Here is a 67,853-nt window from a genome sequence, read left to right as displayed (position 1 = left end):
TCGATTTGAATAATTTTGAGTGTAAATATAGCCACCCAGGGCAGATCCCCCAATTTTCTTCTTAATTACAGAACTGGAGCTCAGCTAGGAGCAACAAAAGGTTAAGTGACCTGCTCAGAATCACACAGTCACTATGTGTTTGGAGGAAGGCATGAGTTTTACTTCCTATAGAGTTTTCATTTTGTCTGGTTTGAGCCCTGCTTGTCCCTTGTAGACAGATGACCCTGGGGCTCCTGGTTGTAGCTAAGGATTCATTTCAATGCAATTCTTAATAACAACCAAAATATTTATAAAGTGCCTTAAGGTTTGCAAAGCACCAGCACCTGGCCAATATTTTCTTATTTTATTAGTCAAATCAGTTTTATTGAATACAATATGTGTAGAGCACTGAACTAGCTGCTCAGGATACAAAGACAAAATGAAAAAAGCAGTTCTTGTCCTCAGAGAGTTTATGTTGGGGATTGGGGGGGGGGGGGAGAATTAGGTTGGAAGAACAATAGATAAGTAGGTATAAAATATGTACAAGTTCCCTTGAGATGACATCTTTCCATGTGGATATCACTTAGAAGCTGCTTCTGGGAGTTTATTGATGATGTGCCTTGGAGAATCTGGAACTCCTATGGACCTTCAATAACTGGTTTGGTCAACATGTTGAAGAGTAAGAGTCTTTGGCTGTGGAGGTATTCAGAAAATCCTATTAGATTCAGTGATTGTATTTTTTGTTCCATTCTGTTTGTGAAGTGTAATACCAGAAAAACTGAGCAAGATAGTGATTAGAGAGTATTTAATAATTTATTAAATGGAGATATATATACTGGGATCAAAGTGGATCCATGTTTGATCCCAAGGTTGAATGAGATGATCGTCTCCGAGAATCCAGCAAACAATCAAGAGTTCTCAATGACATATATACACGTGGCTCTGATTTAGAGGGTAGATTGAGGCAGGGGCAGAGTCTGTACTGAGAGCAGGAATGGAATTCTGACAGGGTGGGGTGAGCCTCTGGAGAGGGTATGACACAATCAGGAGGAGGCACCCCAGACATGGGGAGAGGTATCTTGATAAGGCAGTATCTGATATTCTAATAGCTTGGGATGGGGAGAGGCATTCTGATGTTCTATCAAGTATTCTAATAGAGGGAGGGGAGGTTTTGCAGAACTGAGAAGTAGGGAAACTGAGGCAGGACTGAGTCAGGATAATTAGGGAAACTGAGTCAGGACAATAAAAAAAGAAAAAAGAACTCCTGGCATAACAGCAGATCTTGGTGATTTTTTTTCCCTCATGGAGTCCAGTGAAGAGAATGGAATTGCTGATCTTGGGAGTTTTAAAGGGTTGAGAGAAAGAGAAAGAGTCAAAGGAAATGGAGAGTCTGAGCTTAGATTGTGTTGCAGCCAGCCCAGCATTAATGCCCTAATGAACAAGGAACAGTCTTTTGAGTTCTCTGCCCATGGGAAGCAGAAAAAAAGTATTCATCTAGAAGAATGCTACCTTTCAACACAAACTTAGTGGAACAAAGCTATATAAGTATTGAACCAAGTTGAGCCTAGTTACTTCATTCTTCCCATCCCTCCATTCCCACCATCAAAATGGTATAAGGAAAAAGACATTCACTTCCAATCTATTGGGCAAAGTGTTTCTATGCTTCTTCTGGCTATATCTTCAAAGTAAATGTCATTTTTCAAAATCTATGTCAAATAGTCGGAATCGGGGTGCTTGTTATTAGCCCCCTCACAAGAGGGTTTACACAGACCCCTATTATGTAAGGATATCTGTAGCTGTTGTTAGAACAAATGATAACCACAGGTAAAGGATAAGCTCAACATGGGATCATTTCATTAAAAGCCCTTAACCTGTATGGACTTTAGTTTCCTTATTTGTAAAATGAGAGGGTTGGGCCAAACGATCCCTCAGATCTTTTATTACCTCCACACTTATGATCCTTTTATCTATGGCCAGTGTTCAGGCTAATTCTATGGGCTGAGTCTTTGTTGCTGCCCTTTACTGAATTGTAATTAACTCTCCTTTTCAGTCATCTTTCCATTACTGACTCCATCCCAATTTTTGCTTTCATCCTTAGTAGTTTCAATACACATAGATATCCTGTGGGATACCCTGTCCTTTTGATTAATCAACCTCTTCAATTCCCCTGACCTCCAGCTCCACTTTACCTCAGATACTCAAAGGGGTAATCACACCTTATACCATGGCATCTCTCTCTCTCTTTTTTAGAAATTTATTTAATTTTTACAAAAATTTTATGCATAGGTAATTTTCCATCATTGACAATTGCAAAACCTTTTGTTTCATCTTTTCCCCTCCCTCCTCCCATCTCTTCCCCCAGATGGTAGGTTGACTAATACATGTTAAATATGTTAAAGTATAAGTTAAATACAATATATGTATACATGTCCAAACAGTTGTTTTGCTGTACAAAAAGAATTGGACTTTGAAACAGTGTACATTTAGCCTGTGAAGGAAATAAAAAATGTAGGCAAACAAAAATAGAGGGATTGGGAATTCTATGTAGTGGTTCATAGTCATCTCCCATAGTTCTTTCACTGGGTGTAGATGGTTCAATTCATTACTGCTCTATTGGAACTGATTTGGTTCATCTCATTGTTGAAGAGGGCCTCGTCCATCAGAATTGATCACCATATAGTATTGTTGTTGAAGTATATAATGATCTCTTGGTCCTGCTCATTTCACTCAGCATCAGTTGATGTAAGTCTCTCCAAACCTTTCTGAATTCATCCTGCTGGTCATTTCTTACAGAACAATAATATTCCATAATATTCATATACCACATTTTTTTCAGCCATTCTCTAATTGATGGGCATCCACTCAGTTTCCAGTTTTTGGTCACTACTAAGAGGGCTGTACCTTGGCATCTCTTAAATCTATTCTTTGTCCATATAGTAATCTCCAGTCCTTGAATTCTTCCTTATTTTTCATGGTCTATGAACTCTGTTCTTATGTCACTTTCCCACCTTGATCTTAATCTCATCATTAATGAGCACAACAAAGTGTTGGTTTCTCTGGTTCTGGTACTCCTTGTTTTTACTACTAGTCCAGCCCTAGATGATTGCATCTACTCAAGGTGACTCCTGATTCTTTTCTTGAGCTGTGGAATGCAATTAGATAAAGTCATATAGCCAATACTAAAGCTTCTCCAAATTCATGTGATCTGACCTCAGCCAGGCTTTCATTGCTATTGAGCAGATATTTTCCCCTGATTGACTTTGTTATATTCCCCTCAGTGGCTGTTCCAAATTTTCTTCTTACCATAAGTGCTCTATCCTGCCCTTTCTAGAATTCCTCTCAGCAGAGGCCATTTTCTATGTAGGAGATGCATGTTGCCCTTATTAGAGTCCCTTATTTCAACTAATTTACATCTGAAAGCCTCTTCTATTTTATTGCTGTTTTTCTCTCTGGTCTCAAAGAAAGTGGTAGACCTTTTAATCACTTCTGAATTTTCTACTTGTGCTCTGGATCCCATCCTATTTGACTCCTTTCATTGGCTATCAGAAAGTACTCAGTTTACATGTGCTGGCATTATTCTCCATCTCATAGTAGCTTCTGGACTCAAATGGCCAGCCAAGAAAAAAACTCATATTGATCCAGTTTGGAACTTAAAATAAGGGATAAAGTAAAGTATTGTTACAAAACATGAAACCTATGACTTTTGCCCCCACCCTGAATCTGGAATTTCCTCTATGTTGAAACAACTCTCTATATTAAAAAAAAAAAAACAAACCCAAAAAAACCACAAAAAAACCCAACAACAACAACATTGTTTACAATGACCACATTGTTTATTGGATATACAAGTATCCAAAAGAAAATAGACCTCCTCCTTGGAGCACTTAACCTCCCCAGCTTCCTTTTGCACCCAGATGTGGCAGAAACAACTCACAACACCAACAAACACCTAGAGATGTTAGGAAAGGGATTAGGTTATTCAGACTGGTTTTTAAGGTCCTCTGCAATATGGCCATCTTTCCAGCTTTACTTCAGTTAAATTCAATACAATCTCTATTCTAGCTAAACTGGATTATTTCCCAAACCCATCAGGTTGTCTTTCACCTCGGTGCATTTACCCAAGTTATCCCCTGGAATTTAGAATATATTTTTTCTATCTCTACTTTTCAGGGCTTTTATGCTCCTTTAAAGCTAACACAAGGGCACCTTCCTTCATGAAGTCTTACATAGAGTTGCTAATGCTTTCTTTCTTCTCTGATTAATTATAATACATTTTTTTTTCCAGAAGCAACTAAGGTTAATCGACTAGCCCAGGCCACACAATTAATATCTACGGCTGGATTTGAACTATACATTAATGGCGGACCCATAGTAGGTGACATTTTGGTTTATGTAGGGCAATAGAAAGCTGATATGCATTTAGAGTCAAAGGATATGGTTTGAATTCCAGATCTGCCCTTCTTAATCCAAGCATAGCCTAGAACAAATTATTTATACCTTTCTTGGCCTTAGTTTTCTTATAGGGAAAATGAGTGGGTTGATATAGATTTCTAGCTTGTAATCCTGAAATTTTCCTAGAGCAAATTGTTTAATCTTTATTTTGTCTTCATCACTCTTAATCTGAGTTTATACTTTCCTGTTTATTCTTAATATTACTTAGTATTACCTGTGACTTTGAGGACAGACTGTCTCTTTGTTCCCTCCTTCTAAGATAAGTACTTAATAAATTTGTTGAATTGAATCAATGCTTGGTCTTTGTCTAACTAGATTGTTGGGAGGGCCATCTGTGACCACATTAAGGATCAGAGTTGGAAGGAACTCTGGAGGGCATCTATCTACCTGAACACAAATCCTTGCTATAAACTCCCTAGCAAAGAGTTTCAGCTGGAAAGCCTCTAGAACCTTTCAAAACCATCCATTTCCTTTGGGAGCGGTTTTGGAGTTTTAGCAAGTTTTTCTTACAAGTCACAATCTGCAACGAACATTTATTGCTCCCAGTTTCTGAGCTCTGGACCCAAGAGGGGAAAAAAAACCCAACTCTAATCCTGCTTCCCCATAAAAATTATGCTGACTCAGTGATCCCATTGTTCAGTTCTGCCGGTCTATCAGTGCCAGGAGAGGTGTTGCCCAATCTGCAGGTTTGTATTACCTGCCATTTATCTCATACCAAGTCATCTCCTACCTCTTTGTACTTGATAAACACCAGGTGTAAGTAATTAGGGAGAAACTGAGATCCCCTTTTGCTGACCTGGACATATCAAAATTGTCTTTATCTCATTTTTGTTGTTTGGTGGTTTCCGTCTTCGCTACTCCTCATGACCCTATTTGGGGTTTTCTTGGCAAAGATACCCGAGCGGTTTGCCATTTCCTTCTCCAGCTCATTTTACAGGTGAAGAAACTGATACAAAAAGGGTTAAAAGTCACTTGCTCAGGACCAGTGTCTGAGCTAGTAAATGTCTGAGACCAGATTTGAACTTGGGAAGATATCTTCCCGACTCCCACCCAGGGGTCTCTACCCACTATGGCGCCACCTAGCTGCCCCTTTTATCTCATCACGAAAGTTATCGATAAAAGTTGCCTCTATCTTGCATCCTCATCCTTGCCAATCCCCGGTTATCAGCTCCTCCACAAGAAGCTACCTTGACGGGGCGCCCAGCCGGCTGCCTGTCCCCGGCGAATTCATGCGCCGGCCAACGGCCTTTGAGAGCGCTCAGCCCGAGCTACCGGGGGAGCCGGTCCGAGGGGCCCTCGCCGGCGACTTCACCAACGGGGCTCTAGGGGGAAAAGAAGCAACAAGTACAGTACATCCTAGCTGAAACAACCTCAAGGATTTGAAATGAAGCACCGAAGCAGATAGTGCATATAGCAAGCCATAGCCGGAATACTTTTCTGGGAAAGAAGTGTCCGTGCTCTTATGTACAACTCCAAAAACAAACAAACAAACAAAAAATCAGATCTGTAAGGGAAGCGTATAAAGTAAACTGAGCTACAGATTAACAGTGTTTGAATAGTCCTTGTAAAGGTGGTACCCATACAATTGCCAAAATGAGTAAAGGAGCGAGTAGTGACAATCCCATTGGGAGGATGAGTGGGGCGGCATTTCCTTCTGCCACAAGTGACATGGCAGAAATAAATCGTATTCAATATGAGATGGAATACACTGAAGGTATCAGCCAGCGGATGAGGATCCCGGAGAAGTTAAAAGTCGCTCCACCCCCTTCCGATCTGGAGCCAAACTTCCAAGAAGGAGTCCCAAATGCTGTCACCATGCAGGTTCCAGAGAAGATTGTTATAGCAGGTAATACTGAAGACATCTCATTTTCAAGATCAGCAAACCTTGACCTCATTCAATCAACACCCTTCAAACCCTTGACATTAAAAACACCTCCCCGAGCTCTGACGCTAAGTGAGAGACCGCTTGATTTTCTGGACTTAGAAAAACCCATTCCTCCAATCCCTCAACATGAAGATCAAGTCTGTACAACTGGCAGGATGAAAAGGGAGAGGTCCATGAGTGAAAATGTTGTAAGACAAAATGGACAGTTGGTCAGAAATGATTCCATATATGGTCTTTCATCTTTGGACATGACAATTGAAGGAACATCAGATGATGTGACTGTGGTAGATGCTGCTTCCCTGAGGCGGCAGATAATCAAACTGAATCGCCGTCTCCAACTTCTGGAAGAGGAAAACAAAGAACGTGCAAAAAGGGAGATGGTCATGTATTCGATTACCGTAGCTTTCTGGCTGCTTAATAGCTGGCTTTGGTTTCGCCGCTAGATTACCTCAGCTCCCTAATATTCTTGTCATAACTGCTGGAAATATAAAGCATTTGCAAACTTCTTTGTTTCTGTCTGCATTGTACGCCCGTTTGATGATCCGTGCATTGAAAATGCATTTCTGTGGGAAAGAACCAAGGATCTAGATCACAGAACTGAAAGGTCATCCTGTTGCTCAGTTGTATTTATTTTTAATCATATTTGCAGTAACACCTACTTAAATAACCTCCCTTTGCCTGTTTTGTAATTAGGCCTAAATTTGTTTCTGAAAAGATTGACTTTTATTGTCTACACGAGAACAGACTGCACTAATTCTGAGTATAGAGAGGCCTTAGAAAATGGATTTGCAAAAGTATCTGTACAAAACGGTAGTATCTGTTTTTGTCCCATGTTTGAAACACTGTTAGATGGAATCGTTTGCAATTGGACACTCTTGCATCAACTTTCCTGGAGCTGACATCAACACTTTGAACATTGATTGCAACCTGGTGCCAGACTTAAAAGAACAGAGTCACACAATATTTCATAAGTATCTTCATTAAGCACATGTACAGAATAAATTAAAGGAATTCTTGCTAACATTTCAGCAGATTATCCAGGGGTGTATTTTCTTGTTTTAGTCTTAGTTTTGCAGATTTTTTTTCTATGAAATACATTTTTAAGCAAATCCATGTGTGAGTGATTTAAAAAAATTACAGCAATGTATTTGATAAACTGTCAAACTAAAAAAAAAGAAGTTACCTTGACATAATTACTTTTAATTCTCTTTGTCCTAAGTTTTGACTCCTTAATTAGAATGAAAGCTAGAACAAAGACTTTTCCTTTTAACAACCTGAACACAGCTTTGCTATTTCCCCTGTCATCTCTTCTCCAAACATCCCTAGCTTCTTTAATGAATCTTCATATAGCTCATGGATTTCCAATCCTGTCTCCATCCATTGCCCCTTTTATTATGTTATCAGGCTTAGGGATAGGTATGTGAGAAGTTATAGGTGTCAGTTGATGACTGCAGGAATGCAGCTTCTGTCTGGTTGGAGAGAGGTTTCATTTTGAACTTATGGTTAGTATTGGAGTTAGGGTTTAGTTTTAGGGATCAATTTTTGGGACTATCTGTGATCAAAACTGAAGAAACGTTGGTCTGTGACCAAGGTAATTTTGTAGCAGTCACTATAGCTTGGTCTTTTGGTAGGGTTAGACATAAATCAATGAAATCAGTTTTTTACTTGATTTAGGGACCAATTTCTGAATGGAACTGGAACCAGTTTAGGTCCTGTTTATGGGGTTAGTTTGTTTCTAGGGTTGGAGATGATTCCTTGGCTAATTAATCTCTGAGAAGAGAATCTGAAAAGCTAGATGGAGTAGCTGTAGTCAAAGACACACAGACTTGGTTCTCAGGAAGGAAGCATAAGCTGCCATGTTACCTTTTAAAGGAACCATATAATCCTCAGGGAATTATGGGTAAGTAGAAGGGTTTCTTGTCTCCTACTCTTAGTGGAAGAAACTACTGGATCAAGTGGGAACCATTGCTAAGGACAGAGATAGAATAAATAGGAACAAAACCCAAGCCTGGGCTTTTAATAAAGGCACTCCTAAGAAAGACACTGTGCTTTCCAAAGGCATCTGTTTCATAGGTGAGGAAATTAAGGTTTGTTGAAGTGTAGGTGCTTGTTCAAGGTCACACAACTAATAAGTGGCAGAGAAGCAAGTTCAAACCCAGGCCTGTGGCTCCATATCCAATCCTTTGGGTTATGTGTATTGAACTGGCCCAAGAAAAGAGATCAATTCTCTAGTAAGCCTGAATGTTTTTCCATAGTGGGAAGAATCTCAAACTCTAGATTCATAACTATGAAAACATATGTAGAGACTCCCTGAAAAGGGAAGAAGAGTTGTCTTAACCGTTGATGGATTTGGATGCAGATTATTTTATGAGTTTTTTTGATAGGGTTAAAACATATCTTAAATCTGATGTTTTGTAAGCCTGAGTACTTGAATTAAAACCGAGGGTCCTTTTTTATTCATGTGGAGATCTAGATAGGAACTTTCAGTTATTCACAGTAGAAATGTTAGCTTGTGGTACAGACCAGACATAACTGGTAAGAATACCCTTCTAAATTGAACTCAGTCCATGTAAGTCAAGATCTTGGCTTTTGGTGCTGTTCTTTCTTACTTGAGATTTTTAGAGCAAGGCTGAGAGACTTGAAAGCAGTAAGCCTGATCATCCCAATATCCAGAAGCTTTGGAAATTATTCTTTTATAAAAGCTTTTTTTAAAAGCACAGGTAGAAGGAGGGAGAAACAATTTGGAACTCAAAATCTTACAAAAATGAATGTTGAAAACTGACTTTACACGTAATTATAAATAATGAAATATTGCTAAGTAAAAAAAAAATAAGTTGCCTAGGCTGGGTCTAGAGGTCTGGCTGCTACTAGGCCCAGTGGGTGACTTTAGAAAACCATGCTGTCTCCCCTTAGGCCTGCAACCAACTCACCTCCCACAGACAGATATTTTAGGATTGAGCCAGTGTATTTCATCAAACCTTTATTGATTAAAAGTGCTAGATGTGGAAGATATATAGCTAAGAAGGATACAATCTCTACCCTCCTAGAGCTTCCCCTCTACTGATCACATGATGAGTATGACTGGGCTCTGAGCAGCCTTGACTGCTGGGTGCATGTAGAGTGTTCTTATGGCCTAACTCACTACTAAAATGGTATTCAGTTATGTCCACAGCCATGTTCCCTGAGATCTGGAAAGGAGATACAGAAGTAGAGATAGTCAATCAGGGCAGGGAACTGGGCTTGACCAGCCCTTGCTTCTGAGAGGTGGTTCCCACAAAAGCCGCCAAATCTACCTTTGAGATATATCACAGATCCAGTCCCAAAGTGCCATGAAAATAAGAACATCTTACAGAGAGTGTCTAGCCAGAAAGACATCCCCTCCCTAAAAAGTCCCACCTGACTTCCCCAGCCCAATGTGGGCATGCCATCCCTAACTCTCCCATGGGCTTCGTGGCTTCACCCCTCATTGGGCACTAGACCTCCTTCCACAGCAAACATCTAAAGATCATATTTGTAAACTTGCATGGCACATCGTAAATGCATGTTTCCTTCATGAAATAGCATGAGATTGTAGAAGGGATGGCTTGCCTAGAAATGCTGTCTCAGAATCTGGAGGAGTTTATAAGACATTTATTCCAATCAGAACTATTTAACAAAGACACTCCTAAGACACTGTGCTTTCCAAAGGCATCTATTTCATAGGTGAGGAAATTAAGGTTTGTTGAAGTGTAGATACTTGTTCAAGGTCACACAGCTAATAAGTGGCAGAACAGCAAGTTCAAACCCAGCCCTGTGGCTCCATATCCAATATTCTCCACTCAATAATGTGCACAAACAGAGAAAGGGACTGAGGTTGTAAAGGCTTGAATGGAAGAAAGACTTCTCGTCCTCAGAGAACTAGTTTGTGTGACATAGTTCCCTCCTTTCCTTTGAGAGCATTGACCACTGTTTAATTCCAATCCTCAGAAGAGATCTAAGTATTATTTAGCTTCTTCTTGATGGCATACATCTTTGAACATGTGCTGTATTCTTCTGATAGAATGTAAATTCCTTGAAGACAGTTTTTATTTGGATCAACAGGGCCCACAGAGTATGCTTAATAAACATTTATTTAATTGAATAGAATTGGCCAGATCCTTCAATCTGATTAAATTATCCATTTGTGTTAGGAAAATCAGACTATTTTATTGAAGGATTGGGGCTCAGGCTGTGAATGAAAAGTGAGGGCTGCAATTGAGTTCAAAATTAGCGCTCAGCTTTGGTTCATATTTAGAGCTCATTCCATGGGTGAGATTAGGGGAGAGTATAATGATGTGGTCAAATTTTCAAGTGATTCTGTAGCCTTTAGTGAAGTGAATTGCTTCTGGGTTAGAGATCCCTTTATGTGGAGGATAAGAGGCTGTGGTTGAGAATTAGTCTAAATTTCTGGATGCTTTTCAAGCTGAGTCAGGATCCAGGCATTTCATTCAGCCTGTGGCTGCTGTTGGGGCTCAGTCAGTGGCAAGATTAAGGGATCAGCTTGTTGCCAATCTGTGAGTCACTGGTCAGGAATAGGGCTTGGCCTGTGACTGGGGTTAGTCTTATAGGTTGTGCCTGAGAAAAGCCAGTCTCATACTCCAATTCAGCCTATGGCCAGAGATCTGCCATCAGCACCTCTACGCAAGTGGAGTCCCAAAACTTGATCCCTACCTTTACCATCTTCCTAGGCCCTAGACTAATGCTTTCAACTGACTGGGGAACAATCTAGTTGGTATTTTATAAATATCCAAAGCTGAAATAAACAGCTTCCCTTCCTCCCAACCCCCAAACCGCCCTGCCCTTCCTTTTAACATCTGTTTCTCTTGTTGACATTACCATCTGCTCAATTATTTTTGACTTGCCTAGTCCAGGCAATTCTTTCTCTCTATAATATCTTTTAGTGTCTCTATTCTCTTACCTCTTACCTTCTACTGTAATGTTTTAAAGTCTCTTCTAGGCTATTTATATATCCTTCTGATTGGTCTTGCCCTGACTCCATTTCCCTTCCATTTGAATTTATTGTTGTTATTTGAGTAACTTTTCTAACCCTAATGCAGTGATCTAGTTATTCCTAATAACAACTGACATTTGTCGGTCCCTTTGAAATTTTCTCCCACTGCACCCGGGGCCATCTCTAGTCATTCTGATCTATTTCTGGTCAAGTGGACCCAGATGGTTCCAGAGGAGAAATCAAGGCCAGTGAGTTTGCACAGCTCTTCTTCACTTAACTCACTTGCAAGTCATAACATTACCTCTCTGATCTCATGGTGTTTTCCAGAAGGGAGGACAAACAGCCGTATTTATCACATTTGCTTCTCACTACAAAGCTATAAGATGTGGTCTCATTTATTTTACTACTGGAGGAAAATGAGAGCCTCGAGGATTTCTTCCATGTCTACATCTATAATTCTATGACTTCAAGTTCAGTTTTTTTTTTTTTAAGCCTACACCATCCCATTCTCTCCTATTGCTCAGTAGCTTCTGTCATGTCTGATTCCTCATGCTCTCACATGGGGTTTTCTTGGCAGAAATACTAGAGTGGTTTGTCATTTCCTTTCCCAGCTTTTACAGATGAGGAAACTGAGGCAAACTGGGAAAGTGACTTGCCCAGAGTCACCTAGCTAGTGAGTGGGGAAAGGTCTGTCCTGCCTCCAGGTCTGGCCTTCTCTCCACTCAGGCACCGCGTAGCTGCCTCAGTCCTCTCCACTGTTCCCAAAAACCTTTGTCTACTTAATAAAGTATAAATTAATCTTCACATTTAAGGTTGCTTACCACCTGGTTCCAATTTATCTTATAATCTCTTGTTTATGCTCATTCTATCTTACTAAACCTGTCTCCTAGCGTCTGGTTATGTGAGCCCCCTGACTCTGCACAGATTGGAAACTTAATGTTTGTTAGATCTGTGTTTTTTGAGAGATAGACTACCCTGAATGAAGAGAGGAGGTGGAGGAAGAGAGAGAGTGGGAGACACAGAGAGGAGGGTGGGGGGGAGGTGAGAGGGAGGAAGAGCTGGCTTTGGACTCGGGAGTGTTTTCTCACACATACAGACTTCATGACCTTGAACACTGGGTCGCCCTTCAGGGTCTCCCACAACTCTCTCTATTATATAATATGTATGTATATATGTATATATATATGTAAATATAGATTTATATATTATATAAATAAATACAATTTATATATATGTATGTATGCACATATATATATATATATATATATATAAATGATGTGGGTGAATTCTGTAAAAAGCAGTGTCCCCTTTTGATCTGTAAAATTAACCCTGAAATTCTGTCCCCTGACTCCTGGCCTCCCAGACTGCAGTCTATGAGAGAGAGCATCTTCCTCCTGGCTGGCCTTTTCCAAGGCAAATCACTCCCCCCTCCCCCACCCAATGGTAGCCGGATCCTCCTTCAGGAAGCCTTCCAAGTGATTTCCATTCCTTCGGAGATCTGGCCTGGTATTGATAAGCATCTAGGCCTGGGACTTTGGCTTTCAATTTGAAAGCCAGAGCCTCGGATTCCCTATTAAAGGGCAGTTTTAAGCTCATTTCGGTGCAGAACGTCCGCTGCCGGACTAGGCCCCGCCCCTCGGCGTGGCTGCCGGACCGGACTCGTGCCGCTGTGAAGACTTTCTCTTCTCAGTGCCAGACCCCATTTCCCTGCTAGGACTTGCCCCCGAGGGAGCCAGTCTCCCAGCAAAGCTGACTTCTGCAGGGCCGGTAAAACTCCCTTTTGCCACTTGAAACTTTCGGGTTCGAGAATTCTTTCACAAGGGACCAGCGCGGACCAGAAGGGGATTCTCCCGCCTCACCGCGCGCCCGCCACTAGAACAGCATCGTGCACACACGTGTATTTGCGGAATGGCTAGCAGATATAATTAGTCAGCTAGGACTGGAGTTCCTTCCGAGTGTGTACTACAATCTGCACATGTGTGTTTATATGCTCCTATGTATCAATGTGTCCCCGGGGGACTGCGCGTGGCAGGAGGTCAATATCTCAATATTTGCTGGATAGACCGGGCAGCTGGGTGGGAGGACGGCTGCCGGGGGAGCTGCCCACGCAGCTGCTTGTGCAAGCCCGCGGCCTGCAAGAGAAAGTCTCCCAGAAATGGACGCGGTTCACTGGAACCTGCGGGTCAGAGTTCCTGCCCCGCCCTTCCTCGGAAAGTCTTCTGGTCTCCCACGCCGTGCCACGTGGGTCTAGGGTCCAAATCTTCACCCAACCGCTAGGGGGAGACAAACCTAAAGAACACATATCGAAAGCGAGAGACTCAGTTTTGTCCCTGCGCGCTCGCCGTCTCTCCAGACTGACCTACAAAATGTGACGGCGCATGCGTCAGAAATCGGCGCCTGCGCAGAAGTGCGGGTCTGTGGTCCCGCCGGCGGTTGTGGGCGACCGGTGGTGCCCAAAAAGGTGGGCGACGAGCTCGGCGGGGACGCGCCGGGGAGATGCGCAGCCGATCGGTGAGGCTGGGGGCGGGCGGGCGGGCGAGGCCTCCTCGCTGCAGCAGCCGGGTTTGGCCTTCCTCCTTCTCAGCGGGATGTACCTAATGGGGAGGCAGCGTCCACGGGACAGGGGAGCGTCACCGAGGACGCGGCTGCCACTAGCTGCCGGGGCCGAGATGGGACTAGGGGGACGTGGGGGATTGTCACCGCCGCGGCTGACCACCCCCGGGTGTCACTGAGGGGAAGCGGGGAGCGGGGCGATGTCCGGAAGATTCGGGGCTCACCGAGGAGACCACAGGTTTGGCGGCCCAGTTAGGCACCTGGGGGAGGTCATCCAGTCCAGCCTCTTGACCTCCCGAGGGCTCGGACCGGCCACCTAATACTCGACACTCCCCCAGGACGAAGCCGAAGTCCAGAGTCTTCTCCCAGAGAGCCACTAGTCCCTGAGAGGGGCGGGGCTCCGCCGACGAAGCTGCCGAGGGAATGAGTGACAAGTCTCGGCGGGGACGGGGTACTCGGAGAGGAGAAGGGGAGCACGGGCAGCTATCACCTCCGGGGGCGGAGCGTGGGTGGAGAGCTTCCAGAGGCCCGGAAGGACAGGCGGGGAAACTGAGTCCCCGGGTCCCAAGCATGGGCCCTCTTTTCGGGGGCGCCCGGAGGGGGCGGGTGGGAGCATGGCCTCTGGGAGCTGGGGGCCAGGTGGTCCCCGAAGGGAGGGAAATGCTTTTGGTCCAGGGCAGAGGACGAGTGTCGGGTAGGAGAGCGGCAGAGTCCCCGAGGAGCAGGGCTGAGTGCTCCCTCACTGTGTGAGGCTCCTGGGAGATGAGATACAGGTGTCAGGGAGGGTCAGGAGGGGAACGGGAGGAGCTGTGGCTCTGACCCGAGGAGTCCCGCCATTCTAGGCGCAAGTGTCCAAAAGAAGGGCGGCCCGAGGTGGGGGAGGGTCTTTGTGGGTCGGGGTCAGCTGGGAAGGAGCAGTGGGGTGTCAGAGCTCGGGCTGTGCTTCCTGGGAAAGGAGTGAGCCGGCGGCGCTAGAGGAGAGGGGTGTGTCTTGGAAAGGTTGCTATTAGCTGAGGGCAAAGGCCACGAAAGTAGATGGGAGGTCCCGGGGTGGCGCTTTCCGAGGAGTGGGGGACTCCTGTCAAATGTGGAATTATCGAGAAAAGGGGATCACTTGGGGAGGGAAGGTCAGGGTGAACTGATGGGCTGAATGAGAGATGTGACCCAATGGGTGAGGGGGGTTTGTCGGGAGAGCGAAGGGAAGGGGAGGAGCTAAGAAGAGGGGCAGCGTGGGGGGTTTGGGACACTGGGTGGGTCAGAGAAAAAGGGATTTCTATGGGGGAGACGGGGGAGGGGAGAAAGAAGAGCTTTTCTCCCCATTGGTTATAAAAGGGGGCGGGGCTGTCTGGGGATAAGGGAGATCCGGACTATTGGTTCGATCCTCATATAGGAAGAGCCAGGATGAATATGACTCAAGCCGGGGCTCTGGGGGCTGCAGCTGCAGGGCTGGTGGTAGTTCTCCTCTACGCCTCCATCCACAGGATCGAAGAGGGACACCTTGCTGTGTACTACAGGTGAGTGATGTACTATGCTAGACCGTCCAACGCTGGCAACTATGTTCCCTGGGAATTTGGAAGCTTAAGTTCTCCTTGCTGCAGTATTCTCTTCTAGACCTGGGAGGAGGAAGTATTGTGGGGGAGGTGATGCGGCCGACTATGGGTACAACTGATTTCATTCTTGTACATTGTAGAGGCCGCGGCGGCCCTTGATCTTCAGCGGCATTCGCTGTGGAGTTGGGCGTCGTAACAACCCCTTTTCTCCAGGAGTTTCCCTGAATCTGATCACTACAAACAGTAACCAGCCCGTGTTATGGTTATGAAGGATGAGATGCAGATCAATGTGTAAACTGTCTTGTGCACGTTAAATTTTCCTCCTTCTAGTCTAGCCTAAAGGGTACCCAGAAAGTGGTGTCGAAAATTAGTTTCTTTTAGCTGTTGTTGCCAGGACTTTTCACAGATACTTGTTATCTACAGGGGATCAGGTAATGGAGGCCTTACTCAAAGAGTGTTTACTGACTTTCAATGTATCCAAGTTGGTAACATTCTTCTGGTGAAGGAGATTAGACGTATTTTAAACAAACTTGTTTTTGAGGGGTTTTACTTTTAGGTCCTTAATAGGGGTAATTTGGCAGAAGAAATGACACGTGTGTGTGACTAGTAGTCAGGAGCTGTATTCTGCTTCTAATTAAGGATGACCATGGGTACCTTCCAAGATCTGCTCTGGTCAGATGAGAGGTATTCCCCCAAACATCTATCATCCATGTATTTATTATAGAACCCCTTTGTATTTTCAGATTGTTAAACTTTTTTTTTTTCTTTTGCCTCCAATAAATTCCAACATCAGTATCTCATCAAATGCTTGGAGGTCTTTAATACTATGGCAGGAGAGTCTTAAGTTCTGGTAAACTCTACCAAGTCAGAAAGATTTTGAGTTGACACCTCATGAATAACTCATGTATGCCATAGTGTGGAAAGGCTTCTCACCAAAAAGATGACTACCAGGTGATTTTTTTGGGGGGGGCACCTCTGAAACTCATAAAGATCAACTACTGAGGCCAGTGGGGACTGCTTCACTAATGAAATTATGGATCTTTTGACATTGAAGAACTAGTTCTTGGGGAAATAAGTTCTCTATAGATCTAGTAAATTAGAACATGTATATAATAGATGTTTTAATAAATGTTGAAATGAAGTGAATTTGCCTCTGTATCTTTTCAACCTTCATATTTCCATTTTAAATAATTCTCCTTCAAAGAACTTGGCCCGAAAGGATATTCAGGCACGTGGGGGGAAAAGAGTGGGCTAGATCACAGTACAATTAGGTGGATGGAATGTGTGAACTCAAAAGTGCTGTCAAGGAGATCTTCGGTGGAGTGCCCCAGATCTCTGTGCTTTTATCCTGTACTACTTACCATTTTTGTCAGTGACTTGGATGAAGGTATAGATAGTAACATAAATCTTTGCAGATGACACAAAGTTGGGAAGTTAGCTTATACACTGAATACTGCACGTCTAGAATGAATGGGGCAAATAAAATAAGATATTTTGCAGGACCAACTTCAGTAGAGATAAAGGAAAAATTCTTCATGAGTTCAAGAGCCAAATGCACAAGTATAGAGTAGTAGAGGTATGGGGAGACAATAATTTAGGCTAATTAACCTGGTCCATCCAGTAGACTGTAAGCTTAAAAAGCATCAACTGTGATATCACAGCCAGAAAAAGGGAATGCAGCATTCATGGAGGCAGTGTCAAAGTGAGAAGGCTTAGAATCCACTTTATTCTGCATTTCTGTAGTTTTGTGTTCTGGATAGGAGGCTTTAGGGAAGGACATTATCATATGGTAGTATTTCCAAAGGAACTTAGCCAGCATTGTGGAAGACTTGAAGTTGTGCCACTTGAGGATTGTTTGAAAGACCTGGAGACTTAGCTTGGAGAAGAAAAGCCTTGAGGGGAAGGTGAGGCGGGTAGGGCATGATTGCTTTGTTCAAGCATATGAAAGGCTGTCTTGTAGAAGAGGGATTTGTCCTATTTTGCCGTGTCCTCTAAGGCAGAATTAAGAACAATCTGCCAAAGTGACTGAAAGGTTGATTTCAGTTTCATGTCAACTTTAATTTCTAATTAAAGCTCTTCTCAAATGGAAGGAGCTGGCCCTATGGGAGGTACTGTTTTCCCTTTCTTGTGGAGGTGTTGAAGTACAGGCCCCATCATACTCTTCAGCAGTGCTGTTGAGTGCACTAAAGATCTATTCAGATACATGTTAGATTAGATGAGCTCCAAGACCCTATGTTCCTTCAAACTTTTGCACACTCTAATTGTATAATGAAAGACTGTGAACATTTTTTTCTGAATTCTGGGTTGGAAAGATACTTTTATTCTTTGTTAATAATCTTGACATGTTGAAACATTTTTTTTCTTTCAGGGGAGGAGCTTTACTTACTAGCCCTAGTGGACCAGGCTATCATATTATGTTGCCTTTTATTACCACCTACAGATCTGTTCAGGTGAGTTATTCCTAGAGAAGCCCAAAATTTGAACAGATAGGTGTGAGGAGCAATGCTAAACTAAAGAGATGGTCTTCTCTCCCCCTTCCTAAATACAATTATTTTTATTTTAAAATTTAGAAAAATAATGTATTTTAAATAATTTTTTCTTCATATAAATTATTATTTGAACAGACAGTTTAATAATTCTTAATAATAACTCTTCAGGGCAGTCTTGAAGTTTTCTTTCTCTAAGGACTGATTTCTCTTCATCTTGCCTGGCAAAATATATCAAAGTTTCCATTATTAAGGTTTCATTTATTGCAGTTCTATCTATGACACTTAATAAACTCCAGTGACTCCCTATTGCCACTAGGATTAAATATAGAATGTCCCTTTCTAACCTTATTATGCCCAGTTCCCCTTTGCAAGCTCATCAGGTCAGGTAAGCAGGCTTTCTTAGTGTTTCTTTTATGTAACACTTCATCTCCCTGATCTACATTAGCTATCTCTCATTTCTGAAATGTACCCTCTCTTTGCTTCATCATACTCCCTTCAAGCTAACTCAAATGCTATTGTCTACCTGAAGTCTTATTTCCCCAACTTGTTGCTTTTCCCACTAGAACACTTGCATATTGATTTTGTATAAGTACATGCTGTGTTATCCTTTACTTTTTATCCCTTTTCCTTCCCTCTCCCCTTATAGAATGTGAATTTCTTGAACCCTAAGACTGTTTCCTTTTTTTGGTATATCTAATGTCTAGCACAGTTCTGGAACATGGTGGATACTTGATGTCTATTGGCATTATCAGATATTTTTATTGTTGGTAATAGAACAGGAATAATCATACTAAAAATATAGCTTAAATGAAGTACTTAAAAATATGTTAGTTATTCATAGTGACTGTGTCAGAGGACTCCATTAATTTTGAGAACCCTGTATTCTCATACACAGTGAAATCTGTTTTAACACTTTTTTTTGTCCATTACATTATGCAGAATTTGAGTTACTGTTGAAACATTTATTTTGACAGTTTCCCTAAGCATTGTGTAAGGGCATCCAAGAAAATGGAGGCCTCATGAAAGCAAGTCATAATTTTCTTTTTGTTTTTGTTTCTTCAGTACTGACCATGGTGCCTTGCATGGTGGTAGTAGTAATAGGTGCTTAATTGGTATTTGTTGAACATTTGTTGATCAATGCTTTGTGTATAGTAAGTATTCCAGTGATGAATGAAAATGACTGACTATATGGAAGTTTAGTTCATGACCAACTAATACAGTCAGAATCTTTATATTCAAGAGAACCTGGCCACAGTCTGGGTTTTTTTTTTTTGTTTGTTTGTTTGTTTTTGTGAATTTAATTTAAGTTCAATGCACTTGGACAACTTATACTGTTTCAATAGGAATATTCTGACAAAAACAGCAATGATCTTATAAAAGAAAATTCTCTCTAAGCATTTGCTAGTCATTGTTCTTTTTAAAAAAAAGATTGTTGGTATGTATACTTTTTGATCTGCATTGTAATCTGTAATCTATTATGTTTTCCTCATCTCTTTCATGAAGTACAAACCTAAAACTTACCTGCTGCCATCATTAATATTATTAATATCTTTATCTAGTCCAAACTGAACTCCTATCTTCTATAAAATGAGGTAATGCTGAGAACTCTTTGGGATCATTCTTATCCTATGGCTTAAAAACTTAGGTGGCTCCTGAACATTCTTCATGGTCAGAAGTAGATGAAATGTTTCTTCATGGGGGGGAGGGAAAGGAGGAGAGAGGGAGGGAGGGAGGAGAGTGTGAGTGTGTGTGTAAGTGTAAGGAGTAAGAAGACTAGAAAAGTGAAGGAGGGGTTAGGTTATGATGAACTTATTATATGATGGGGATAGGTGATGGGCAGTTGGAGTTTATTGAGCAGGAGAATGACATGGTCAATCAGACCTGTAGTTTAGGAAGATGACTTTTATAGCTGAAGCAGGGAAAGATTTGTGGCAGGCAGGAAAATTACTGTAGTCTGAATGTCAGGTAGTGAGAAACAGAATAGTGGCAGTGTTAGAGAAGAAAAAGGGGGGTGCATTCAAGAGATGTTACAAAGATAAAATTGACAGGATTTGGTAACATTGGATGTGAAGGGAGTAAAAGAGAGTGAGAATGATGTTGAACCCTCAGTATGAAACCTGAGTAACTGCAAGAATGGTGGTACCCTCAGCACAGAGAAGTTAAGAAGACAAAGTTTTTTTTTTTTTTTTTTTTTTTTTTTTTTTTTTTTGAGAAAGAATGAATTCAGTTTTGGACATGTTGATCTGATATGTCTGTGGAATATTTAGTTTGAGATATTCAGTGGGTAGTTGGAGATATGAGTTTAGAGCTCAATAAAAAGTTTAGTATTGGATAAGTAGATTTGAGAATCATTAACATAGAAATGATAATTGAATCCATGGGAGCTGATGAAATCAAATGAAATGGTGTAGAGGGAGAAGAGAAGAGGGCCCAGGACAGAACCCTGTGGGACAATCCTAGTTCTTACCTATGATCTGCATGAAGACCCAGCAGAGGAGACTGAGAAGTACTCAACCAGCTAGAAAGAGAACTAAGAGTGTCAGAAACCTAGAAAAAAGAGAGTGTCGAGGAAATTAAGATGATTGATGGTATTAAAAGCTGCAGAAAAGTTAAGAAGGATGAGGATTTAAAAGAGATTATTAGTAACTTTGGAGAGAACTGTTTCAGTTGAATGATAAGGTTGAAATCCAGATTATAGACAATTAAGAGAGAGGAAAGAAAGACAGTTATTTTTCACTTATTGACGAAGACACTTATTGTAGGCAGCGTTAGCAATGTATTTAGTTACAAAAGACAAGAAAGATATGGGAATTTGGTCAGAAGGATAGCTAGATCAAGTTAAGGATTTTTGAGGACGGAGGAGATAGGAGCCTATTTTTTAGATAGGAAGGAGCAACAATAGACTGGGAGAGATGGATAAATAAGAGAATGGGCATGATAGAGGCAGCAATCTTTGGAAGAAGATGAGATGGAATAGAATCACTTGTACATGTATAGGACTTTGTCTTGGCAAGGAGAAAGGGTCACCTTTTCATGTGAGATGGGGTGAAGGAGGACAGTGTGACAGAAGTCTGTATCCTCTATGTCTGTGAAAGTATAGTTCAAATCCTCCCTCTTTCTTGAAACTTTTTCTGGTAGTTTACCAGCATAAATTGCTTTTCTTTGTGACTACACTGACTGGAATGTTGTTGTTGTTGTTGTTGTTGTTGTTTTGCTGAGGCAATTGGGGTTAAGTGACTTTCCCAGGGCCACACAGTTTAAGTGTTAAGCATCTGAGGCCACATTTGAACTCGGGTCCTCCTGACTTCAGGGCTGGTGCTCTATCCACTGCGACCCCTAACTGCCCCACTGAAATCAGTTTTCACACAATTATATTACATTCCCAAATGTATTATATATTTTCTTGCTTTGGTCTCTATTCTCACATCTTGCTTTGCCAATAAGTTCATCACCTACTTATGCTGCTGAACACATGGAAAACACTAAATAAATACTCATTGAATTGAATCATTATCAGGAAGTATTGTGGCAAAGGAGAAGAAAAACTCTGGATTAAAGGTCATGAGGTCTGAATTATGTTCTTAGGTCTGTTGTCTTAGGAAAGGCCATCTAATATTTCTGCCTGTTGCAACCAGAAATGTGCATCCTATAATTTGTAAGAATTAGATTAAACTAGATTATTTTAAGGAACTAAAACAAAAGGTTAAGGCAGGATTATATATATAAATATATTTTAAGGCCCTGTTTTACTATAAATTTCTGATTTTCTTTGGGTGGGCCTTCTAAGCTAGACAACATTCAGTTGATGTGACACTAATTTTTTAGGCATTCAAGAATGCAGACTAAGCTTGTTAATCAAATGTCTCCTACGTGCCAGGAACTGTGCTAGGTACTAGGGATGTAAAGACAGAAAATGAAACAGTCTCTATCACAAGGAGTGTACATTCTCTTTGAGAAGCATGTGGGGAAAGCCGACCAGGAAAGTCCTCAAGCTGAAGCTTTGAACTTTGGCAGCCTAGGTACCCAGAGAGCTGGAGGTGAGGAATGTGTTTCAGACATGAAGGCTGCCTCTGCAAAGAAGCAGGTGGAGCTGAAGGATACTTGGTGGTGTGGGACTGGACCTGAGCAAGCAGAGAGGACAGTAAGGTATAGAATTGAGAGTTGTCTTCAAAGTTAAACTGGTGGGAGCTGATAAGGTCATCAGGTATTTAGCACTTAGAATAAGAAATATAGTACCATGAATCTTTGGAAATATGGACTCTGTTGAGAATTGAATGTTTTAGAGAATTTATAGTCACGTATGACTGAGATATTTGTGACCCTTTTTTTTTTTCCAACAATGAGTTTTGAACCTTGAATAAAATACATAGTTTCTCCCTTTGTGCAAACAATTAGCCTGTTTATGTAGAAAAGAAACAAAGTCTAGATCCTATGATACGCTGTATGATCAAATGAATTAGTAGTTTAAGAAACAAATATCTCAATAAGGAACTTTGTGGATGAAGGAGATAATGTGTTTTTTTGTTTTTTGTTTTAAACGAAGCAAGAACAGAAAGATACAAATTCAAGGTCAGGAAAGGGGGAAATACAGGGAGAAACAAAAGTAAAGATTGTTTCTACATAATTTCTGTAGAAATTAGATTACTTGGTGATGTAATGAATCTGTTAACAATTTTAAGAAAGACACCTAGTTTGTAGTCTGTGAACTGGTACATATACTGGAAATGGAGGAAAATTATAGAATTAATAAATGGAGAACCTTTCTAATAAAGAGGACCACTATATAATGTTAGTGTTCAGAGTTTAGTACCCTTTTCAACTTCCATTTTTCACTACTAGAGCAAGAAGAGTGAACTGTGTCAAGTTAGTGGAAATGAATATAGTATAAGTCTGTGTTCAGAGTACCCAAAATTCAGGTCTGTAAAATAGACAGTAGGTAAGATATTAATTATGTACCTATGTATGTAGGTGCTATTTGCCAAAGTGCCACTGGGAATCTGCTCACTAGAAAAAAAGGATTTTCCAGGGACCATCTCTCCTATTGTCAAATAAACTTGGATATGAAAATCTTGAGTAGAGTTCTGTTTCAACATTTCTGGCACTCATAATGAAAATGAAAACTTAGAGAAGTGGTATCATAAAAGTCCAATCCTCTGAAGTATGTATAAGCTTTTGGAAAATTCCCACTGCTTTTATAAATTAACAAACAAACAAGAATTGGTGTGGAAGGCAATTACTCCCTTTTTAGTCTCACAACATAATATGCTTCTTCTTAATTTGCCTTATTGCTTCCAATATTATCTTTATCTTTCCATATATTAAGCCTTGTAGTTATTTTTTGTTCTCCTTCCTCCACCCCCTGTGCCTCCTATGTCCTTATTCCACAGTTGCTATTAGGTTGATCTTCTTCCATTTCCATACCTCCACGCCACATTTGTATCTTCAGATCTTCCCATCTTAATTACTAATTGCTAGCTCACCTTCTAGTCATCTTGCAACAGCTGTGACATTAAGAAAAATGCCATTTCATTATCAATCATGCTTCATACTTATTTAATTAAATAAATTTTTATTGATGTTTTTTTTTTTTTTTTTTAAACATCTTCAGAATTTCCTCTGGCTCCCTCTCTTCAGAGAGCCATCTGTGTAACAAATAGTATTTCTTTCAATTTCTGTTTTACCTTCTGGCTCTAGAATATGAAGACAGTTTTCCTTGATAATTTCTTGAAAGATGATGTCCTGGCTTTTTTTTTTTTTTTAAATCATGATTTTCAGGTAGACCAAAATTTTAAAATTCTCTTTCCAGGATCCATTTTCTAGTGCAGTTATTTTTCCAGTGAAATAGTTCACTTTTTTCCCTAATTTTTCTTCTCCTTATTTCTTTTTTGTTTTTGAATTTGCTTCATTGTATCTTGATTTCTCATAGAGTCATTAGCTTTCATTTGCTCAATTCAATTTTTTAAGGAATTATTTTCCTCAGTGAGCTTTTGTACCTCCTTTTTCAGTTGTCCAATTTTGCTTTTTAAGTCATTCTTCTCATTAGCTTTTTGTATTTCATTTTGAACCTCTCTCAATTCTTTCCCTAAATTTTCCTCTATTTTTCTTGATTTTCAAAGAGCTCTATAGACAGATAAATTGCAGATAATCAGTGTGGATAAGGTATTGGAATTAGGAGACCTCTGGAAAGGCCTCCCACTAGGAGATGGGATTTTAGCTAGGACTTAAAGGGAAGCCCAGGAAATCCGAGAAGCAGAGATAAGAAGGGAAAGCATTCTAGCCCTAGGGACAGTTATTGAAAATGCAAAAATTTAGGGCAGTTAGATGGTGCAGTGGATAGAGCACTAGCCCTGAAGTCTGGAGGATGAGTTCAAATCCAACCTCAGATGCTTAAGACTTAAACCGTGTGACTCTGGGAAAGTCACTTAACCCCCAATTGCCTCACCTCCCTCTCCCCACTCCCCTCACCTCCAAAGAAAAAGAAAGAAAACACAAGTATTTTAATTCCAATAGACTTGGATGGAAAGTACTATCTGTATCCAAGTAGAGAACTGTGAAGACTGAATGTGTTCTTTCTCATGGATTTTTTCCTTTTTGATCTGATTTTTCTTGTGACAGATATGGAAATGTGTTTAAAAGAATTGCACATATTTAACCTATATCAGATTGCTTACTATATTGGGGAGAGAAGAGGGTGAGAGAGGGAGGGAGAAAAATTTGGAACACAAAAGTTTTATAAAAATGAGTGTTAAACTATTTTTACATGTATTTTTTAAAAATGCAAACATTTATTGGGAGCTGAGAGAATGTAGTGTCTTGTTTGGAGAATATCAAGGTGGCCATGTCACTGGTTTTAGAGTGTATGGGCGTGAGATGTAAGAAGACTAGAAAGGTAGGAGGGGACAAGATTGTCATGGATTCTGAATATAAAACAGACAATTTTATATTTGATATTCTGGAAGTGATATAAGGAGCCATGGGAGGTGTGTGTGTGTGTGTGTGTGTGTGTGTGTGTGTGTGTGTGTGTGTGTGTGTGTGACAGAGACAGATATGATCAGACATGTGCCTTAGGAAGATTAATTGGATAATTGAGTGGAAGATGAACTAGAATAGGCAGAAACTTGAGGTAGAAAGATAAAACTACAAAGCTGTTGTGCAATGGTCCAAGCTTGGGATGTTAGTGGGGATGAGGAGGAACATTTATTAAATGCTTATTTTGCTTATCCTGTCAGTTTTCAGTTATATCAACTGAGCTTGAATTGATCTTTTTTTCATTAAGTCTTATAGTTTATTTTACAAGTTGTCCAAACTTTGTGAATTTGTACATAAACAATGGGCTTTATTTCTGATTTCCTACTTCCTTCAAAACTTGGTTTTAGTATGCCTTCTGAAGGAGGCCTCTTCTGGTTAAATTTCATTTGATTCACTTGCCTGTTTGTCCCCCTTGGACATTTATTTTATTTATTTGATATTTTATTTTTCCCATTTGCTTGTAAAACAATTTTTAACATTTTTTAAATTTCTCAATTGTGAAGGCACATGTGAAGTTATGCAAAACATTTCCATAAAAGTCATATTGTGGGGAAAAAACCCACACAAATCTTTCTTTCCCCCCAACCCCCCCCCCAGGAAAAATAAAGTTTAAAAAAAATATGCTTTAATCTGTATTCAGATGCAATCAGTTCTTTCTCTGGATATGGATAGCATTTTTCATCATAAGTCTTGGATCATTGTATTGCTGAAAATAGCAAAGTCATAGCTGATTATTCCACAACATTGCTATTACTTTGTACACGGTACATTTCACTTTGCATGAGGTCATGGAGGATTTTCCAGGTTTTTCTGAGAGCATCCTGCTCATCATTTCTCACAGAACAGAATATTCCATTATAATCACATACTAAAATTTATTAAAATATTCCTCAATTGGTGGGTATTGCCTCAGTTTCCAATTCTTTGCCCCAAGAAAAGAGATGCTATAAATATTTTTGCAAATAGAGGTCCTTAGGAAAACTATTAGTATAATTGACCATATTAATAAACAAATTTTAAAAAAACCATATGATCATCTCAGTAGATGCAGAAAAAGCATTTGATAAAATACAACATCCATTCCTACTAAAAACTTGAGAGTGTAGGAATAAATGGACTATTCCTTAAAATAGTCAGGAGCCTATATTTAAGACCGTCAGTAAGTATAATATGTAATGGAGATAAACTGGAACCTTTCCCAGTAAGATCAGGAGTGAAACAAGGTTGCCCACTATCACCATTACTATTCAATATTGTGTTAGAAATGCTAGCCTCGGCAATAAGAGTCGAGAAAGAGATTAAAGGAATAAGAGTAGGTAATGAGGAAATCAAACTTTCACTCTTTGCAGATGATATGATGGTATACTTAGAGAACCCCAGCGATTCTAATAAAAAGTTATTGGAAATAATTCACAACCTTAGCAAAGTTGCTGGATACAAAATAAACCCACATAAATCCTCAGCATTTTTATATATCACCAACAAAATGCAACAGCAAGAGATACAAAGAGAAATCGCATTCAAAACAAAAGTTGAGAGCAAATAGAGGTCTTTTTTTTTTTTTTTTTTTTTTTTTTTTTTTTAATCTCTTTTGGGATACATGCCTAGTAGTGATATTATTCATCAAAAGACATGCTTGATTTTATAAACTTTTGGGTATAATTTTAGGCATTTAATTTAAAGATCATGGAACAAAATCTTTGTATTATGTTATTTCATACTTGTTGCTTTGTATTTTCCCTCTCTAAAGAGTTTTGTCTATCCAGCTAGATTATGAGGTTCTAAAGATTAGGTTTTTATGTCTTTTTCTTTCTTCTGTTTCTTCCTCCAATGCCTGAAGTTTAGTGTTCTATTCTAAACTGTGTGTATTTTGTAGATAGCTTGTGCTTTATAGATATTTGGGTGAGTTTTGAAGGCAGAAGACCTGATGCAATGCTTAGTCACTTGAAGAGAATAACATGATCAAAGCATCTCACTGATAAGTTTCCTTGAAGGGAAATTTCACTGAGAGGAAGGTTTAACCAATGACTAAAGGTGCCTTTGTGTCCTAGGAACATTGACAAAAAGAGAGTACTGTACTTAATCATTTTTGTTAGCTAAGGGTTTTTTAAAATTTTGGTTCAAGTCAACAAATATTAAGTGCCTACTATGTGCAAAGCAACATGCTAGGTTTTCTTAATTATAAGTAACACATCAGCAAGACAATTCTTGCTCATCATTCTAATAGAAAATACCATGTTACACAAAGAAGAGATAGTACAAGGAAAATGAATATAGGAGAAAGCACTAACAATTAGGGGAATCAAAGAAGGCTTTATTATCGAGAGGACACCTGAACTTTAACTTTGATGGAAGACAAGATTTTGAAGGCTGGACAGATGAGGAGATGAGAATAACTAGTTGTCCAATTTAGCTGCAATGTAGAATTCAGGAAGTTAGAATGAAAGAAGTTTGGAAAGTTAAAACGTACTCTTTTTACGTAGCATGAGAACCTAGAGAGTCAGTGCCTAAGAACAAAGACATGACCATGATCTTTTAGCCTATTTCATCTTTAGATGAGTCTGTAGATTCCATGTTGCTACACACTCTCACCAGATTCCCTGATCCAGAGGGGGAAATGTGGTGGTGGTCTTACCAACATCTGGAGCCCATCAACTCTTCTTTGGTGCTATTCAAATTGCTGCCATAATGTTTCTGCTTTGGATGATCTGTGGTTACTGAGGTCATGGGGTTCTTTCTGCTGTTGTTGTGCATCACAATCCCTACAAAACTACGAGGAAATAGCTTTTGAGAGTAGCTTTGGCCAAAAAATTTCATAACTTGTGATGATCATACTATGCCTTCTGTTTACATGGAGAAATGACATAGTAATGTAACCCTTTCCTTCTTTGTTTTCTCAGGAACTTTTACCTAGCAAGCAAAGTTTTGCTTCTGGAGCATAAATTTCTTTGGTGAATACATGCATTTATTTTGACTATTGATTCTCTTTTTTCCTCTAGACAACACTACAAACTGATGAAGTTAAAAATGTGCCCTGTGGAACAAGGTAAACTTTGCCTTTGTCTGCCTTTGGTTCCCTTATTCTATAGAAGAGGTTCTTGCCTACACAGCTTTCTTATACACATGTTGTGACAAGCTTAGGGATGTTTCTGGACTCAGTATTCCAATAGAGGCTATAACTTGAACCTTTATATCCTTAACCATCAGTAGTCTTAATTTCTTTGAACCAAAAGAAGTTCCATAAAGAAATTTCAGTTAACAGAGTAGAACTGTATTAAATCTACAAACGATTTTCAGGGGCATCTTTATGGAACAATATACTTTGAGGATGCAAAAGAGAGAAAAGGCAGACTCGATCTAAAATGTGTGGAAAATAATATTCTGATCAACAAATTGAATTGTGACAAGAAGAAAAGAATATAAACTATAATATCTCAGACACTAAATTTGATTAGATTATTAATCAAAAAGATTAGTCACCTAGAAAGTTTTTGGATCTATAATTTCCTATGGAGAATGCAAACTTTGTTTCTTATTCATACTTTCTATAAAAGTAAAGAATGTTTCTGTATTAGTCACACTTTTTGTGAAAGTGCAGACTTTCTTTGTTTTTTTGTGTTAGTTATGATTTTTATGGATTGCTTTTAGAGGTTATTTGGAAGAGCCTTGATTCCATTGTTTTTCTGGGGTGGGAGGAAGGGGGTTTGGAGGCAGTTGGACTTGAATGACTTGCCCAGGGTCACATAGCTAGTATCTGAGTCCAGATTTGAACTCAAGTCTTCCTCACTCCATCCACTGAGCTATCTAGCTGCCCCCTTCTTTTGATTTTCAATTTATGGCTGATCACATTCATCATTTACCATGTTAAATGAGTTATTTCTCCCGTGGGTTAGTTTCCCAATCATGGACCATACAACTCACCCCTATAGTCATCTTGGAGAAGGGTTATTGTCAGTCCTCATCTGAGAATTCCATATTTGTGAATTTGTTCACTTGCTAAAATTTATTTGTAACCCCAAAATCAATACTTGTGGTGCTTTCATGGTCATTTGTGGAAATACTTAAATTGTGACAAATTGGAGTTATCTGATATGCACTTTCCCAGCTGTTGAATGAGGTGACACTTTCTGATTTCTTGTTTCATCTTTAACACTATAAACAAGTATCCTTTTCCCTGTCTATGTGTTCCTGTTTTTTGTATTTCTGCGTTTTTTGTGATTTTTGTTATTTAAAATGGCTCCTAAGGAAGTGCCGTCTAATGTTCTAAGTCAAGAAGGCTGTGATATGTCTTACAAAGAAAATACGTGTGTTTAGGCATAAATGATAGTATTGCTGGATACATTGTTAATGCATCAAAATATAGGTGCATTCAGAGAAAGAAAAGAGGAAATTCACCAATCTGTATATGAGGTTGCTTCAGAAAATGCTAACATAAATGTGATGATCAGAGCCTTATAAAGGTCTAGCCTTGTATTTCCCCGAGGACTGATGATTCAGTATTCCTAATGCCATGTTCAAAGTGACTTTGTAAAACATAATGACCATGAATAATGAGAATTGACTATGTGCCTTTGATTACAAGGAAAAAACAGATGAATGTGGATGGATAGAGCAATACAAATATATCCTTATTGCTGATAATGTCAACTTGGTGTGTGAAGGACAGAATATGCTTTTAGATTTTTCCATCTGGCTGAGATGACTCATAGTATGTAATATATTTGAGCAAATGGTTTTGCAAGGCTGTTTTTTATAGCTAGATATTTTATAGTTGACTCTTTTTTCTTGTCTTTTTTTTTTTTTTCTTTTCCTAGTGGTGGGGTCATGATTTATATTGACCGAATTGAAGTTGTTAATATGTTGGCTCCTTTTGCAGGTATTGTGCCCATGTCTTCTACTATTGCTAATGTCAGAATCAAAGTATGCATAACTGATATTTGGGAAAGTGGTTTACATAATAATCTTAAGGTAGATGTAATACTGTTAGTGACAATTCATATGAGGACATTTTAATTTTTACCCAAGCCTTACCTTTTTTTGGTAATTATTTGGAAATCTAAGTATAATAGGTACAGGGCTTAGAAGACTATCCTACTTACCTTCGTTTCTTGATACTTTCCAGCCATATTCACCACTAAATCAGTCTTTTTACTATTTACTTAACAGGCCTGTCTCACTTTAGTCTTCCTGCCTTTGTTCAGATTCTTCCTTTTGTCAAGAATAAGCTTATCTCTGTCTTTTATCTATCCAAATCCTAATTCCTTGGAGTACCCATCTCAGTATTACTTCTGTCTTCCAAACTCTAGCCTATGTTAATTTCATTTATTTTATACTTATTATCTATGCCACATAATTAATACTGTTTTTTGTATACTACTTAGAGGTCACACTTCTGTGTGTATATGATTTTACTTTATAACTAAACTCTTTATAGTCAGGAGAACTGTGTCTTCTACTTAGTTTATACCTTCTGCTTACCAACCCAGCAAGGTATTTCTTGGGTTATCAAAATTGGGTTCACCTTAAGGGTACTGAAAAAGAAAATCCTCCCTTTTAGATATCTGGATAGTTGTTCCTGGCTGGTCAAGAACACTGTTTTTTCTCCCTTATTATCCCTTATTTTAACTCGCCCAAACTGTGCTTTTTCTGAATCTTTATGGTCACCAAGGAAACCATCATGGGCCTTGTCTGGTCCCTGCCATTTCTTGCAGTTTGGCCAGGCATTTGCACACAGTGCACAGTGATGCCACCCACGTTTACAAGCAGATCGTGGGGCTGCCTGCCTGGCATCCCACTCCTTATATATAAAGCATTGATGTGCAGGGAGTTTGCTTAGCTAGTATTTTATTCAAATATTAAAAAGACATAATTTTTATAAGAAAACATAAAATTAAAAGTACATGTAGTAATAAATAATAATTGCAGTACTCAGAGTTTAGGTTTGGATATAGAGTCTGAGATGGATTTGATCTTCAGGGTCCTCTGGTCCAACCCTCTTGTTTTACAGTTGAGGGAGCTCAGCTCAGAGCAGCCCAGAGAAGTGACTTGCTCAAGAAGTGAAAGAACCAGGATTCAGACTCAGGTCCTTTAATTCCAGATACACGCATCCATGATGCTGGGCAAACTCCTTAATTTTTAAACCTCCCCATATTAAAGCATACTCTTATGTCCGAGACTGTGGGGGAAAACTAGGAGCTGTTGCTCACATCTGAATAGTGGGCCTGAGAAAAGGGCCTCTGCTGTTTCTTACTTCTGTTTGACCTAGTCTCCCAGGAATTTCTTTCATCATTGGGGAATGAGAGTTGAGACCAGAGTAGGGAGCCTTAGGAAGACCTCTTTTCAGGTGGAAGGACCTGAAGAACAATGACAATTGACAATCTCCTGCCCTGACTGCCAGGAAGCTCCTCATCTAATGTCTGAAGTAGACTTTGGCTGTCTTTAGTTTAGGGTGGACTGATAGGAGGACACATCTAATCTTTTTGAAATATAACCCTTCTATAAGTTCAAATTCTCCATGTTTCTTATTTTTATTTATTTGTTTTTTTTTTTTGTTTTGTTTTTTGTTTTTTTTAAAAATGAAAACAAAAGAAGGTATTTATGGGTCTGTTGTACTTGAAAATGACCTGATTTTTGAGCATTGCTTTGTGTTCCCCAAATGTGTATCCTGTAGTTGGAAAATTCTAGTTTAGGTAGACATAGTATCCTTGGTTGAGTATCCCTTAAAATACTGGATATTGTTTTGGAAGGTTCTCTTTTGTACTTCTCTTTCAGTATTTGATATTGTGAGGAACTACACTGCAGATTATGATAAGACTTTAATCTTCAATAAAATACATCATGAATTGAACCAGTTTTGCAGTGCCCATACCCTTCAGGAAGTTTACATTGAATTATTTGGTGAGTGCTTCTTCTCCCCCTCACCTCATTTTGATTATGCAGATTAACAACCTAGTATGGTGATACTAAATTATGTTGCTTTTATAGGTGCTTTTAAAATAAAAATTTACAAAATATTATTGTTTTATTGAGAGCAATTTTCTTAAACTTATATAAAAATAACTGTTTTTAAAAGTAATACTGTTAAACTACCCTAAATGGTTGACATGATTTGAGATTAAAATTTTTTTTTTAAATTATAAGTTTAGATTTTAAATGCTTTGGGAGAAAATCATTTTAAAGACAGATATTATTTTCTTAAACTCTTGGTATTTAAGTACAGTTTGGTAAATTTCATCTACTTGCAAATTCTTTACACCTGATCTTTCTTAGTGATAGAGAAATCTGGGAGTCAGCAAGGGTGTTTATTCTACAAGTTTCTGGTTTGAAAAGACTAGTGTTTTTGAAGTTTGAGTACTGTTTTCTTTGGATAAACTAGGTTCTTAAAGTAAAGAATTACTTCTCTTTTTGCTGAAGACTCAATATCATTTTGAGGTAAGAGGAAGTTGACAGTAAAATCTTTCATTAGTGAAGAATGTACAGATTTGGGGTATTGCCTGTAGGCAGCAGTTGGCTAAGATATCTATTAACTAGAGCCTTGAGAATTGTGAATTATCAATTGATCCAGATCTACTGAATTGGGTCCTTATGGGAATGAAGCAGTTTGGTCTGTCTGGATTTGTTATGTACTCTTGTTCATCTAATATTGGTGAACACACTAATCTGGTAATAGAGAAAACATGGGTTGAACTTGTGGAGAGTAAATTCTACAGACTTTCCTATGGACCTGCATTCAAAATCAAAATAATGCTGAAAGTGATAGAAAAGTGATATGTTATATTATGTATTGTGGAAAAGAGATATATGCTTATATATAAAGTTATATATAGGATATATGGTTATATATAAAGTTCAACCTGATAAATCTGATAAAGATTTTTATATGTTAGTGTTCAGATTTTATATGTTATTGTTCAGATTAGTGAAATTTATGACCTCATAAACTAAAGACTTAAATTCTCCTCTGATTGAGTAATTCTGAGCAATTTGTTTGCTTCCTTGATGTGATACTCCCTGCCACTTTTACTACCACAGAAATTTAGATTTAAGTCTAAAATTATCTAATCCCAGCACCTTATTTTGCAAATGAAGATGTTAAACTCTAGAGAAGTTAAGTGGCTTTGCTAGAGCCAGGATTTGAAGTCTAGTCCACTAAGTGCTCTTTTGCTTTATAACATCACTTCATTTAAGAAGAATTCTGGGGGCAGCTAGGTGGTATAGTAAATAGAACACTAGCCCTGAAGTCAGAAGGAACTGAGTTCAAATGTGATCTCAGACACTTAACACATCCTAGCTATATGACCCTGGGCAAGTCACTTAACCCTAATTGCCTCAGCAAAAAAAAGAAAGAAGAAGAAGAAGAATTCTGAACTTCACAAAAGAATTTTACTCTCCAAATTCCAGGATTGATCACAATAGTTTTTAAGTTTTTAAAAATGTAGCAAAAATTTTATATATATTAACATCTGTTATTTTCTTGCCTCCAAAAACAGATCAGATAGATGAAAACTTGAAGCAGGCCCTACAGAAAGATCTGAATGTCATGGCCCCTGGTCTCACTATACAGGTAGGCTCAATGTCCTGGGAAAGCTTTTTTTTTTTTAAGGAATTTGAGATTCTGAATTTTGTTCTCATTCATTCAACAAATTTTATTTGAGTGGTAATGAAATATTATGTCATCCCTAATAAAGATCTTGATGGCTTTATGATTCATCCCATTTAAAAATTATTGTTGCTTACTTTAATGACCATCTATTCCCGTTGATTGCTTTTGAAAGGAAAAAGAAATCAAGCTCAATCTTATTAAAGAAATTCAAGTCTGCACTCATATATTGCTTTCCAAGATAGTTTCATGAATTTCAGTTCTATCTGGGATTCTGGTACTTACGAAATAATTATATGCCTTAATTCATTGGAATTTTATACCCTATTTATTTATTAGAGAAAAAAAGACCTCCCTATTTCAAGACATTTATATTACTATAGCCTGAAAGTCTTAACAAGTAGGACATGACTGCTGAAACCTAGATTGATGCTGTGCAATTGGAGATGATAAATATTAGCAGTCTCAAGAAATATCGAAAGACTTTTGTTAAGTTTCTGTGAAAGAAGTGGGACCATTTGAGCACAGACACAGACACACACACACACACACATACATACACGCGCGTGCGCACACACGCGCGCACACGCACTGTCACTGTGTAAAAGGAAGAAATCTATACTTATATGGGGACAAATGAAACAGTAGAAAAAAGAATAGGATGGACTGACCAATATGTTGTTATAAATGTTTGTATGGTGGAATTTATCTAAAACATAAAGTAAGTAAAAAGTTAATTTATGGTTGTATAAACTCATTGTCTTAAACAGTTATTTTAAACCAAAAATACATGAAATATTTTTATATTATATAATACATAATATAAGCCAAATATATTGACATTGCATTCTTATATGTATGAAGGAAGTATGACCTATGATCCCTGCTTTCGGGAAATTTATATTCTAAATTGAAGGACAAGACATACATAAAGATTTAAAGATAAATTCCAAAAGTTAAAATAATAGGCCCCAGTAACAACAGATGATTTTACAAGGCCTGAATCACTTGGGGCTTCATATAGTCTGTTGTGAATGATTGAGGTGATAGTTTAGCCTGGTGCAGTTCAGGGGGTATTGTGAAGAGGGGGTTTGAAATGAGACCAGGTAGGGGAGTAGCATGTGAATGGACCAAAAAAAGTGGAGGCAGGAACATTCTGGGTAGGTCAGAATACACAAAATTACAAAAGTTGAAAACTCTCTGTCTTGTGGGAAGACTGTGGGATTCATTCAGAAGATCTGGGTTTAAATTCCTACCAGACTAATTATTTACTACCTTGTCATTGTGAAGGAGGGACTTCAACTCTCTGAATTTTGGCTTCTTCTACCATAAAGTGGAAGGTTGGTTGTGATATTTGCTAATGTACCCTTTGTGTTCTGTATTCTTGAATCCTGGAGGTAGGATGAATACTAAGACAAGGAGAGATTAAAGGCAAGAAATTAGGTTAGGTTGTTGGAATAGTCCAAGAAAAGAGTCTCAACTGGAGTGAGAAGGCGACATAGTCAGATTTACCTGCTTTAGAAAAATCACCATGATAACTGAGTGGAGGATGTAATTGGTATGAGGAGAAGGGGGCAGAGAAGCCAGATAGAAGATTATTCAGTAACCTAGTCAAGAGATGATGAGGGCTTCCTTTACAGCTTTGACTGTGAGTGGAGAGAAGAGAACTGCTGAAAGATTTTGGGAAGATAGACATGACAATATTTGGTGATGCTCTGGGAGGGAGTTGGAGTTTAGGCCTTGAGGACTGGAAGAATGGCAGTACCCTTGACGATAGTAGAGAAATTCAGAATGGGTGAAGATTTGAAGGGGAAATATAACAAGTTCTGTGACAGGTGGCTTGCCAATGACTTGTCTCTAAGAAGCACAGTGTACTTTTAATATCACAGGAAAAGATGCTAAAACATTAGTTCATCAAAAACTCGGAAGACTTTCAGTTCAAATTCAACCTCAGATACTCATGAGCTCTGTGAATGCTGGGCAAGTCACTTAACTAACCTCTGCCTTTTTTCTCATCTATAAAATGGGGATATAATTGCACTTATTGCAATTGTTGTAAAGATCAAATGAGATAATATTTGTAAAGCATTTTGCAAACCTTAAGTCAGTATATCAATACTAGCTATCATTACTAAGGTGTATTCAAGCAATTGAAAGTAGCTGTAACATTCTAATGAGGGAACCTTTCAGAACCTTCATATCCTAAAAGGATATGATGAGAGTTACAGAAGAACAATAAAGGTCCTTGGGCGACTGGGTTTGTTCTGAGAAAAAGAAGGGAAGGGAAAAATGGGGAATTCATGAGTGTTGTAGAATGAAGGTAGAAAGATGGGCTTAATAGGGAACGTGCTACTTGTCATCACATAGGGTAAGTGAGCATGGAGGAAGGTTTAAAGGAATGTGCATTAGATGGACCTTATTCTTCTTTGAGATAAACAAAGGATTGGGAACATACAGGCTTTTATATAGAGATATAGAACAAATTTACCAGGACAGTAAGTAAGGGTTGGTGAAGAGGTCAGCCCCCTAATCAAGAGGGAGGGAGATCTGGAAGTCAAGAAGTGAATGACATTGTGTTATATATGCATGTAATAAAATATTACTATACCATAAGAATTAACCTTTAAAAGAGATGATTTCAGAGAATCTAGGTTAGTATGAATTGACCTTAGTAATCAGAACATTTTAAACAAGGGCAACAGTATTCTCAAGAAAAACAACTGCAAAAAACTTAAGAACTCTAACAATACAATGACCAACCCTAACCCCAGAGAGCTGATGATGAAACATACTTCCTTCCCCCTCACAGCATATATAATAAGCTTAAGATTCAGAAAGAGACACATGTTTTTGAACATGATCCTGGTGTGGATTTACTTTGCCTTGACTCCGCTTACTTATTATGAATTTTTTTCCCTCTTTCTCTTAATTTTGAATTGGAGAGAAGGGATTTTTGGTAAAAGATGAGAAGGGGAACTAACAACAGTAATGCCCAAACCAAAGTTGCCATTTAAGCAAAGGATTTATATGTTTCGTGTCATTATTATTTAGGTACTAAACCTTCTAGATTCACTCAAAGTACTGAATTTTTAAAACCTCACATGGTATTCATTTGGTTTGGAAAATCCATTTTTCCCCCTTTGCAGTTCTTACAGTGAGAAGTTACTCTTTTGTTTTTATGTTAGCTTTTGGTTTACAATTATTTTTGATGCCAATTGGTATTTTCTTTGACTTACTCATCTTTCTAGCTTTAGTTTAAGAAATGGGGCCTTGTGTTAGGGACAGGCTGTACCTCCTGATGCACTTTTGGGTGGAATGCTGGATCTCCTGGATTTGTGCACAGCCTCTAATTACAGGGGCCAGACTGCTCCTTGGATCTTTGAGGTTCAGAGTGTTGGATCTTCAGGATTTTCTGTGACATTTCTAGACCTTCCTCTAGACCTTCTTCACTAAATTGTGAGCTTTCTGAGAACAGAGACTGTCTTTTGCTTCTTTTTTCCCAGCACACAGCATATAGTAGCTGGCACATAGGAAGTGTTTAATGTTTATTGACTCACCCTTTTCTGAGCATTGTAGTGTCATGCTAGTTTGCTGCCCATTTCACTACTCTCTAGCACTTTCATGATCCCCACCATAGTGCTTTGTGACCACCCTGGTGCTTTTTCAGGGGAACCCTCCACGTTTGTTGCCTCTGGTCACAGAGCCCTGTACGTGTCTGGATGTGCCACTAGGCTGCCATTTGTTGGCACCAGCTTTGGTGGTGGGTCTCTGTCCTTCATTCTTGTGCTTCTGAAGGCTGTCTTTTTTGGGTAGTTGTATGGGGGGAAAGTCACTGTAGTTTCTAGTTGACTTTCTAGATTATTATTCTGTCTTGATATAAGTCCAAGATTTTTCTGGCATAGGTTTGTGGAAGCTGGGTGAATTCTCTCCATCCAGGCAGCTTTCTCTGTAAAAATGCCCTCATTACAAGGATGTTGAGATTCAGAAGGGCTGAGGGACTTATAACCTATCTTTTTCACTCAACCATTGTCAGAGATGGGATTGAAACCCATTTCTTCCTGCTCCAGATCCAGTGTTCTGCTGCACCATATTGATATACTTGGAGGGAGGCATAAGCCGCAGTGAGAAATAGGAAAGTTCTCATATAGGGAGTGACTCTGAATTCAGAAAGAAGTATACATGAGGTGTAGAAAAGAAGCAAGTACATTTCAGGCATGGATGATACCTGGGTCAGGATGTATAGAGGTGGGAAATTGGAAATGTCGGCAGCAGGTAGCCAGATGTGGTCAGACCATAGAGTGCATGAAAGTGAGTAATGGGTAAGGCTTAATTGGTGAGTCAGAGGAAATCATTTTTGATCCTAGTAGCTATATGGAGCCACAAGAGCCAGGAACATAACCTAGTCAAATATAAACATTATGGATATTAAGTTGCTATGTGAAGGGTGGTTTGGAGAGGGTGAGGCTTGAAATGGGGATCCCAGTTGAACACTGCAGTAGTTCAAATGAAAGGAGATGATGTTTGGACAAAGGTGATGACTCTATTAGTAGATAGAAAGGAGGTGAATTATGAAAGTAGAATTGACAAGATGTGGCAGCTGGTTGAATATTGGTGTGAGAAGGATGAGATGTTATGCTAACTCTGAAGCTATGAATCTGTGTGAATAGGAAAGTGAAAAAAACATTGAAAAAGACAAGTAAGTTATGTATTTAGAGGCAGAATTTTTGGGTTGTTTTAGATATGCAAGTCTGAGGTACCAGAATAAGGACTGGGAGTTACCTGCATGGAGATAATTAAATCTGTAGGAGCTGATGATCACCAAGAGAGAAAAGAGGAGGGTTGGAATTCTAGCAAAGGAGACAGAAATGGAGATACAAGAACCAAGACAGAGACTGTAGAAAAGAACATATCTTAAGGGGAGAGAGGCTGGTTAACAGTATTGAAGAGAATTTGGGAACAGGATTGAAAAAATTCTGTATTTGACAATTAAGAGATCTTTGACAATTGTCACTTCAGAAGTAAATGAGAATATGTGCAAAAATGTTCATAGCAGCTCTTTTTGTAGTGTCTAGGAAATGGAAATTGAGTGGCTGGATGCCCACTCCACTCAATTGGGGAATGGCTGAATAAGTTATGGTGTGAAAAGAATGGAATACTATTATCCTATAAGAAATGATGATCAGGATGATTTCAGAAAAGCCTGGAAAGACTTACATGAACCAATCCTGAATGAAGTGAGCAGGTACACTTTCTAGGTAAATTCTAGGTCTTTGTTAATATAAGTATATGATGGTTTGAAGAAATAGACAGAATGTCTGAGTTTTGTTAGATAGACTGTGCCTGATATGAAACTACATAACAGAGAGAAGGTAATGTTCTTACCTATTGGAAGGAGAACAATAATAAATGATAAATGAAAAGGCATTAGTTGCCTACCTTGTGCTTTTTTTTTTTTTTTTTTTTTTTTTTTTTTGCTAAGTATTGGGAATACAAGTAGAAAAAGCTAACCACTCCCTGCTGACAAGTATGTTCCCAGTTCAATTGGAGGAAGTAACATAAAATAGAAATTTAGTTGTAAGATAAATGAAAAAATCTCAACAAAGGACAGTGGAGGTTAGTAGCTTTGTATAAACAGGAAAGATGATAAGACTTGGGGTTCTTTAGCTCATTGAAAGCAGTAGAGCTGATGATACCCTCTCTCCAAGCTACCTGAGCATTCAGACTGTCTATACCAGGGGTTCTCAAACTACGGCCCTCGGGCCAGATGCAGCCCTTTGAAGACATTTATGCGGCCTGCCGGCTTATGGCAAATGGGCTGAGGGGAGGAGACAGTGTGAGTTTTTGTTTTTACTATAGTCTGGCCCTCCCACAGTCTGAGGTACAGTGAACTGGCCCCCTATTTAAAAAGTTTGAGGACCACTGTATAGACTCTATACAACTATCATCCATGATGCAGATTGGGGAACAGAAAAACACATTCATTGTCAAATCTTTTAGTTGCACTAAATGACCAGAATTCCTTTGATCTAATAAGTTATATATCACCCTTTCCAAATTCATTCTGCTTTGTAGTATTTTGGAATTTTGTAAGGTAACAAGAAAATCAAAGGTTTCAAATTGGAGATCAGTACTATTTTGTGGAGAAAGTAGAGAACTTTGTTTTTCAGGCTGGGTCAGAGTAATGCTGTCTCAGAATTGCTTAACATTAGTATCAGACAAAATTTTGTTCTTGGAACAGCATCATGGGATACAAAGTCTATCCTGCATGTTTGTTGGTTAAATACAGGTAGTTATGCAGTAATGATATTAATGCATTGTATCTAAACCATGATGTAATATCATTCCCTTGATTGTCCAAGACATAAATTGAGTGATTAGTGACAATCTGGGTTAGTGCTTGAAGTGCTGGCAACTTATTCCTTTGAATCTATATGTTATTGCCATGTCACTTATGTGGGTGATCATTGTTCCTGTAAAATTAAGTGATCCCAGTAATATTTCACCTAACATTCTGTTTTGCTAAACTAGTTAATAAACATAGGATATGCCTCTCTTAAGTTTTCCAATAGACTCTCTTCTTTGCTAGGAATCAGAATTAATTGTGAAACATTCATAAACACTTCAAGGCTGCAAAGCTGTCAATTTAAAGATATATTTAGATACCTTTTTAAAATATACTTTGGCTTTTTTTCTTAATAGGCTGTGCGTGTTACAAAACCCAAAATCCCAGAAGCCATAAGAAGAAATTTTGAGCTAATGTGAGTAATGTTCATGAGAATACACTGTTTCCAAATAGGGTTATCTGAAGATCAGTGCCAACAGACTAGGGAAGATTTCAGCATTGAACTGTACTCATTTGGGGGAGGGGGCAGCAGAGCATGTGTACCTTTGTTTCTTAGTTTCATATATGTTATAGACATCTTCAAAAATATCTTGTCACTAGGACAATGTTACTTTAGTTTCTGTTTTTCTTATATTTTCTCTTTCACTTTGGAACGTGGCTTATGTCTTTGTTTTTAATAGTCTTTTGAAATGTATGCCATCTTGTGCCCTCTTCTTTTAACTTGAACTGTGTAAGAAAACCCTGAAGTAGCAATCTAGGGTCCTCTCAGAAGAGTGGCTCTGTGATCTTTGCTCAGAACCATTCTTGGAAACCTAGTATAGGGACTTGAGAAAAATCTTCAGAAGAATCTATTGAAATGAAAGAATCTGTTATCCTTGTAAACTCTTAAATCATATTTCATTATTGTACTGATTATAAGTGGATGCATAATTCACTTGAAGTTTGAATATCTGTTGTGTGCAGTCATACATTGACAGTGATATTAGAATCTTTCCAGGTGAAACTCATTTGATTGGCTTCTTGTTTCTGAAGACAATCTGCCTGGTTTGTGTCCTGAGGTTGCCTATAGATTTGGGGGCATATGTTAAGGATAATGGGTAACTTGCCATGTCCTAAACTGAATTATCTTTTGTTGAAATCCCTCCCTCTTTCTAACTTATCTGTTGTTGTTGAAGATATCATTATACTCCTCATCGACCAGGCTTACAACCCAATAAAGGGCTAATCCTCAAATCCTCACTCCTTTTCAACTCAGCTGCCAAATCCTGTCTTTGCTATCAGACTTTTTATTTGTCATCATTGAGCCTATGTCTTTCTTGTTTATCAGAACTTCATGAATAAGGTTGTAGAATTTCTTGCTGAGCTGAAGATTGTATGCTACACCCTGGTTTATCAGTTTTGTACTAATTAGAAAAGACAGCACTTTGGCACCATTTTCTAGCATACTTTCAAAGAGACTGACCTTCAGCCCTTTGTGACTACATGCCTGGTAGTGCCCTCTCTAATTCAGCTTTTCTTTTGTTAGACTGATCTGTATTGCTCTAATCTTGTCATTCTATTGCCCCAAAACTTTCAGTAACTGAACAATGCTAATAATAATGGTTAAAGAAAATCTTCCAAATCTCTGATCTGGAGATTAAGGTGCTCTGTAACCAGATTCCATCTTTTCTTTTCACTTATGCTGCCTGTTCAGCATTTCAGTATACTTTTTTTGAGAGGAGGTCGAGTCAAAGTAGATAACAGATCTGGGAAGAGGAGACAGGATCAGTCATTCTAGTCAGGATCAGATTTGGGACTAAAACAGTTGGGTGTGCATTCCAACAACCTAAGCTTTATTTTGCTATATTAGTTGTCCAGCTCTTTGTTTTTGGAGTGATGTGTGAAGCAAAGGATCCCTAGGTAACAAGAGTTATCTTTTCCAGATCAGGGGTGTGTAGGTGGCTGTGTGTGTGTGTGTCTGTATTATTTCTCCCTATAAAAATGGTGCTACTGTGTTGCTACATTTTGACTTAGAAAATGCAGTAATTTTAAAAACTGAATTCCTTAACATGTTCAATGTTGTTAAGTGACTAGGTTTAAGTTGTGGAAATGGAAAATGGGATTTGAATGAGAAGCATTTAGAGCTAATCATTTTTAGAGATTTTTTCCCTCTTATTTCTTTGTATTCTTCATACTTATCAATATTATAATATTTCACTAAAGTACCTTATTTAACCATTCTCAGATGTGGACTTTTAGGTTTATTTCATTGGGGGGGGGGCAATTACATATAATTCTGAAATATAAATCTTTCAACAGATGTTTTTTGAATGGTTTTTGATAATAATTTCAGGTTGTGTTCACAATGGAATCATTGGGTCAAAGGCTATAATTGTGTTTGTAATTTTTATTGCGTATTGCCAGATTGTTTACCAAAAAGATAATAAAAGTTTTCAATCCTTGCAGCAGTGAATGATTGTGAGTGTACCTCCCCTCCCCAGCCCTTTTAGCATTGTTTCATTACTTTTATTTTGTAAATTAATTTTTAAAAAATTTATTTTTTAGATGAACAAGTTTTACTTTTTTTCCCCTCTTATATTCTATCCCATTGGATACAGTGAAAAAAGGAAAGTAAATAAAAATAAAATCTTTGTTAAAAATATGCATAGTCAAACAAAACAGATTTTTTCATTAACTGTCCAAAAAACATGTCTCTTTCTATATCTTAAGAGTGGCCATCTCCTCACTGTTAGGTGCAGGTTTGGTCCAGCCTTTGGAACTCATAGATAGTAGTTATGTTGGTTACAATTCTTACAGCTTTCAGAGTTGTGGAGTTGTGTTTTTATATTGTTGCTCTTGGTTCTCCTCATTTTGGTCTCCATAAGCTTTAACTTCTTCAACATAATTTTAAAAATTGTTTTAACTTTGCTCACTTGAGTCTTTAAAAAAAACCACACACACACACAACTATTTTCTGACTTCATTCTTTATCAGTTCATATAAGTTGTTCCACATCTCTTTGAAAGGAAGAAAGTAAATATACATTTATTAATCATCTAGTACTTGCCAGACACTGTGCTTTATATTATCTCATGTGATTCTCATAGCATCTCTTGGGAAGTGGTTAGTGTTGTTCTTCCCATTTTACAATTGAAGAAACTGTGCCAGACAAAGGGTAAGTGACATACTCTTAATGTCTGAGCCTGGATTTGACTTTAGTGTTCCTGATTCTGGGCCCATTACTCTATCCACTGTGCTACGTAACTGCTTTCCTTCATTTTTCACAACACAGTTGTATTCAATTACAGTCATATACCAAAATTTGTTAAACCATTCCTCACTGATAGGTATCCCTTTAGTTTTTGCTTTTTGCTACCACAAAAAGAGCTTTTGTAAATATAGTATCTTTTCTTTTTTGGTGTTTGGGGGAATAGCCCTAGCAGTGGTAAATATGTTAAATTTAAATTTAAAAATTGAGAAATAATTTCATTACTTATTTTATTATTAATTTTATAATTATAATTTTTTTTGACAGTACATATGCATGGGTAATTTTTTACATTATCCCTTATACTTACTTCTGTTCTGAATTTTCCTCTCCTTCCCTCCACCCTCTCCCCTAGATGGCAGACAGTCCCATACATGTTAAATATGTTATAGTATATTCTAGATACAATATATGTGTGCAGAACTGAATTTCTTGTTGCACAGGAAGAATTGGATTCAGAAGGTAAAAATAACCTGGGAAGACAGACAAAAGTGCAAACAGTTTACACTCATTTCCCAATGTTCCTTCTCTGGGTGTAGCTGATTAATTTCATTACTTTTTATCATTTTTGTCAGTATGAAGTGATATGTTAGCAATATTTTAATTTTTGCTTTTCTTTGATTTTTAGTGAGATTGATTATTGTTTCAAATGATCATAAACAATTGGTCTTCTTTTGGCAGTTATCAACTATTCACAACTATCAACAATATCTCTATTGTAGATTGGGAAAGTACCCTCTGAGCATTTGTTTTTAAATATTAGCTCATTAGAAATTTACAATTGTGCTTACAATTTTCTTTTAATTTGTTCTATTGTGAGCTGAATTTCTTTTACTTTTTTTTTCCTGAGGCAGTTGGAGTTAAGTGACTTGCCCAGGGTCACACAGCTAGGAAGTGTTAAGTGTCTGAGGCCAGATTTGAATTCTCCACCAGCTAGCTGTCCCTGAATTACTTTTAATTTTAAAGGGAAAACCCTTTGTAGCATTTGTATCAGGAAAAAGGATCTTTAAAGTCCCTGCCTCCTTTTACCTATAAGGTACCTGAATACTGACTATATGTTGTGACTGACACTGTTGGAAGGAATGCACTCTTTGTGGCTCCATGATGTATTGAAATATGTCTTATATCTCTAAGTCCAGTGTTCTGTCACTTTGCCAAAATCCACCCTTGAGTTATCTGCATCATATGCTTTCTCTACTCTTCCTTGCATGCTGCTAAAGAAAATCATTCAATCATGCTGACGAAGCCTGCTGTGAATATGGGAGTCTTTGTACAAAGAAAGCCTTTTATTCTTTCCCATTTGAGACTGTTACATTCCCTACGACTAACTTTAAAAAAAAAAAAAAGTTTTTATTATAAACTTGACCATCAAAAAAGAGAGCATTTCCATTTCCATACACAAAGCAGAATATAAAAAGTAAATAGGAAAAATATGAAACCTTGAATCTCTATTTTTATATTGCAGTGGCTTTTCTTAGCCACCTATTGTCCTCTTCAAGTTCACACTGTCATTCCTTCTCTTTCCATCTCAGCAAAGGACCTTTGTCTCCTACTTTGTTGAAAATTCACTGTGAGTACTCTTGGCTCCCCAGAACCTCTTTTATTTTTCTCTTTTTTGCTTTTGTTCCTGAGAAAATGTCAGCTTTGCTGTATTTTTTCCTGTCTCCTTCGGAAACTTGACTAGAGCATTTTTCCTTCCCTGTTGATTCTTCTGCTACTTAAAAACATGACCAAATGCCCCCCAATCTTAAAAATCCAACCAACCAACCTTCTCTTAAACCCTGCCATTTCTTCAAGTTATCTTCATATAGCTCTTTTTTTATTTTTTTATTATTTTTTTTAATAACCATTCTTAGAAAGCTTTGTCTATACTCTCTGCCTCCATTCTCTCACTTCTCACTTCATTCTAGCTCTTGGTATTCCTCTGTCACTTGATCGAAATTGCTCTTTTCAAGACTAGTGAAGCTTTTGACTTTGATGACCACATTCTCATTAAACCCTCCCCCCCTTTTTTGGAAGTTGTTTTGTTTTGGTTCTTTATCAAACCATGTCTTCTCTTATTTCCTTTGCTGTATCATCATCCATTTTTTGACCATTGTAGATGTTCCCAAAGCTCTGTTCTGAGCTTTCTCTTTTTACACTTTCAGTATGATCTCTTGCTATTTCATCAGCTCCCCTGGGTTCGGTTGTCCTCATGATGAAGATTTATTCTGTTCAGTTCAGACCTACAAATGCACAAACACAGATATACTGGCATTTCTGCTTGCAAAAAAGAGCAGGAAGCAAAGTAGATTCCTGTCAATTGAGGAATGATTGAACAAATCATGGAATATTGTATTAGAAGAGGTGGCAAATGAAATAGAAGGACATTTGTGAACTGATGTGTAGAGTGAAATAAAAAGCCGCAGGACAGTCTGTACAATAATCAGTGACATTTCAGAAGAATAATTCTGACTCCTATCATAGTATCTGAGAGGGGGAAGATTACTTCATTAACCAGTGAGTCCAATCTGGATATGAAAGGCCAGGCTTTGCTTGAAGACCTCCAAGTAGTGGAACCTACCACCTCTCTAGGCAACATTCCATTTTGGAACAGCTTGAATTGCTAGGCACAAGAGTCCTGGTGTGACAATTTCTGTCCCCACTCACCCAAATCCCTGGTCATCCTTTCATCCCATCTCTCTATAGCCATCATCTGAGGAATTTTCTCTGTGAAGAAGGGACTAGTCGTCCCCACCAGCTCCTACCCCAAGAATTTATAACCCAGACTAACCGAAGCTGCAAGATACCCCAGGGAGAGAGAGGAATCAATGGTTGCCAAGAAAGTCAAACTAGCACCACCATCCCCTTGACTACCATTTCCCTTTAGATTCTGATGGAGCCCAGGACCCTGAGATAAAGAGTTTCAGGAATAGCAGTGTCCCCCAAATCACCAGATCTGTTGTTAACCCAATTCTTGGCAGTCAAGGGAGAGGGAGAGAAATCTTTGTAGAAAAGGAATAATCCACCTTGTATTCTCAAAATTACTTAATTATATACTTTTCATTACATGCTGTATGTATTTTATGTAAACTTATCATGCACATTTTTTTTCCTCCCTATAGAATAGGAGCTCCTTGAGGGCCTGGACTATTTAATTCTAATCTTTGTATCCTTAGTGTTTGGTGTAATCTTCTGTCACCTAGTTCATTGAGTTGAATTGTATTCAATCATTCCCAGACTTTTATTTATACATACATACATACATACATACATACATACATATACACACACACACATACACATAGGCCTTATTAGGCATGCCTCACCAACTGCCTGTCGGACATTTATGTCTGAAATGGTTCTAGAGGAATTTCAGGCTGCTTTTTTTTTTTTTTTTTTTTTTTTTTTTAAACAATTTGACCGACCCACCAATCTATTTTGTCAATTTTCTCAAGGCACTTATTTTTTTAACCTTGTAAGACAAACTACCTACCTTCTTTTTATCCTTCTTGAATCTTAACTCATCAGATTCTATGTCTTAAGCCTTTATTCTCCACAGTCCTTTTATATCCATTTATTTCTTTTTTGGGGAGGCAGCTGGGATTAAATGACTTTGCCCAGTGTCATTCAGCTTGTTAAATATCTGAAGCCAGATTTAAATTCAATTTCTTCCTGACTCCAGGATGAAACTCATTATTCTCTCCCCCTAAATCTCCTCCCAACTTTCCTAATTTCTCTGGGGACGGGGCCATCCTTTTAATTACTCTGATTTGAAATTTTTGAAAGTTTTTCACACTACAAGTCCTTCAGTACCCATTATAATAATTATTACCATAGTAACAACAACGACTAGTATCTATATAGTACTTTACAGTTTCCAAAGTGCTTCACAAACATTTTATCTTCACTATGGCCCTGGGAGACAAGTGCTATTATTATTTTCATTTTTAGGTGAGATAGAGAAAAGGGTTAAGTGATTCCTAGCATCACACAGTTAAATGATGTAGGAGATGAACTCAGGCTTTCCTTGCCCTGTGCCACCTAGCTGTCTGCAAATCAGTTGCCAAGTCTCAGTGACTTTGCTTTTATAATGACATCTCATGTTCATTTGCTTTCCATTCACATCTCAGGCTCTCATCACTTCTAACCTAGATTACTATAGCTCCTTGCTTCCCAATAACCCTCTTCCCAATCATTTTCAGCTGCCAAATGAATATTCTAACTGTTTGGCATTTAAAACTCTTCTCCACTTCCTATTCCCTTCCTTCATGCATACTAGTCAAACTTAACCACTGGGAGCTCCATCTCCCATCCCCAGTATATACTCCATCCTGACCTCTAATTTAAGGATTAAATTACATCCTTAACTTCCTTCTAAGTTCAGCTGGGAAGCTGCCTTCTATGAAAAGCTTTCTTTGATTCCTTCCCCTATCATGTTCCCTACCACTTCCTACCATAGTTTCTCCTCTTTTCCACTTAGGTTTCCTTGATTTTTTTTCCCTCAGTACCCAATTTCCCAATGGAACACAAACTTTAGAATTTTGTGTTTTGTGTTTTATCCTTGTAGTCTCAGCATACAGCGCAATATTTTTGCACATTATGGGTAGTTGAAAAACATTTACTGAATTGAATTCTTCCTAATTTTTAAAATATTCTACTCCACAGGGAAGCTGAGAAGACCAAACTTCTTATAGCTGCACAGAAGCAAAAGGTGGTGGAGAAAGAAGCAGAAACAGAGAGGAAAAAGGCTATTATAGGTACACAGTTCCCCATTTGCAATGAATGTCCCTTGTGGATTGGAATATGTTGAATGAGTTTGTCCTATTAACAGATAACTAGCCATCTCATACTGAACTTTGTGATGACCCAGTCATACTGATGGGGGCTGTAGCCCCTTGATATTCGTTGTTTGATCTCCAACTCCATTTGGGATTTGGACTTTGATGTGGTCAAACTGGTTTGGGCTATCTGAGCTGGTTGGAGTTTTACAGCCCCCCATTCTAATCTGCTCAAACAGACCAAATGTCACAGCAGGAGAAGAGACTTCTGTCTCTACTCAAAAGATTACAAGAGAATCCTTATCTTATCTACATCACTCTCCTGAACCTTCTTATCTCAATGCATTTGAATGATTATGCTTTGTATAAAATAGGGAACCCAAAAATCTATTTTTCACAAACTGGCCTTGTACCTTGCAGCCATTTTGCCCACCGACTCTCCGGTGTTTCTATTCTAATCAATAAAGACTTTGTTTCTACACAGCCTTGAGTAGGGAAATTCATTCGCTAAGGGACCGCCCTTTGGGACTTTGGGAAGGAGAAAGAGATTATTAGACCTCCTGAAAGGAACTGACCCATCTCGGTTTAGACCCTCAGTTTACTCCTCATCAATACTTGGAGGGAGATGAGGGAGCATTTATTAAGCATCTAGTGGGTACCCAGCACTATGACAGGTACTTTGCAAATATCTCATTTGAACCTTATTAAAGCTCTAAGAATTGGAGGTGCTATTATTATCCCTATTCTACAATTGAGAAAATTGAGACAGGTGGAGGTTAAATGACTTCCTCAGGTCGACTTCCCTTCCTGCAGAGAGCTGGGTCAAGCCTGGCCTAGAGCAGAGACTCTCTATCTCTGGAGTGCTGCCCTTTTTATCCTCCCAGAGAATGGGCGTGGGATAATGCAAGGGCTTCTGGGAAGAACCACTTCAACCAATGAACTTGCTCCTCCCAAGCATGAAAGCTCTTCCCCAGGAATTCACAAGTCAAACTACCAGGAAAGGCCAGAACTAGAAAATTGTCAGGTACCGACTTAGCACTTAGTAAAAACCCAATATCTGGTTATCTCATTAGCACTTAGTAAGAACCTAACAATAAGTGTGCAAGGACAGATTTGAACTTGTGGTCTTCCTGATTCTGCGCTTGTCATGTAATCCCTGGATACCCCTCCTTCCCCCCCTTCTAATCAGCTCCACAGCTCCCAAAGGAAGGTGTGAAATCGGGCCATTTATTAACTCTTGCTTCCTTCATGCCGATGGGAGTGGCTACTGTTTCACTGGTTTTCAAGAATATTTATAATGGATATTATTGACAGTGTGTTCCTGCATGGACTTAAAAACCCAAACAACTGTAAAGAAAGAAAGAAATGTGGTAAATGTTGGAAGTGTACACCTAATTTTTGGTTTCCCTCCTTTGCAAAGCACTCAGCTATAGTTTATAGACTTTTGCCTTTGGCTAGACAAATGCTGTCCAAAATAGCCTTGTTGTCTTGGCTATGATTTTCCCTGCTTGTCTAGCCCTCCTCTAGTTATTTCTTCATATTTAAGGGTAACAGAATTATTTTCATATTAATTTGACCAAAGCAATAATGATCAGAAAAATAAAATATAAATTGTATTCCAGAACCAAAAAAATTTGTTTTGCATTTTCATTGGTATGGATATCTAACTTGTTTTTCCCCCCTCCTTTTTATGGAAGATTTGTTTATAGTTGTGTATGTGTACTCAGCTTTCCACAGTCATTTCCTATTTTAATTTTTTCAGTTTTTTAAAAAGTAAATTAGAGGACCTGAATTCTATGGGACTTCCCTCCCTCCAGGGAAACATAAGCAGAGGTGCCACATACAAATCAGAATCCCATCAATCTCGCTATTTTTCTGGTTTGTTTTTAGAGAGAAATATAGAAAATAACTTTAAGATTTTTTTTAGGACAGGGAAGATAAAACTTTATAAATTAGATAAAACAAATATGAAAAGATATCTATTTAATTTCATAATATGGCTTACTAGAGGAAATATGGAGGGAGGATGAGAAAACTGAATAGGAATCTAGATGCTTTGAGTTATAGTCCTTTTTATTATCATTGCCCTTGGAAATGTTGATTAGCATTTAAATGTTTATCCTTGAAATTCAAAAATGTGCCTATAAATAAGATAGCCTCTGGTGGTAATCCTAGGAACAATTGTTCTTGTCAGAGTAATTATTCTTTGTACTCTTGTTGTGGGCAGAGATGAATCACCTTTTTGGAAAGCCTGGATTCTCCTTCCTGGTTAGGGGTTCTGTACTGACTGCAGCATTTTTATCACCTTTGGGTCAAACTATACTGGATGTTGGGGGGAGGGGAGGAATACACGATGACAGATGACACAGCCCCTATTCTTCAAGAGCTTAAGATAGAATATTAGATTTAAAGCCAGACCACCCATAACGTTGAGTTTCTTTTCATATTTACATTTCTAATCAAATGTGAAGGCATTGTGTTGAATGATAATAGATTGGTCTAATGTTTTATGCTGTGGGAGAGGAAAAAAAAAAGGTCTGTTGCATAATATTCAGCCAGGATATTTTCTTCTGGAAATGAGGCAAGAGACTTAGTTGAGAAATTCTTCTATTGTTGTAATTAACTCTGAAGACAGAAATAAGGTGCCGTGAAACATAAGTGTATCTCCTGTGATTGGACATTGGGAAATATTGGGGCAGGTAGGTGGCACCATAGTCAGTCTTGAGTCAGGAAGACCATTCATGGTTTTATTAGTTCTGTGACCCTCCGCAAATCACTTAACCTCAATTTTTAAGCTCTGTGAAAAGCAAATGAGATCATTATTCTCCAAATAAAAAAAGTTCTTTTGATTGAAATTTTATTGTAATTGATTTGTTGTGCTCTTGGATTTTTGTGTTGATCATCCTTGTTTGTGAAAACTCTGGCTTGCTCCTCTTGTGTTCTTGGTGGAGTTCAGTAATTATAGCTGTCAGATAATGCTCCTCAAACACTGTTTTTACCCTCTCCTACCTAGGCATCTCCTCCTTTCAAAGTCTTGTGCCAAATGAAACTATCAAGCACAGATTGAACCTTATGTTTCATTGTTCTTTTCTCCAACCAGATTGAATCTCTCTGCTGTCCCGCTATGTGACTGTTCTTACCCAGCTCTGGGCCTTTACTCATGTTGCTTCTATTGCTAGGATGATGTCCTTTTCAATTCTTTGCCAATTTAAAACCTTTAAGAATCTTTTTCCAGTTTGCCCTTTGTGTCTTTGGTTACTTCCCCATTCTTCTTTCCCTCCCCACATGGGTTATGTAATCACATAGTTCTGTTATTTGGGGTATTGTTTTCTCTGATGTTTTTCATATCTGCATATGATGTTCCCTAAATATAAAGATTAAGCTCTTCAAGATCAAAGACTACATTTGACCTCTATTTTTTTGGCACCTCAGAACAATTAAGTAACAGTTATATCTTCATTTTTGTTATTTTGACAAGTATTTTTAAGTAGATCCTTCAATGTTATCTTTGAAGTCTAGTGGTAGACATAAGATTTACATGTTATAATATGGTACCTCATACTCGTTTGGATGTATGCTACTAAATTCCGCTTTTAAAGACATATTTTTCCCTTGTTTTTATTTGTAGAAGCAGAGAAAACTGCACAGGTAGCAAAAATCCGGTTTCAGCAGAAGGTGATGGAGAAAGAAACTGAGAAGCGCATTTCTGAAATTGAAGGTGTGTTGTCACAATTGAGGACCACCCCGATTTTATTGATTGCCCTTTTTTCTCAGGGAAAGGAGAATTCTTGTGATTGCAGGGAAAAGGGAGAATGCATGACAACAACCATGTTTTCTCTTGACTAGTCATCAGTGCCAGGCAGGTCAGTTAGTGGGCAGCTCAATGTTCTCAGGTACTAGTCTGTGACTGAGAGTCAATCATTTGACCTCGGGGTTCAGTTTGCCCTTCTGAAAACAAGATTGATGCACTAGCTGCTTTTTTCTTCTCATGGATGTTTCTTGTGACTTGATTTTTAATTTTTACTACAGATTGTTCTACCTTAATTGAAGAAACAAATGTTGGGCCCTTAAATGCCAGGGCTCTCTTGATTTCCCAAATTAGCTTCTTTCAGTTCCCAAATGTTTTTTGAATATTCAAATGCTTTTTGCTTATTTATACCCTGTTACTTTTGTCTTTTACATTCTAGTCTCTAAGTGATTTCTGCAGTAATTGTTTCTTCCAGAACCGATTGGTAGAAGATGGTTGATAGGTTAAACAAAATGTAAGAGAATAGAATGTTCCATAAATGTTTATTGATGTGGGCATTTTGCCATGTGTTCTTGAAGGCACAAAGAACTGTATTTCTTCTTAAGGGCAGGAATGTCCTTATTGCACCTCTAGACTACTTCAGAGAGAGGAAAAGCAGGAATAACTTTGTTTTTAAATTTTAGGTGGGTTATGGGATATTGCATTGTGAACACTAATTTTGTTATAGTGACTAGGATAGCATGAATGGAGTGAGAAAGAAGAAAGAGAAAAGAAGAAATAGTGGGGGAATAGGCAGTAGAATTAAAATGAGTAGCGTTGATGTTGATAAGGTTTCTTTTGTGGAAAATGTTTAATGGAATGACTAATTTTTAAAGCTAAGCCAATAGTCTACATTTTGTATTGCTTATATACCTTCAGATTCTAGAGTGTGCAAACTTGTCCTCCCTCATCAAAAGAGGATCTTAAATCTTCCCCAACTTGGATAGTTTGGGAATTTTTTATTTTATTTTAGTATTCTTTCGTTGTGCTTTCCTTACCAGATGCTGCATTCCTGGCCCGAGAGAAAGCAAGAGCAGATGCTGAATACTATACTGCACATAAACATGCCACTTCAAACAAGGTGACTGGCTTTCCCTCCCCAAACTTTCTTTTTCCGGTGTCTTGGACTGGTGGGGGTAAGGGAGTGGGAGGGAGAATATGGAGGGATTTGGCCTGAAATTTCCCTTATGCTACCTAGGACCTACCTAGTGGAATGGAGGTGATTTTATCTGATATCTGAGGGAAAGTATATACTGTGGCATCTCAGCAGCTAAGTAATTTGAGGAAAGTTGGCTTTTGGTTAGCCTTGGCAGAGGAAAGGAAGGGGATATAATACCAGAACTTGAAGTAATCAGTGGTGCATCTGAATGTAATCAGAATTTCAGTCCAGGGGGAATATAACCAACAGCAGCCAGGGGAGAGTGCTTAGATCAAACTAATATTCTAGACTTGGTCTGAAGTTCATTTTTGGGAAACCAATTGGGGAACAAGGATCAGATAAAGGATAACCTGGTCATCACACTTGCCAGAGCTATTAGAACACCAAGAAGCCAGGCCACTGGAGCCATAGGATAGCTGCTTTCTTTGATGAACATAATTTGGGTCCTGGTGGAACTCCTGCTGAGACTTGGGAACAGAAGTTCTCGGAAATGATCTAATCTTAACAGCTGGTACTTGGAAACCTTAAAGCCTGTAGAAAGCGTTTCACACATTATCTCATTTGATCCTCCTCCAAACCCTTTGAAATGGTTTATCTTCTGAAGCTCCTGTTATTGGTTATAGATATGTATTGGTAGAGGTAAGCCTGCATCTTATGGATGAAGAAACTGAGGCAGGTAGAGGGTGAGGGATTGTCCAGGTCTCACAACCAGTAAGTGTCCACAGGATTCAAACTCAGGTCTTCCTGACTTCATCCACATTGTAATCCCACCTCTGAGATCTTCTCAACTCTTAGGACCATTCTGCATTTTTGTGGATTCCCATGAGGATGAGTGATGCTGCTAGCAGGAGCTCAGAAAGCATCTAGGGATGGTGAGGGTAGGTACTGGGCTACAAACTGAAGATATTAAGTTAGGTGTATTGTTTCATTGATGATCCCATTTTCTCAGAAGAGAAACTAAACAACAGTGAAGAAGAAAGGACTTCAAGTCTTGGTTGGTGGCCTTAGAGGTAGAAGTGATGGGCTCTTGGCCAGGGGATAACTAGAGCTGGGAAAGGGTATTTTCTTGGACATTTATAGTTGTGACAGAAGGTCTTAAAACAGAATGGAGAAAGAGGGAAAAAACTGTGTGAGTATTGTTGGGGGAGGGAGGGGAAGAAGAAAAGGAGAAAAGAAGAGAAAGAGATGGAAAGAGGAGAGGGCAGAGAGAGTGAGGAAAAGAAGAGAGACAGAGACAGAATATGTGTATAGATAGAGAAGAGTATATATGACCTGAGAAGCGAACTGTCATTAGACCAGTCAGTAGTTCTTAGATAATATCCAGGAGGTATGGTGGCAATTCAGTGTCATACACACAGACATATGACACAGGAGAAATAAGTGAATTCAGAGAAAGTGTGAGAACCTGGGGAACTTGGACCAGTAGATTTATGTTTCTAAAGAACAGAGTGGAATGGGTTTTTGGTAATGAGTAAATTGGGTGAAAGGATTAGGAGCTATGAGAGCATAATGCATGTCATGACTTATAGATGGAAGGGAAAATTGAGGGTCTCTTCTCTGGGAAGAAGAGGGATTGAGTGTTGTTCAATGAATTCAGAATTGTTTCCCAGCAACACTTGGGAACAGAATGGAAAGAGAGATCATAAACCATTATTTTATAAAAGGGGGGGAGAGTTCCAGGTATTCTAACAGCATTCCTCTTGTTTGCCCCATACAGCTCAAACTAACCCCGGAGTATCTGGAGCTTAAAAAGTACCAGGCCATTGCTGCAAACAGTAAGATCTACTTTGGCAGCAGCATACCTAGCATATTCATGGACTCCTCCTCTTGTGCTTTCAAGTACCCAGATGCCAGGACTGGGAGAGAAATCTCTCTTTTCTCTAAGGACGCCCCAGAGCCCTCTGAGAAAAGCCCCATTGGAAACAAAGCAAGCACAGGTTGATGCAAGAGCTGGAAAAACTCGTCTGTACCAAGATATGGCAGTCGGGAGGAGGGTGGGTGGGTGGGGGCAATAATAGGGACAAGGGTTACAATGACTGCAAATTAATTCACAGAAATACTGCTCAGTCTACTCTTCTCTCCTGGGAAAGGCCTGGTTTATCCACAGGCTGCAGGACACAGACACAGCTCCTTGGCAGTCAGGTGGTTTTCTTCTACCACAGTTCTTTCAAGCTCCCTCCATGTGTTCCTTTATAAGCTAGGTTCTTGTGAAAAAGGAAAAGACTAATGCTAAGACACTGCCTGCACTGGAATGTTAAACACAAAATATGTCTGAATTATTGCTTTTCTAAAGGGCAATCTGCAAATGTTTACATCAGACCCTGGGGAAAATGTTTCCAGGCCAAAGGGACCCAGGTGTATGGCAAGGACATAAAGTAAAGAAAAAAACTTTACAAACCACTGGGTCCCAATGCTCATTATTTTCCCCTTTGGGGTCCAGACCCAGAATTCACAGAAGCGATTGCCATCTAGCCCTTTGAGGTTCTTTGGAAAGGACCTTCTAAGAGAGTGGATTCTATTGTCCAACAGCAAAGTTTGTGGCCAGTTAGTCCGTAGACCTTGCCATTCCACCAGAAACTCTGGAAGATTTCTTGCTGCCACATCTTAGATGTGTGGAAATTGCACATAAATGGGGAGATTCAACAGCAACCAACTCAGGGACAGGTGCTCCCGATTCTGAGGTCATTAAAGTAATCCTCTCTTAAGGCCCAAAGCCCTGCTGTGCTTCATCTCCCTTCATTTGGGTAGTTGTTGGGCTATATTTCTCCTCAGTAGTGAGCTGTTTGAAGACTGACTTGGGTCCTGCTTGTTCTCAGCTCAGCAGCTGCCTGAGGAAGGAGTAGGGCTTTGCTATCCACCATATACTTTTAGCCTAGATGAAAAAAGATTTGTTCTTAAAACTGGATTTGGGGGCATCAGCATCCCCCAGCACTCTGCCTGTTTCTGAGGCTAAGCTCTATGGCTGCCCTGCTAACTGTAGCACAATGATTCTTGCTGCTCTTCATCAGAAATCCAAATGTAGCAAGAAGTGTTGGTAGTGCACTTTGACATCCCTTACTTTCTATGTCCTCCTCCATGGCTAGTTGGTAACTGCCTGATCTTGGGAGGCTAAAGCAGTCGGCTTGTTTATTCTTCCCAGACTGTCACTGGGAGGCTGTCATCCTTCCGGGATGCCTGAAAAGGAAGAAGAGTCCCTTTTGGGCAGTGCCACAGAGAGAAAGGTTCTGAATTGACACATGTCCTATTGGTCTGGGAGACATGACCCGGACCTCTCGTAACTCTGAAGTTGAATCTCCCCAAAGCAACAGTAACTGAGTGTGCAGATGATGAAGATCTCTAGTTGGACAAGGAAGGCCAGACAAGAAAATTATTTGTCTACTCTTGTAGGTGGTGATAGGAGATGCTGAGCATCCATTGTGCCAAGAAGGTAAAGCCCAAACCTGATATAGAACATCTGTCCTAAGGTCTGTTTCCTGGGCTATGCACTGTGGTGGCATTGTAATTGGAAATTGGTTTTTATTCTTTGATTATAAATTCAATTTTCAATTCAATTTTGCATCCTCTCTATGCTTCCTATACCTGTAAAGTTTCTTGGTAAACTGATCAAAATAAACATGGCGATCCACATGGCTATTGTTGTTGCTGATTGAAGTATCTGTTGGGGAAAAATTTGTGTCTTTGACTCTTTATACTCTTAATCCCAGAGATTCTCCTCCATCTAATACGCTATAGACCTAAAAATCACCTTAAGGTGATATCGATGGGTTTGCATTTGCTCACACTACACCTGTCAGGTCTTAGAAATGGGATGCCATTGTGGAGGAAATATTTTTTCAAATTTTGAAGAAAGTATTTCTGCTTAAATTCCCCAGGAAGCTTGTTTCCCAGTGCTCACTCAGTGGGCTTTTGATTCTGTCCCTTCTTTGGGGATGTGCCTTTTGGTAAATATATGCTGTAATCTTGAAGTCGAAATTTATATGCAAAATGTTACTTTTTGAAAAAAAATTTAAATAAAATGATTTTACTATCATTGTTGAATGGTGTAATCTGTCTTGGAACTTTAAGGGAGTTTCACAAGAGAATCAGATAGACTGATAATGTACAAAGCCAAAAGCCTCTTATTATAACTGTTTTAAATTGGGGGATTTGGGGAATTTTGGGGGGAAAGAGCAAGAAAGGGGAAGGCTATTATCAGGCCATTTGCAAAAGATGTTGGTTATACTAATCTTCAGAATAAAGTAAAAGGCAGAAGACTTTAATGATGGTCTTTTTGAGTTACAGCTATTCTTCATCTACCATCCTTCAAAATCTGATCTTTTCCTACTTTTCTAGTCATTTTAATTCTGCCAAGCCACCTGGGAGAATTGGTGGGCCTGCTTCTTCTAGACACATGTGACAATGTGTAAGGAATGAGTTCTGTCCCTAATTCAAAACATGGATAGGTATTCTGATTGTTTCCTGTCTGCTTCATTGTGCCTGAGACTGAGACTAGCCCTCTTGGTGGCTTTTGAGAGGAAAAAACTGCTAGCAGTAGGTCTTTGGATGGGAAGGAGGACATTCACTTTGTACTTTTTCCCACCTTGGCCAATGGGTGCATATGTGGACACATAGTGCCTCCTTGTGTGTGTGCTTGCTTTTGAATGAATGAGTATTAAAAGGAATAGAAAAAGCCAAACTGGGAAATTTGAAGAAGCCACTGGAGGCCCACTGAAGAGAGTCCACTGCAAGAAAGGGTTACGCATAAAGGGCAAAGAGAAGGATAGTGGGGAGGTCACCCATTAAGGTAGCCCACTATGTGACTGCAGACAGACCCTTCCAAGGTACAGAGGTCAGGGTGGAAGAATATCCTGATGGTTTTTCTAGGTCATACTGGGCATTATCATGGCTAAGACTAGGATCTATTTAGAAGTGAGGGCCCTTTATAAATCTGAATTGCAGTAGAAAAGGAATAATGTGTTTTGGGCATTGAATGGAGGAAAAGGATCTGGAAGGAAGGCAATCCCATTTCAATAGAACACCTCATAAAAAACCTGCTCAGTTTCATTATCAATTGCTGGCCATATCTTCACAAAACTGATCGTGTATTAGAGCACAAAAACCTCACAAAGAAAATGTATCTTTTATTGATCATAATGCAATTTAAATGATATTACATAAAAGGCCTTTGAAACAAAGATTATAAATTAATTAGAAACTGATAATCCTACAAAATGAGAAAAAAATCAAAAGAATTTCATTAAAGTTAATGATGGGACAGTATAGCCAGAAAAAAATGCTGGCCACTTGTCATCAGATCTTATAGCTAACAGTAGCTGACATTTCTACAGTGCTTTAGGGTTTTGTAAAATGCTTTATATAATTAATCCATAAGATGTCCTTGTTACAGCTCAATAAAGACACCTTCCTCCCTGATTGGGGTCATAGACATTATGGTCATTGATATTAATTCTTGGGTCTTGGGAGGGTTTGTCGAAGACGACAATTTAGGGAACATTATATTGACAGCTCTAATTCTCTCATTAAAAAGTTGGAGAAACCAAGGTGGTTTTTGTAAAACAATTGTACTTTGGAGATATTGTCCCGTCTTTGTGTTCACAATCTGCCTTTTAGCTGTTGTCTTGTCTTTGTGCTCACATTCTGCCTTTCAGGTATTATTGCATGCAAATAGTTTGGCTGATTGATAGAAAATAAAACAGTCCTGGACAAGAAAGGCATTATCAAAGATCCTTAGAGAAAATACGCATTGTGAAGATGGGACGTTAAGTGCTGGTCATAGGGAAGGAGAGAAGGTGCCGAAGGGCCTACAAATTGAAACATACCTTGCATCTATGTGAATGATACCCTACATAAGTAACTTTGTCTCTGTAAATGATAACTAAGTTCTGGGATCTGTCCCAGGCCATAGGGTCATGTGCCTCCGCTATGGAAGCCAGAGAGAACTCCTTGCTGATTGATGTTGTAATTCAATCAATCTTTGGATTTGTTCTTCAAGTTTAGCTTTGCTTATTGATTATTGCAGACTTACCAACAAATAAGGCAAAAATTCAGGATCTTAATTCCAACCTTTTAAATTTGCGTAGTATCATCTCTCTTTCATTTGTGGTCTCTTCAAAAGCTAAACTGGATTTCAGCTACTCTGTGTCAGAAGCAGAGCCACGATGGCAGAGAAAAGGCAGGGACATGCCTCAGCTTTCCCTCAAGCCCTTCCAAACAACTCTAATGCCTCAAAGCATTCTGGGGAGGCAGAATTCAGTTTTCCAATCCAAGTCAACTTAGAAAGTCATGTGGAAAGGTCTGTGTGCCGAGGAGTGAGAGTGAAACTCAATGCAGCATAGGCTACATCTCAGCTAAATAGACTTTTGGAGAACTCACACAAGGCAAGCACTCGCATGGTGGTCAGGAAAGGATGAGACACAAACACTCTCTCATGGATATGGAGTCACTGGCACAGGACCACCCAGCACTGTGTGCCTTCATCAGAAAAGGGGCAGTGCTCTAGGAGCAAAGCAGAATTGAATTAGCTCAGAAGACATATGAGATATAGAAACTTAGAGGATCCACCCCAAGTGTTCATGTGGATTATTTGTGTCCAGTTTGTGGTAGAACAGTCCAAGGTCATATTGATCTGATCAGTCATAGCTGAGCACACTGTAATTTGATTCTGACACAGTGATGTTATTTTGAGCCTCTTTGGGAACAAAGGACAACAACCAACTGGTCCCATATCTCTTCTCCCTTTCAGTGCCAAATTCCTTGAGATTATCACCAATAGGTGACTCCACTATCTTTCCTCTCACTCCCTTGTTAACTCATTCTTTAGTCTGGCTTTCAACCATCCTTCCAATCATTCTACTGAAAATACTCTTTCCAAAGTATCTCTTAATTGCCTTATCTAATGCCTTTTCTCACTCTTCATCCTTCTTGACCTCTCTCTAGCTTTTGATGCTATTACCTTCTTCTCCTTGATACTTTCTTCTGAGGTTTCTGTGATACTAACCTAGTTGTCCTCCTTCCTATTTGACCATTCCTTCTTAGTCTCCTTTGATAGACCTTCATCATAGTCATAATGGCTAACTATAAATGTCCCTAAGGTCTCGTTCCTAGATTTCTTCGATATTTAGCATTTGCTTATTTCTTCCCTTCCCTTAATAGAAGCAAATTGAAGATGGGGATTATTATTGTGGTATAGAAAATCCCTTTCTTCAACCCTGTTTTCTCATTTCCATACACCTTGTGAACCCCTAAAGTTATATTTACTTTTATAAGTGGTCCAGAGGAGACAAAGCAAAAGTATTTAATAAGCTATCATAGTAAGAGAAGTGACAATAAAACATTTCCCTCATAAAACTCAGGCATACTTTTCTATAGTATACACACTATCAGTGAAAAGAAGGAAAACATCCAGGGCATACCTTTTTTTCCCTAATTTTTCTAATTTTAAAATTTTTTCTAATTTTCTAATTAAAAAATGTATATGTTCAATTATATTAACCTCTCCTTTTCTATTTTGTTAATATGTGTTTGTAGGTACATAGTTTTCTCCCTAAAGGAGAAAAAAAAGTAGCTGCATCTCCAAAATTTGTGTGTGTTGTTTTTTGTCTCTTGTTTTTTTTTCTCAATTACAATCCTCTTAGCAGCCTCATTATTTTATGGTTAGATTCATCTAATTCTGAAAAAGGAAAGTTGTATAGTTTTACAGCCTATTTTCTCCTGTAATTCCTGTAAGAATTTGTATACTGGGCCAGATAGGTGGCGCAGTGGATAGAGCACCAGCCCTGAAGTCAGGAGGACCTGAGTTCAAATGTGGCCTCAGACACTTAGCACTTCCTGGCTGTGTGATTATGGACAAGTCCTTAACCCAATTGCCTCAGCAAAAAAAAAAAAAAAAAAAAAAATTGTAAACTAATAAACTAATAATATAATAAATATAATAATAAATAATGTACTGATTAGTTTTGCTAATTTTTCCCCTCTTTTTCCCCTTCAAATGTTAAACAGGATATTTGGGGAAATTGTATAGGTGCAAAACCAAAAGAAAACACTAAAAATATTGTTTTAAAAATTGCACATTTATATATTAGTTTATAATTGATTGTCTATGGTATCTTTTAGCAAAATGTCCTTTGTTTCTATCTTTTAATTAGGTCTACTTTTGCTTTTCATGATAGCTACCACTGTTTTTTTTTTTTCTTTTTTTTTCTTTAATATATTTTTTAATAGTTTTTATTTACCAGATATATGCATGGGTAATTTTACAACATTGACAATTGCCAAACCTTTTGTTCTAATTTTTCCCTCCCCCTCCCCAGCTGGCAGGTTGACCAATATATGTTAAATATGTTAAAGTATAAATTAAATACAATATATGTATACATGACCAAACAGTTGTTTTGCTGTACAAGAAGAATCAGACTTTGAAATAGTGTACAATTATCCTGTGAAGGAAATAAAAAATACAGGTGGATAAAAATAGAGGGATTGGGAATTCTATGTAGTGGTTCATAGTCATCTCCCAGAGTTCTTTCACTGGGTGTCGCTGGTTCAGTTCATTACTGCTCTATTGGAACTGATTTGGTTCATCTCACTGTTGAAGAAGGCCACGTCCATCAGAACTGATCATTGTATAGTATTGTTGTTGAAGTATATAATGATCTCCTGGTCCTGCTCATTTCATTCAGCATCAGTTCCTGTCTCTCCAGGCCTTTCTGAAATCCTCCTGCTGATCTTTTCTTACAGAACAATAATATTCCATAACATTCATATACCACAATTTATTCAGCCATTCTCCAATTGATGAGCATCCACATAGTTTCCAGTTTCTGGCCACCATAAAGAGGGCTGCCACAAACATTCTTGCACATACAGGTCCCTTTCCCTTCTTTAGTATTTCTTTGGGATATAAGCCCAGTAGTAACACTGCTGGATCAAAGGGTATGCACAGTTTGATAACTTTTTGAGCATAGTTCCAAACCATTGTGTTTTTTCCCCTCAGATGAAGTATAATAATTTCTTTTCTTGGCCTTTACTTTAACTGTTTGTGTCTCTCCATTTCAGGTTTGTTTCTTGAAACAACATATTGTTGTGTTCTGGCTTTTAGTCCCATTCTTCTATCTGCTTCTATTTTATGAATGAGTCTTCACATTCACAGTTATGATTACTAACTGTGTTTTCCTCCATCCTATTTCTCCCCTACTTATCCTGTTTGTTTGTCTCTTTCTCTTTCTGTCTTTCTCTGTCTCTTTCCCCATCTCTCCTCAAAAGTTACTCTTGCTTCTGATCACTGCCTCCATTAATTTGCCCTCCGTTCTATCAGCACCTGCCCTACTCTATAAGGTAAAATAGATTTCTAAGTCCAACTGAGTGTGTAGGTTATTCCCACTTTGAGCCAATTTAAAAAATTTTTTTATTAATTTTATAATTATAATATTTTTTGACAGTACATATGCATAGGTAATTTTTTACATTATCCCTTGTACTCCCTTCTGTTCCGAATTTTTCCCCATTTCCCTCTATCTCCTCCTCTAGATGGCAGGCATTCCCATACATATTAAATATCTTATAGTAAATCCTAGGTACAATATGTATGTGCAGAACCGAATTTTGTTGTTGTTGTTGTTGCAAAGGAAGAATTGGATTCAGATGGTAAAAATAACCTGGGGAGAAAAACAAAAAATGCTCAAGTTTACACTCATTTCCCAGTGTTCCTTTTCTGGGTGTAGCTGATTCTGTCCATCATTGATCAATTAGAATTGGATTAGCTCTTCTCTGTGTTGAAGATATCCACTTCCATTTGAGCCAATTTTGATGAAAGGTTCAAGTGTTGCCTGCCACCCCACCTCCATTTCCCCCTCTATTACATAAATTACCTTTTATACCTCTTTTATGTGAAGTGATTTCCCCCATTCTTTCTCTCTCTTCCCCTTTCTCCCAGTATATTCCTCTTTCTCACTTCTTAATTTAAAAAAAAATTATCCCATCGTAGTCACTCATGACAGGTGGCCCAGGGTATAGAACATCAGGCCTGAAGTCAGGAAGATTCACCTTTCTGAGTTCAGATTTGACCTCAGATACATAAGCTGCATAACTCTCAACAACTCATTTAAGCCTGTTTGCCTCAGTTCCTCATTTATAAAAATGACCTGGAAAGGGAAATGGCAAACCAATCCAATATCCTTGCCAAAAAAAACCCCTAAAAATGGGATCATGAAGAGTTAGACATGACTGAAGTGATTTAACAATAGTCAACTTACAATTTTGTCCTGTTTATGTATCATCCTCCTAACTACTCTAATAATGAAAAAATTCTTAGGAGTTATAAGTATTATCTTTCCATATAGGAATGTAAACAGTTTAACCTTACTGAATCTTTTATGATTTTTCTTTCCAATTTACCTTTTTATGTTTCTCTTGAGTCTTGTATTTAGAAGTCAGATTTTTAAAATCAGTCTTGATTTTTTTATGTTATATTTAAAAAGCCTCTATTTCATTAAATATCCTTTTTTCCCCCACTGAAAAATTAAACTCAGTTTTTCCAGGTAGTCTATTCTTAATTGTAATCCTACTTCCTTTGCCTTCTAGGATATCCTGTTCCAAACCCTTTGATCCTTTAATATGAAAGCCACTAAATCTTGTATGAGCTTGACTGTGACTCCATCACATTTTTATTGTTTCTTTCTTGCTACTCAGTTCTAATTTTTAAGGAATTACTTTTTAAGTGAGCTTTTGTACTTCTATTTTCCATTTGTCCCATTCTGCTTTTTAAGGTTTTTTTCTTCAGTGAATTTTTGTCCCTTTTTTATCATTAGACCAATTCTGTTATTTTCTTCAGTGTTTTTGGATCTCTTTTACCAAGTTGATAATTAAGTTCTTTTTTGTTGTTATTTGCTCATTTTTCAAGCCTATTTCTTGATTTTTGAACTTTATGTTAAAGTTGGGTTCTGCTCACATTAGAGTGGGGAGGTATCCCTATCCCCAGATTCAAGCTTTTTCATGCTGCTGTTTTTAGAATGAGTTCTTGGAGGGTCTGCATGTTTTCAGTGCTTTCAAAGTGGTGGGATACAGAGAAAGGTGTAGTCACTGTTCTGTTGGTCTACACTCCTAGTTTTCACTGAGGAAAGGCCCCCATTCCCGTGTAGCTGCTAATGCTTGGAGGTATGCCCAGGGCTCCTGCTCCCTTGTGACAAATTATAAGTGCTCTTCTCTACCTTCTAGGCCCACTGTTAGTGCTGCTGCTACTTGTATTCCAGATCAGCACCTACCCCAATATCACAGACTTCTGCTAATCTTCTAGAAAATTTAGGATGAAAATTTAAGCTGGAAAAAGTTCTCATGATGACATTTTCTTTGTTCTGCCTGTCTAAAATATGATTTGAGAAGTTATTTTATTTTAAAGTTGTTTGGATGGGAATTTTGGTAGTAGAGATGGATTGCTGCCTGTAATCAGCCATCTTGACTTCAGCCTCTACTATCTATAGTTATTCTAAGTGGAATTCCTTTTTCTACCTCTTCCTGCTGGGTTTTGTTGGTAATGTTCTGAAATGTTGAAGAGACTGTGGGCTTATTTTATAATCTGTAATTTTTGTTTTTTGTTTTTTTAATATATTTTATTAATTGTATAATTATAAAAATTTTAATAGTATATATGCATGAGTAATTTTTTTAAATAATATTATCCCTTGTATTCCATTTTTTCCAAATTTTCTCCTCCCTCCCTCCCTCTACTCCCTCCCCCCGATGACAGGCAATCCCATACATATTAAATGTGTTACAGTATAACCTAAGATACAATATATGTGTGTAAATACCATTTTCTTGTTGCATGTTAAGAATTGGATTCCAAAGGTATAAGTAACCTGGGTAGATAGACAGTAGTGCTAACAGTTTACATTCAATTTCCAGTGTTCCTTCTCTGGGTGTAGTTGTTTCTGTCCATCATTGATCAACTGGAAGTGAGTTGGATCTTCTTTATGTGAAGATTTCCACTTCCATCAGAATATATCCTCATACAGTATTGTTGTTGAAGTGTATAGTGATCCTCTGGTTCTTCTCATTTCACTCAGCATCAGTTGATGTAAGTCTCTCCAAGCCTCTCTGTATTCATCCTGCTGGTCATTTCTTACAGAGCAATAATATTCCATAACATTCATATACCTTAAGCTACCCAACCATTCTCCAATTGATGGACATCCATTCATTTTCCAGCTTCTAGCCACTACGAAAAGAGCCGCCACAAACATTTTGGCACATACAGGTCCCTTTCCACTCTTTAGTATTTCTTTGGGATATAAGCCCAATAGCAGCAATGCTGGATCAAAGGGTAAGCACAGTTTGATAACTTTTTGGGCATAGTTCCAGATTGCTCTCCAGAATGGCTGGATTCTTTCACAACTCCACCAACAATGTATCAGTGTCCCAGTTTTCCCACATCCCCTCCAACATTCATCATTATTTGTTCTTGTCATCTTAGCCAATGTGACAGGCATGTAGTGGTATCTCAGAGTTGTCTTAATTTGCATTTCTCTGATCAATAGTGATAATCTGTAATTTTGCAAAATTGTTTTGGTTAATGTTTTTAGTTGACTCTCTAAGGGTTCTCTAAGTATATCTCATTCCCTCATCACTTTTTTCATTCCTTCTATTTATTTTTCTTGTCCTAGTACTATCTAGCATTATCTAGAATTTAGGTATGTAGGGTTAGCAGTTTTGTACAATTTTGAATAGTGATGAGCATAATGTACTTTAAGACAATCCTATTTTCCCTAGCGCTCTTCCCTTTGTCATCAAGCTTCCATCCTCTCATTTATTATACTTTCCCCAGTTTTGACATTTTGCTTTATTCATTAATTCCATTTTCCTTCTTCCTTTTATTAAATTATTCTCTCTTTTCTCTCTCTCAAATAAAACCTCCTTTCCTTGCCTCCCTTTAATTTGTTTTATATTTAAAATTTAATTTTCTGGACCTTTCTCTAAGTAGGATTTCTCTCTCTTATTCTCTTCATTATTTGCTTTTCCTTTTTGTCTACTCTAGACTTTTATTCTAGAGTTTTATTCTATTTTATTTTATTCTTTTTATTTTATTCTATTTATGGCCCTTATGCTTATTCTTCTTAGTCTCTGTATTCTTTTTGGAATTAATACTTCCAAGGTCTTAGAGCCCCCAGACTTTACAGAATCATCAGAATTCCCAGAATCCCTGGTCTCTTCTAAGTCCTGCTGCACTAGAGCAGAGTACTTTGTAAATTTGACTTTTTCTTGGCTGCCATTGATTCTGGAGTCAGGTTGCAGAAGTGCTGGGGGAGAAGAGAGTAAGTGGAAAGAGAGCCCATTGGTCTTCAGGTAGTGGGAAAGAAGTCTTAGAGGACAAGGGAGGGAGAGGCAGAAGGACCAAAACAGAGAAAGAACATTACAGACCAATCTCCCTAATGAATATTGATGCAAAAATCTTAAATAAAATATTAGCAAAAAGATTACAGCAACTTATCAGCAGCATAATACACAAGTGGAATTTATATCAGGAATACAGAGGGTTATTCAATATCAGAAAACTATTACCATAATCAACAATATCAATAACAAAACTAACAGAAATCATATGATAATCTCAATAGATGCAGAAAAAGCTTTTGACAAAATACAGCACCTATTCCTATTAAAAACACTAGAGAGCCTACGAATAAATTTTACTTAAAATAATGAGCAGTATCTATCTAAAACCTACAGCAAGCATTATTTGTAATGGAGAGAAGCTGGACACATTCCCAATAAGATCAGGGGTGAAACAAGGATGCCCATTATCACCACTATTATTCAGCATTATACTAGAATTAAATTAGGCAATGAGGAAACAAAACGATCACTCTTTCCAGATGATATGATAATATGCTTAGAGAATCCTAGAAAATCAACCAAAAATCTCCTGGAAATAATTCACAACTTTAGCAATTTTTCCCCCCCCTGAGGCTGGGGTGAAGTGACTTGCCCAGGGTCACACAGCTAGGAAGTGTTAAGTGTCTGAGATCAGATTTGAACTGGGTCCTCCTGAATTCAAGGCTGGTGCTCTATCCACTGCGCCACCTAGCTGCCCCAACTTTAACAAAATTGAAGGATATAAAATAAACCCCCACAAATCATCATTTCTATATATTACTGACAAAGTTCATCAGCAAGAGATAGAAAGAAAAATTTCATTTAAAATTACTATGGACAAAGTAGAATACTTGGGGTCTACCTGCCAAGACAAATCCAAGAACTGTATGAAAACAAAAAAGGAAGGGAAGAGCACCGCTGACTTGCAAAATGGGGCTTTATATTTTTTCCTCCATTAAAATAAAAATGAAAACAAATGGGTTAAAAATGATTAATGTTTTAAGGTATCACCTAATGTTTTTGGTTCCCCATTCTAAGTAGTTTGTATGTTATTGCTTTTTAAATTTGTCAGTCAATAAACATATGTTTACTATTTGTGCCAAGCTCTACTAAGTTCTGATATAAAGATATTGTTCTCTAGTTCCCCCCCTTTTTAAAAAAATAATGCCCTACCTTTATTTTTTAAAAATGCCAAATTTTGTCAGTGATAGAGGACATTAATCCATGGTAGGGATTTTCCTATGCCTCTGATTGTGTAGTTGCCCTCCTCATTGAAATTTTTTTCCCATTTGGCTTGAAATCTCCTTTCTGAATCTGTGTCCTTCCACTCTTCCAGCCATAAGTTGCCCCAGAATCATTGATTCCCTTTTTGAGGCAAGATGAGCTATCACTCTAAGCATCAAATTCTTGTAGATTATAACTATTATAAAATTCCCATGTCCCCACAGAAAACAAAACAAAACAAAACAAAAACTCCACTTTTCCCACCCTCTCCCAACTTTGCCCCCTCATTTAATTTCTTGCAGATTATCTCTTTTTCTTTTCTTGAAAATGGTATTTTTCCTGATGGCTTGCAGAATTTGTTGTTTGCCATTGAAATTGCTAAATATAACCACTGTATGTCTTGTAGTTTGTAGCATTAGAGTTTATTTTTTCCCCTGGGGGCAAACTATGAATTCTTTTGATT

General features: G+C 38.4%; 1 protein-coding gene and 1 pseudogene across 3 annotated transcripts; both read left to right on the top strand.

Annotated features, from left to right (window-relative positions):
• Nucleotides 1–5,671: 5,671 nt before the first annotated feature.
• LOC141558716 (mitochondrial fission factor pseudogene) lies at nucleotides 5,672–7,352 on the top strand (annotated as a pseudogene).
• Nucleotides 7,353–13,617: 6,265 nt separating this feature from the next.
• Nucleotides 13,618–56,831, top strand: ERLIN1 (ER lipid raft associated 1). Of its 3 annotated transcripts, none has more exons than XM_074296319.1 (12): nucleotides 13,618–13,746; nucleotides 15,229–15,352; nucleotides 17,757–17,838; nucleotides 27,906–27,952; nucleotides 29,721–29,782; nucleotides 31,678–31,803; nucleotides 33,396–33,469; nucleotides 40,205–40,263; nucleotides 47,743–47,834; nucleotides 51,484–51,573; nucleotides 52,644–52,723; nucleotides 54,519–56,831. In XM_074296319.1, the coding sequence occupies exons 2-12, from the start codon at nucleotides 15,240–15,242 to the stop codon at nucleotides 54,741–54,743; spliced, it is 1,050 nt and encodes a 349-aa protein (XP_074152420.1). In that variant the 5' UTR covers nucleotides 13,618–13,746; nucleotides 15,229–15,239; the 3' UTR covers nucleotides 54,744–56,831. The 3 variants fall into 3 exon arrangements, with proteins under 3 accessions (XP_074152420.1, XP_074152418.1, XP_074152421.1); XM_074296317.1 differs by having other exon boundaries at nucleotides 13,664–13,796; XM_074296320.1 differs by lacking the exons at nucleotides 13,618–13,746; nucleotides 15,229–15,352; nucleotides 29,721–29,782; nucleotides 31,678–31,803 and having other exon boundaries at nucleotides 17,760–17,838.
• Nucleotides 56,832–67,853: the final 11,022 nt, after the last annotated feature.

This window comes from Sminthopsis crassicaudata, chromosome 2, assembly GCF_048593235.1.
Source record: "Sminthopsis crassicaudata isolate SCR6 chromosome 2, ASM4859323v1, whole genome shotgun sequence".
NCBI lineage: Eukaryota > Metazoa > Chordata > Mammalia > Dasyuromorphia > Dasyuridae > Sminthopsis > Sminthopsis crassicaudata.
This window is presented reverse-complemented; position numbering and strand designations above follow the sequence as displayed.

What these genes read in the sequence shown, in the direction of transcription:
- ERLIN1 (XM_074296317.1), top strand. Translation starts at nt 13,664, where the DNA reads ATGCGTCAGAAATCGGCGCCTGCGCAGAAGTGCGGGTCTGTGGTCCCG. An exon ending in TATGTTGGCTCCTTTTGCAG is followed by an intron (nt 29,783 to 31,677) that starts GTATTGTGCCCA and finishes CTTCTCTTTCAG; the next exon opens with TATTTGATATTGTGAGGAAC. An exon ending in AGTTTACATTGAATTATTTG is followed by an intron (nt 31,804 to 33,395) that starts GTGAGTGCTTCT and finishes CTCCAAAAACAG; the next exon opens with ATCAGATAGATGAAAACTTG.